Here is a 72,089-nt window from a genome sequence, read left to right as displayed (position 1 = left end):
TGGTGAAGTCAGGTCTGTAGCATAACACACACGTACGAACAAGACATTTGGCCCAGCTTCCCCTAGCTTTTGTTTGGCTTCATAACATTATTTTAAGAGTTTTTCTATATAATTCTAATGTCTTACATATATTTACTTCAAAGTAGCTTTGGTTTTCAACATATAGCAGGATCCTGCTTCACAACTGATGATGCCATAAGATGTCAGCAGCAGCAACAGTGAAGCTATCACTATCTACTAGGCATGGGCAGCAGTAGCCACAAGAAGTCAGCACCTGTGTACTTCCCAACTGGCAGAAGCAGGAGGAACAGATGAAGAACAGAGCAGGGATGGACTAGGGAACACTTCTCCATTGTGCACATGCTTAGTAAAGCTGTTTTGTACATCCCTATTAGAAAGGACAGCAACATAAGAATATACTTGTTTCCCTTAGTGGGAACCTACCCTTTTCCCTAAGGTTAAGGCAGTTACATAAGGAGGAATACCATACCTCATTCACTGCCATTTCTAACAGCATCAAAAAAGTGATATTTTGGAGGAATTTGAATACTTCATTAAGTAACAACTATTTTTATAAGACTAAAACCTTACATAAAACAAGTACCTTATAGATATCAACTCAACCTGTGTCACAGTCAGATGCTCTACATAATTATGACACTTCTTTTTAGAAAGTCCTTAGAGCAATAAAGACAGGATATCATCTGTAGTATTACTAAGACACCAAGACCACAGACAGCTATACATAGAAAGGCTGTAAAAACCTCAATCACAAGCTGCACATCAAATACACACAGGAAACAGAGACCCAGTCCACTTCCAGGATATTACAGGAACACAGGCCACCAGCACAAATGGAGTCATCATTAAACCCAGCCATAGTGTAACACACTCCTCCATCAAACTTCCCCAAACCCAGGTACAACAGTGACAAAAACAAGAAGAAAAGAATCACTATCATCCAGCAAAGATGCTGCAAGGCACAATTTAGGGTAGGAAACCTCACATACCTTTTGCAGGCTACCCTAAGGGATGGTACTTCAAAGGCTGAAGGGATTCTCAATGATCAGTAAATCCTCATGAAAGGAAAGCTGAAAATGCCCCAAATCTTTCATACTCCTGCAGCTGGCATTACCCTCCATCCTCCAACAGCAGGACACTCCACAAGAACCAGCATACAGCCAGAATCACACAGATTAACTATCCCAGGCTCCTACCACTGGGAGCATGCTACAAAACCCACAAGCACCCCTGCACCAGAACTCCTCTAGGGCAGCTGCAGCCACTCCAAGCAAGCAAATAAGGACTGAGACACAGGTGCTGCTCCTTCCCTAGTGAGACACAGGTGCTGCTCTTTTCCCTAGCAAAGCATCACAGCACCCCTTAATCTGCAGCGAGGGACTTACTGAACTCAGCTGTGGTGTGTTTAACTGACCTGGATGGATTTGTCCGTTTACTTCTTAAGCTCCTATAAACTTTTGGCTTCTACAAGATCCATTAGCAAGGAGCTCCACACTTGAATTACACTTTTTGAAAAATCACTTTCTCCTAAATCTCTTTGAGCTGCCCACCTGACAAGCCCAGCAGGTCCCCTGTTCCTGGTGTTATGAAAACCAGAAGCGACAGGGCAGAGCTTGAACAAGCCCGGAGAAGGGCTGGAGAGCTGAGGTGGCTCGTCCGTGCAGAGCTGCCACCGCACGCTCCTGCCAGGAAGGCAGCAACCGACAGGCGTGTAATAAAAGATTATAAAATCATAGTGCAGGGCAAAGGAGGTGAATAGGGAATGATTTCTTGCTCTTTCTCTTGAGATTAAGGTCAGACTAGGCAAGCTGTATTATTTTATATTCACAAGCGATGCACCTGGTACCAAGTACACTCTCTTCTTTCTGTAGTCACATTTCAGATGAAAAGTGCTGATTAATTACTTAGGATTTACAGCTACAAGCATAACCAGTGGCTAGAAATATACTATATGGTAAAAAATTAAGGATGTAAATCTATTTAGTCAAAGAGAAGATTTAGATGTGACAAGTTCAGGTTTAAGAATCTATGCAAAAACCAGCGTGTGGATGGGAAGGGTTTTCATTCTAAAAAGAATAAATGGTTTGCAGTCAAAATTCAACATATTCAGAGTGAGAAATAGTGTGCAAATTTATATCAATGAGTGTACATAATTCCCAGGATAACTGAGTAGATTTATTACCACTGGAAATGTTAAATAGATGGATTTTTTTTTTTTTTAACAGACAGACTTTGGTTCAAGTATTGTTATTGAACCAGAATCAGGAACTAGAGCAGCAAAATTTTATGGTCTGTATTATATGAGAGGCCAGCACGGACAATAATCCCTTCTGGCCTTAAAATATATCAGTCTGGAATCTATTAAAGTAACTTCCGTGCCCATCATGTACATTCACCAACGACAAATCTCCAGAGCAAAAATGCTGATAGCTGCACAGGTGTTAGAATAAAAAATGGTGAAATCTGTTTTCTAGCTGGGAACAGAAGGTGGATTATGTTGGAGGTATGTTTGATAGTTATGAACACCAGATACAAGACGGTGTCATTTAAAGACAACTTGAGCAGATGGATGGCAGAGTGTGTGCACTGTGAAGTGATGTTAATTGAATGGCCTGGGATTATGTTTAAAAATCTTAAAATGAATAATTGGAAAACAATTAAAGAAGCAACTACAATCTGCAAACTCCAGGGCTGCCAGCTGGCCTGGAAGGTGGGATTGAAGCTGCATGAAACACAACATTTTTATTTTCCTGATTTTCACACAAGAAAGCTCAAGATATAATGCTTTGTGTATTTCTCCAGGAGAATAAGCCACCATTCTTGATGCAAAATAGCTTTTTATATTATAACAGTTTTCACTTTGGCAGGATCTCAAACTATTCTTATTTAGAAGCTCACTATTTCTATAAGCAAAACATCAGGCTGTCAGAGCAGCATTTCCTTACGTTTCACCGGTATAATCTGAATGAATGGGCTGCAGGGATGCATTAGCTCTTTGGAAAGAGCCTTGATACAGTGCTGGGAGTACACCAGTCCTGCTGCCATAGCCGTTATCCCTGCAGTAGATGCTATTGATTTACACATGCAGTAGGAGCAGGCTGGATTCACTGCACACGTGATGTAGAGTTGAGCTTCACAGTGCAGGTGGCCAAAAGCGGCAAACACAGAGTAAGGCTGACCCTGGCTTTTCAGCCAAAATAGCAAAACAACGGTGTTTTCCCCCTCTTTGTCCTTCTCATCAAAATCAGTGCACACTCAAATAGCGTGCACTTTGCACATGGTTATCTTCTCCTTCCTCCACCTCTCTTCTCCTTCCTCAGTCAGTGCTGGAGAGGAATATTGTGTTTTATTAATAAAATGACGTATATAATTTTGAAAAAGAGCCAGATCATCAGCAGTCTCAACATATATCAGGGCTCAGTTTTGCAGACTACTTCCCCAGCAGTGTTGTGTTCAGGGCCTGCCCTCTGTGATCTTTTCCGTAGTTTCTGGTTCAATTTATTTAGCCCTAGAACTCCCAAGCGCCTTGAAATTATTGGAAGGATTAGTTGATTTTTCTGGGGCTGAGGCCAGGTCCTCAGTCCTACAGAGCAAAATGTGAGCTGCATGTTATCTCCTGTTCCTTTTGACCACAAGACATCTTTCAGTTTGGAAAAGCTCCTGGGGGTAACCAAGGGCCCTTGCAGAGGCTGGAGCTGCTCTGCCCCAAAAGCAGATTTACGTGACAGCCTCTGCAGCCATGGAAACCTTCAGTCTGCGCAACGTTTTAAAGCACAAGGTACTCCAGCTCTGACACTATGATTAATACTGTTTTGTATTGAAATACTAAACCCAGAGAGACAGAATGTAAAATAGATCGCTCATTGTGTGGTTATTGTACTATTTCTGCATCTATTGTAAGGGAGCAGCATTCAGAAACTATTGTGTGGGCCACAGCCCCATTTTGCAAGTTAATTCTGAAGATTGCTGTTCTTAAAAGGCAAATTAAGCTTATTAACCTTCCACCCTTCCTTGAACTCCTTCCCTTTTAATGTCAATGATTTGCTGCACGGAATAAGAACAGCATTTGGCTTCTGTATATCTGATCTCAAAGGCAGCATTTACCAGCAGTCACCGCACTGCATTTACGTCCTGCTCTCACTCCAGGGAAGCACCGCAGTATCGCAGCTCAGATGCCAGGATTTCCCACCTGCGGCACAGGAAATAGCAGCGGTATCTCTGATACCAGTATGTGGCAGCTGCTGGGAAATGGCGACTTCACCAGTGGCTGCTACTGTAACTTCTCTAACCACTGTGTAGCTGCTCAGATCCAGCAAGTGCAACTTCAGCATCAGCTTTCTTTAAAACAGTTCAGATTAACCACTTCCACCAACTACGGTATTCCCACAGCAGCCGGCTGCACATATGAAGCTGTCTGCTCCGCTTCAGAGAGCTCCCGTTCGGAGCACTTCTACTTTGGGATGGGCACTTCGGAGACTGTGAAGGCCCTGATGCCTCTAATAGCCACAGTCAAGAGCAGAAATAAGTATAAGGAAGGAAGAGAGAAACGTTCAGGTGCATTGAGCATTCAGCCAGGTAACCGCTGCCTGTGTGAAAATCGCGTGGCCAGGGAGGGGTCCAGCCCCTGGCCAGCACCAGGCTGTCTCGCAGGGCTGGTCATGCGCCTGCGGTGGAAGTTCTTCTGGAGCCTAGTAGGGTGTCTGGATCTCCCTCCTTCCAAGTATCCTCTTACACTTGTAGAAAGAGAGCAGCATGAAAGAGTTTATTAAAAAAAAATCTGAATAGTTTGAATTTACAAAGGACTGCAATGAATCCCAGTTTGGGTTAAGTTTCAGGAATGCTTCTATTTTTCTAGACTGACTTATTTTAACAACAGTCCCGTCCCAAGGGTTTTATACCTGCTTTCGGCAGTAGAAATGGGATTGCTATTCTAATAAATCCTTGGCCAGTTAAAATCCTCCTAGTCACTGGCCCCGCGTGAATACTGCAGAAAGAATTTCTACATATACTCATATTCAGGTCCTTTTTTGTCTATTTTCCAAACACATTCTTGAAAACATGCTTATTGGAGGGAATGTTTACAGAGGATCTAATAAAAATGCCTGATATAAGAAAGATCAACATTGCCAGCGACTTAGCAGGCTTTAGAACATGCCCTGAGCCTGCACAGTTTAAGCATATATTTAGAGAACATTCAGAAAAAGATGATTGCAAACTTACAGCAGAAACCGAGGTTAAAATCATAGTCTGTACCTTCAAAAGGCTCAAAAAATGGCTGCATTAGGGATGGAATTGCTATTATCATGCTTTCAAGCTTCTAGGATGCTTAAATGATATGAATTAGAAGTGTGCTGTATTTCCTGGAGTATCTTGAAGGTTAGCCAGCTTCTTATGTCTCCTTTCTAGTAACCCCAGTGAAAGCAAAGCAAGTTTACTCTGCTGGAAACTGCTTCTGTTCCGGAAGCCAAGAGGGTTTCCAGCAAGTCTGAAGGAGGCCGGGATGGTCTGATGTGGAGCCTGCTCCTGCCGGTGGGCTCCACCTGGCCAAGCTTCAGGCGCTCTTGCTGGCTGCTGGGCAGATCCCACCTTTCTCCAGGCAATCTCCGACTCACTTCTTGTATTGCAGAGTGCACAGCAGTCCTCAGAGACCGGCCTGGCAACTGCTTCGTGCCTCTGGACCCATCACGCAGTGGAAAGAAAACAGGCTGGGGTAGGAATTTCACACGCCGTTGCAGGACTTCCTGCCCAGACGGCACAAGGAAAGGCATCGTCCGACCTGGGGACCGGTCCGGCGGTCTCGGGACTGTCGGCTGAACACGGCACAGCTCTGCCCTTCTCGTTAGGGGCCACTAAAGCTGAACAGGTCCACAGGTTGCTTACTGATGTCAGTTTGATGGTCACTCGTTGAGTCTCCAGGTTGCCCTAGAGCATGTGCCACCCTCGCGCTACCAAAGGTGGCCATGGGGTGGACAAGGCTGGGGGCAGGACAGGAGGGTTTCAGACCGTGGGGACCCACTCAGCTGCAGAGAGGGGCCCAGGACCCACGTCAGGCAACTCACCCCAGAATGTGGACATTTTTGCAAGGATGAAGATACGCTGAATTACCTATGGGGAGTACCAGTGCTGATGTCCCTGAAAACAGAAGGAATTGGCAAGAGCGAAGCAGCTCCTGCTTAGCCAAAAGAGGATCTCTGCTAGCAGCAGAGCAGCGCTGAAGCAGAGACGCAATGCTTTCGTTTAGTCAATGGCAGCAGCTCAAACGCGTGTGAGCACCCGTAACCCCCCCCGAGTGCTGTCAGGATGTGAGCCCCTCTGGACCAGCCCCGCTGCCCCGTGGGGTGCTCCTCCCCCACCCATGGGACATGCAGAGCAGGATCTGGCCCTATATTAGTTCACGCTGATGGTTAAACACTACCCACGGATTTAGGGGGGCGATTTCGGTCAGCAGACCCTGGTAAATCTTGTCACGGGATACTAGCCTGCTATGGCAGAAGTGTTTTCTTCTGCTGGCAGTTTGAAGATCTCACACGCTCCCCTTCACATCCACGCAGGACTGACATTTCGTCCCAGCAGGAGCCGCATGCGTTTACATCTAGAGAATGTGCTCTTAAATGTTTTTAATGCCAAAAAGGGCCCATATTTTTCTGATAACCGTATTTTATCTTTGAGATGTTTTTCTTGTCATGTCATATTGCGAGGAGTCACACAGTGCCATGCTGGTCACCTTATGGAAGCAGATATAAAACAAATGCTGCTAAAAAAGGAAAGAAACGCGTAAAACGAAACACCGGGCGTAGGCTCCTCAGCGGTGCCGATACGGAGGGCCGCTTTCCAGCCAACACAGAGACCGCGGTCTGCCGGCGTCCGTCTCGGCACCTTACACACAGCACCTCTCCAGACTAACTCGCTACCTCCACATAGATTTTTTAAGCTGAGCCTTTGAGACCTGCACTTTAAGACCATAAGCGAAAATATATTGTATTACATTATCAATATGTGAATCAGCCTGGAAAAGCTTCTCCTTAGGGATCTGAAAGCCATTATGGTGAATTTGTGTTCCATAATAAAAAAAATATGTATTTCCAGAATAAATCAAAAACAGAAGCACTTTTCTCTTTAGTTCTGGCGAGATGAGTGAGGGTTTCAGGTGGGTGAATCCGACGGTTTGAGAGTTCAACAATAAATCACAGAGATAAGACAAAAAACACCCTCCTATCCTCCCATCCCTAATATGTAAACAGCTGCTTGGGAAAGTTAAATGGTACCTTAAAAGGCAAAAAATAAAGCACCACTTATCTTCTTAATCTTAAAGGTAATACAAAAAGGCAGCTACCCAACCTGCCTGTTGCTTTCAAAGGAGTACTTATCTTCTCTTGGGCAAATGTGAGTGGGCAGGAATTGCCTGCAGCTTACACCGCTGGCCCTGCATTATCTCCGCGAGGTGTGGAGGAGCTACAAGATGCAAGTGCATGGCGAAAGAAAACACAGCCTTCCCCCCACCCCAAGGGACAGGGCACCTGCCATCGCATAGGGCAAGGTCCCACTGTCACCTTGACGTTAAGGTAATGGATAGGGTTGCTGCTCTGCAGCTCTGTAAACGCTGAAACTGAGCTTGGACATACTGGTCCCCCCACCAGCATAAAGAAAAGTCGGTCTCTGAACGTACCAATACAAACTTTTAAAAAAGTCTCTGAGGATGTTGCTGCTGTTGTAATATTTCCATGTTCTCTCCCTTACACTTCTGCTCCTGCTTTTCATCTCCCCTCCCTTTTGATCCTGTCTGTTCTTTTGCCTTTATCCTTTCTGTTCTTGCTCCTCCTCCTCTTTCCGCTACTATCTCAATTCATTTCTCCTGCTAGATCTTCTTTTTATTGTCAGGGGTTTTCTCACTTTATCCAGAAATGCTTGATTCTGCCGGCGTTGACAGGACTCCCCGTCGTCGCAGGCCAAGAGGAGCTGAAAGGCAGCGCGTGAGATTGCAGAGGAAGGTTGCCGGGAGCGAAACTCTCCTCCAGAAGCAGCAGAATGAAAAACAAAAGGTCTGAAGAGGGGATAACGTATAGATATGCCATGTTGGGGACTTGCCTACTCCTGGAGAGGCCTTAGAAGTGTTCTTGCTGCTAGCGATGCTTAGCCTGGGGCTTGCTGCTATCACAGCTGCAGCAGCCAGAAAAAAGGGAGGAAGCAGAGTTACTGATGCTGAAACACCGTGAAATACGGAATACCAGGAGGAGGAAATCTAAGAGACTAATAATGCTGCTGAGCTTTTCAAGTAGTTCTTTTCTGCAGAAAAATGGCACAGTCTGTAAAGTGGATATGAAGCAATACCTACAAGTAATGAGTCCTCTCACAAGGGCTTTACAGCGACTGCTATTCCTTCTCTTTGGGAGCTATGCAAAAGCCAAACATCAATGCTAATAAAAATGCCAATATTTTGATGTTTGCTTTCTTAAATCAGGAATAAAAACTGAAGCAATCAACATTATCTGCAGGGCCCCTGGCAGTTTTAAGTTTGGAAATTCTGAAACTGCTCATTTCCTTTCAAAGGAACATTCAGGCACCGCCACTCTTCAGTGCCAGGGCGCAGCGGCTTTGGGGGTTTCTGCCCTCCTTCTGGCTGACCAAACAGCACCGAATCAGACTTTCTGCAGCCCCGTAAGGCGCTGGGCAGCTCAGAAAAGGGCCTGCGATGTTGGAAACCACTGGACACAGTTTTAAGAGAGAGTGTTGAGACTTTGGCCCACTGGAGAAGAGAGAGGAATAGAGTACCCAAATTTCAATTCCCATGCTACATCTCCCGGCTTAGGTGTATGCAAATAAATGCATAATCAACACAAAACAAAATACTTCGGCTGTCTTAAGCAGGTGAAATATTTCAATTCTAGTAAAATTTCTTCACTGGGAAAGTGAAGAAATTTCCTACAAAAGTAGGAAATTTCCAGGAACACTCAATCCCTATATTAAAGTCCTCTTGGAAAGAAGTTCTTGACCATCTCTATTTCTGAATTACTTTTTAAACTGAAATGCTATTGAGGCTGGAGTCCAAGACCATGAAATAAACTCTCATAGGTGGAAAGGAGAATCAAAACAGTTCCTTACTTTCTTCTGAGTAAAAAGTACACTTCTTTAAGCTTCCTTTTTCTAGAAGAAGTTGAGAAACAAGAACATCTAAGAAGAAAGCAAAACATTTCATGCATCATTCTGACCAACTGAAAAAGAAATGAGAGAGACAGAATCACGCAGCCTTGACATTAATCGTGTTGTTCAATGAACTACTAGGGGATATTTAACTATTATCATGACAGGTGTGGTGTAAAAACCATACCATGTGATGTAAAAACTAAACAGTACAGAAGTTTTACTCTTTTCTGGGTTATTTCTGTTTAGCCAAAACCTTATGGTAATATAATGGCTCAGCATTACAGCACCTTATTTCATTGCAGTCATAAAAGGATTGTCTTTCTAAGTGTTCTACTTCAAGTAAATAGATAGCTAAATGATGCCAGATATTTAATATAGTTAGAGAGAGTGTTGTGAATACACGCTATGCCTCGATCCATCTCAAAATGTTTTATGCAGGCTGTCTTAACTGCAAAGAGAGGAGAGTCTTTCCAGCCAGGGGACTCATTTGAATGAGTTGTACCAATGTACCAGCTAGCAGAGACAAGGCTTATCACTTTTGCCTTTGTGTGAAAAGAATCTGATACAACCTCTGAGTCAAGAACAGAGATTTGACCTCATCTGTCTTGTCTTTACTTGAATTTTCTATCCAAGTTTCCCATCTTGAATTAGCCAGCTCAAAGGAAAGAATCCACTTTTTTGCAATTAGGACAGACCTATAGCGTATTTTTCTCAGCTAAGCAACATGTTAAATCTACAACTGCTGTGACTACAATAAAATTTCACCTTATGTTAATTAGCCAGTATTAGCCAATGCGGGAGGGGAGTGGTTAAGGCAAAGACGTTTTTCTGCCCACCAGGAATAACAAAGCTGACTCCTATTTATCTTACTGTGACTTCCAAAATCTCAGGTCTGGTGTTTGCAAAGCAGAAAAATGCAAAGCAGAAAAATGCACAACAGGTCAGAGAACTGTCATCTGATAACAGTGGGGCTGAGTCTCAGGTAGATAAAAATCCCTTTGCATTCACTTTAAAGGAAACTTTGTATGCATCAGTGTCAGGACTATCGTGTTTAATTGATTAAGAACCTGGAGGGTCTGAAAAGAAAATGGTTGTACTGTAGAAAGCGCAGCTCCTCCAAGGTGTTAAAATCTAATGAGATTTTCCAGTTGCTCGTGCGCAGTTGGCCCAGGGCGCTGTAGGTAAGGTGCTCCTCAGCTCTGCTGGCTGCCTACGCGGAGCTGCAGAGGAAAAGCCCTTGAAGGTGCTTAGTTATTGTTCCTTTCTTTGAATGACAAGCCAATTACCAGATCTTTTTGCAGATGGATGCAGCCATCTCACATGTTTTTCCTCATGCTTTAGATGCTTTAGACCTGCCAGTAGGATTCTGACCAAATGCACTGCAAACTGCTATGTTTTTGGTGGCGAGTCCTTACCCAGCCCCAGCCTATGTAGCAGGCACATCAGGTTCCCACGTTCTTCCAAATTTATGAAAGACTGAGTTGATCTTTTTTAAAGGAAAAACCCCACACTAAACAATCCCTCCTCTTGCCCCCTCTCAAGCAAGGCCTTGCTTATTGAGTAAAACAGCAGCCTCATTCTTGGTTGTTCATGCCTCTTATAAGCAAAAAAAAACACAAATGAGAAGGGAAATATGCACTTAAAATGGGGATAAAATAACCAGGGAAAGAAGTGAATTGACAGACTGTAGAAGAATAGATTGTGGCAATAATGACCAGAAGGTAAAAATCTGTTCCCTCCAGTGTTCTTCATTTACAATTTCACTCTTCTGATTAAAACTTTGTAAATAGTAATTATTATCACAAAGATATTCATAAACAGATGTTTTTAAAAATGCAAATGACTTCACAATTCAGAAAATATGCAGTTCATGTGCCACAGGGAATTTCATCTTTGAAAGCAGAAAGATGCATCAGACCCCATTTCCAACATAACACAGTAAATCAGTACTGGAAGCAAAGCTTTTTTTCACCCTCTCTACTTGTTAAATATGGTAATGGAGAGAAAAAAACTATTATTTACTGAAGAATATTGCTTTTGTATTGCATTTGTATTCATAAAAACCTATACAGTATATCTAATTCCAAGTTATCAGCTTGGTATAACATGGAAGCATTCTTATATGACAAAAAGTAAAAATAGGTTCTGTTAATATCTATGTATAAGTATATACAAATATTTTTTTTCTCCCCTAGAAAGGGAATGTTCAAACCACATGCATTTCTCGTAAGAAGAGCTTTCATAATTGTCATTTGTTTGTGAAATACAACGTGAACTATTGTTTCTGTGAGGGTAATTGGGTGTGGATTCTCTTCTAGTTCATATCATGAGATACTACTAGAAATGATAAAATACTATAGATTCTAAAATGACTATGGTCACTTAATTTTAAAGCAAAGCAATTACTGTTCTATTACCAGGTATTCTGAATCAATATTTTGTCTTGCAACTTGCACTCACATGCAGAATAAATCTATAATATTACAAGTAATCAGAGGTAAATAGCAACAGAGCAGAACGGATATTCAACAGGAGTCCTTGAATATAGTTTGTGTAGGTTATAGACTCAGATAGGCCAGCAGTGAAAATCTAAGTTGCTTGTTGGTCTTCCAAATGTCTCAAAATATCTAACTTGCCCAAGGACATACAGAACTGATGGATCTTCTGGAAACAATAAATTAAATTGCATTGCATGAAGAGGTAAGTAATTTTTACTTTATTTACAACAGCTAGACTTAGTCCCTTTGACATCAAAGGAACTAATAAAGCACAAAGGGCGAGCTGAGTTTGGCCTGAGACACACATACATGCACTTTTGTATACCAACTAAAATCCTACTGTTAATGGTAAGCCTCATAGCTCTCTTTTTGTCTGGTTGTCATGTTCTCGATTTTTCTTTCTCTCTCTTTAGTCTCTATGCTTCTTTGAATAAACACCATATAGCTCTCATTGCTTGCCGAGTGGAAGAAATTTTTCTCACTCTGACAAGGAAGAATAAAAAAATCCCAGTGTTTTAGTAATAACTAAAATAATTAACATGAATAAACAATAATTAAAAGGGAAAGAGAAAAAAAGAGAAAGGTAGACTAGACAGCCACTTTTTTCCCCAGCTGAAGAAATTTTTAATGCTATACTTGTTCTTTTAACTGGTGCTTTATACTTTAGTGTTTATAAAGCTCAAACATCTTAATATTTTTCAAATGCTTGAAACGGAACGTGACATCTCGCGGCCGCAGGTGATAATCATTACTAAATTCGGCCTCCGAACCCGTAGGCCAGGTAAACGCCGTGTCCCAGAGGTGGATGCTGAACCGGTGCCGGGGGGCACTCAGCCGGGGTCCTGCCGCCCGCTGATGCCACGGCACGGGCTTCCGTGCTGCTCCGTGCTGCTCCGCGCCGGACAAGGCGTCCCGCAAAGGCGCCGGCCCCACGGACGGCCAAGGGCTCCCTCGCGCCCCAGGCGCAGCTGAGCAAGCTGCATGACACCTGGGTCCGTGGGGGGTCAGCACTTTGTGCCATTTTAAGTTGTATTCAGCTGTTAATGCAGCGTAGATACTGGCAAAAAGCCTAAATAAAGTGGCCTGGGGGTGAGGTGCTACATTTCTGGTCGTCCAGCATCGCGCTCAGCTGCTTGTTCAGCGGGAACTTCTCGCGACCGCCCGCGGGGCACTGAGAATGGAGGAGGCCATCCCAGGATCTCAGAGCGAAGCCGTGACAGCCTGGGACACACACAACTGCCCCAGCGAGCGCAGTGCTCAAATTGCCTGGCCGAGGCACGGGATCGTAAGACCCACAAGGAGCCGGGCAGTGCGGCAGCGAGCGTGGGTCCGCCTTTGGGACCCCCTTCAGCGTAGTAAGTCAGTCGCGGCAAGGCACGAGCCCCCAAGCCTTATACGAGAAGACCCCCCCAGTCTGACTCTGCTGCGGAAAGCCTCCGTGTCCTGTGCGGAGCGGCACCAACAGAGAAAACGTGTGCAACTCCTGCTCTTTTCCTCCCATGGCAGAGCCAAGGCTGCAGAAACAGAGCGCTGTGTATTTTATTTGTTCCTACACAGCAGCCTTTGCTATTCTCATCGGTAATGTCTGTGTAAGCACACAGAAAACAAGCAAGCATATGCATCAGCACGGGTTCAGCCATGAGCTGACCTGTATTTGAGGCATGTGCTGGTATTTCCACATCTCTTTGCATGGGCTGTCTCCATACAAATTCAACCAAGAGTAAAGGAGAGAGGTCACGGCTGGACGGCTTGTGTAAACGCATCCAAAACAGACGGCTAGAAGAGGGAAGAAGCTTATTTAGGTAATATAAAAGCGGTCAGACTGCTCTTTGATATACATGTAAAACAGAAGGTCTGCCCGGGTCCCTGGTTCTGTCCCGGCTGTGGACAAAAAGCAGATGCCAAGGGAGGGGAACAGGCGTACACGAACAGCTAGGAAGAGCACCACCAACACTGGGGGCTGAGGGACATCCTGCGTTTCGTGACCCGGAGGGGTCCTCTCCTCCGGGAGTTTGTCCAGCCTCACCTCACCCCACCTTCGCCTCGGACTAGCAGACAGCAGAAACGAGAAGGGAAAGTCAGACCCAACAACAAGGAGAAGTCTTCCTAGGACACTTTGCAAAAGTCCATACCAAACAGCCTTCACCATGTAAATATAAGGCAATGCCCAAGTATGCATAAAGTGGGCTCAGTTTGCCACTCGCCTATTCAGACACTTAACAATTCTGGTCAGTCTGGTTTGGTCCAGATGTTGTTTTCTCTTCTTCTATATCTTTAAATTAACAGAGGCAAACATGAAGGCAAATGGCCAGATGGCCAGAAAACAGAAAATTGTGCAGAGAAGAGTTCATTAAAAAAAAAAAAAGTTGGCATTATACTATGCTGGAACTTAAAAGCTACAATTAAAACTGTATAAATAATCCTAGCGTAGTGAAAGATAATATGGCTTTAAGGAAGGTGATCTGGTCTGTCTAACTCAAGATATGAGCTTCCATATTGAGAACATGAATCTAGAGATGATCATTACCAGGGCTGCAGTACAGAAGAAACGGCAGGAGAAGGTTCCCATGTCCTTCAGGGAGAACCACCACCTCACCAGGGCACCAGCTTAAATGACGACAAGCCACAGCTGTTAAAATCTCTCTCAAGACAGAAAGGGGAATTGAAGGGGTTGGTATGAGATACATATTCTCTTCCTTCCTTCTATCACTAAATCCATCCTGTGACAGATTTCCCTAAGCTATTTTCAAAATTTCTCTTCTACTGCAGGAAGCTCCCCTGCCCTTCCAGCTAAAGGAGAGCTGGGAGCTGGAGGCAGGATGGGTTTCCCTCTCCCCTCTCCAGTAAACCAGGCTTCTGGGCAGAGCCCATAGCCTTTTCTACACATAGACTAGGGACATTCCTACTCTACATTCAACATTCAGTATTACGTGTTATTTACTACATAATTTACTATGTAATATCACATACCCACTACTTATGAAATAAAAAAAAGGACATACGCAGAGCTTATACTGATATCTCCCACATTTTTTTTTAAGAACCTTATCGCACTATTTATGAGTTTAATCCTGAAGTTTGTCACCGAGACTGCTGAAAGAATGACTTCTTGAGCACTATTTCTATAGCACTAATCTAGACAGTGTTTGAAGCGTGATTACAGTGTGTACCTAAGTTGTCAATAAGTACTACATCAGCCTGTCAGCATTTTAAACATATGACATTGTGTTCAGGTCTATGTCTCCTTCTAGAATACCTGATCAAGGAGAATAAAACAATTCCTCTTATCTGAATTCAGAGAGGATGTTGGAAAACTGTGAGGCACTCAGGAAAAAGCGACATCCTCGTGATGGTAGCCTTGTGTTGATACAGCCACCGATCAACTCACGTCCTGGATGCAGTAGGAAGCAAAAACTGGAGCTAAAAACTGCATTTCTAGGAAGAGTCAAATGCTAGCACATGAATATTAGCAGTGCTTGTGTCCATAGGGATTTTATAGAGTGGTTTTGAAGCAATCTGTGCATCAGTAAATGCCACATTTTTCAAAGAGCACAGGAAGTCTGCAAAGCTTTTTGTGCAAAAAGCAAGGTTAAAACTCATTAGAGCGCACATCAGGCATTTGATGGGCTTTACAAGCTGCCTTACTGTCTTAAAGTGAAAAATAACCGGTAGAAATTGGTTTATATTTTTAAGTGTCCTGGATTTTCCTTCTAGCTAGCAAGTGAAATTGCCCCATGCCAGACATGCAGTCCCCTGGTAATTCTCCTTGTATTGTTTTAAAAGTATGAGTTTTGACAGGGGTTATAAAGATTGCCATTAAACTCTGCTCTTCAGGGCTGCAATAGAGTGCAAGGGAGAAAGTAAAAATAGGGAGCATCTGAGCCTTATTTGCCTCCGTGTTGGAGGAGAGAAGAAGGAATAATGGCGGCAGGACAATTTAGGTCTTACCCTGCAAAACATGGAGTTCACATTGGGACCACTTAGACCTGCTTTCTAGCTGATATTGGTCACAGGGAGCATATCTCTCAGGGGAACCCCATCTGTGGCTCTCCTTGGCACTGAGCATAGATGAGGGGCTCCTCTGGACAGCTTTGGGCTTGATGGGGGAGGAATTTTCATTGCTGCTATCCTCCCGTCCCAGGCTGAAGAAAGCCTGGACTTGCTGATGTTCAAGGGACGTGCATCTTCCCAGACTTCTTGTAAGGGCTGGGTGGCTAGAGGGAGAAAATCTATTTATTAACAAGCTAAAACATTTGTCAATAGGTAGTGATTCAATTTTTTTAAAATGTTTCTTTTAAAAATAAAACAGGAGAATAAATAAGAAAGTGCATAATAAATAATAAGTAAACCTTGAGCAGCAGTTTATGAATACTAAACAAGTCTAGTGTAAAAACTTGTCTTTAAAATACTAAAAAATTCAGATGCAATGTATTTTTAAGGTCTTGGATTACTGTTTGCTATTAAGTCAAATTTACCAATGAATTTGCAAACTGTGTCACAGAGGAGTAAGGAAGCATCCTAGCTGGTCATGCAGAGTTGCGGTGCAGAACACACTGCTAAAAACTTCCAACACCAGTAATGGTTTGGAGAGATCAGCGTAGCCAAATGGGGACATTCTGGAATTCCGCAGTTTATGTACCATAAAATAAAACTGCACTGGAGGAAATGCTGCTTTTTGCAGGTCTGTTTTGCTGCCAGAATAAAGCAGAATGGCTAGAATTGTAAGGAAAGAGACTAAAAAGGAAAGCAATTTAGACAGAGTTTTGTTCCTTGCTATTTTAAAACCTGACTCAACACTCTTGCGATCTCTTTGGTGGGGAGAGTTTTTTGTACTAGACGTCCAGACAAAATTATAAATGAAAGCTTAAAATAAATAGGCTACGTACTGAACTCACTGATGTTCTTGCCATGATGAGGGAAGGGGGGGAATATAAGCATGCTTATTTAAGTATGCTATTGCTATAAATGATATACTATAACATGGGGGGCAACCCCAAAAACAAAGCCGGGGTCTCCCAGGGGCATTTTGTTTCAGCCCAATCCCAGGGTGGTTCTTGTTATTTTGATTCTGAATTCAAGGGATTGGTCTATCTGGTGAATGAGGTACCAGGACCAGGGCTCATTACCACATGATAACCCTATCCCCCAGTGAGTACTACTGAATAAATAAGGGCAGTCAATCAGGCCTGTGTTTATTTATGTAATTAATGCAATACTCACAGGGTTAGCAACACACATTGGTAGATTTTATTACCTTGGGGAAGGATATAAGTAATAACCTCTGTGAACGGTTAGTGATTAGCGTAGTTTTTGGAGAAAACCTAGAGTTAGAGAATCTGTTTGGCATTTCACTTCATGCTGGTGGTTTAACATACCAGGTAAAACCAGCAAAAATGAGCATAGACCTTAGATTCATTAACCAGATGGTCCTAAACGGAGCTCTCCTTCATGGGAGCTGCAGAGCAACGAACCAGTGCAAACCTGGCCAGACAGGTACACAGCACAGTAGTGACAACTGTGGTTTATCAGCAGACAAAGCTGCATTTTTCATGCTCCTCATGGTGCCTGAACTCTTCTTACCTGGCTGCGGAGAAGACCTGAACTCCCACCTGCTTTCTCCTACCAATCTCTTATTTAACTGCTCTGTTACATAGAAGCCATAGGTTGGCTCCCATATAAAGAAGTGTTTTACACTGGATAAAATATTCTGAGATTAAAGTCTGTGACCTAAAATTTCCAGTGTACACAGGCCCAGATTAAATTTTCTTTTTTAATTTTATTTGCTGTCAAGAAAACTGCAAAAGCAGAAGAATGTATACAGAATAATGTTTGATAGAAGAAAAAAAGAAAACAAGTAAAACATCATTGGTAAAGAAAAGCCAAAACATTAATAAAACATTTCCAGTTCCACTTTGTAATTTCTAGTACTTTTAACTGATTCAGCAGACAAAAAATTCCTTGAATCTTAATTTGGAAGTCTGACTGAAATCTTTGCTACATTCATTGATGTCAGTACACAAACGTTATTTGTATAGTTTACTTTACATTGTAGTTTGTATAAATTCATGCAAAACTTTAAATCTCTTTCAAGGGAACTCTGGATGTGATCTAAATAATTGAGCGATAGGATCTTGTTAAATATTTAGAAAATATATACCGGCATTTTGATATTTTGCAGTACTGCCCTATTAAAATTTATGGTAAGGAAGATTGTATTAAGCTTCAGAGACACTAAGCACTAAATAATCCCTGGGGGAGAAGAGAGTAGGGAATTTAAGTATCTTCCTGTATCTAGGCTGTTTCCAGAGTTTTCATGTAAACAACACTACAATCCAATATGCATTCAAAACACTTGACGCTGTGGTTAGGTGCAATGAAAATCATTTTGTCCTAAATTATTTTAACATACCCATCTATCCAGACTTCTTGAGTCTGTGAATGCAAAGAATTTTGAAGATATACAGCAACAAATACATAGCAGCAACTGTTTTTCAGTCTAAATTTTGCCATCCCTTTTTCCATCTAGACTTGGATGGAAATGAAGAGCTGTAAGACTCAGATGCATCCAATAAAACATCAAGCATTGCCTAACCTGAAGGAGGTCTTGTACTGCATGGATATGTGAGAAAAAGAAAAAAAGGTCAGGGAGCTGAAAAAAGAGAAAATGATTCATGAAACAGGAGGTTCAGTCCTGTGCAGTAGAGAAGAAAGAGGAAATCTTGGAAGATGCGGGTAGTGGGGAACAGATCTCCTACTTACCCAGCCAAGCACAGCCACTGTCTAAATGGCTTTTGGATCACATCTTTCATGTTTTGAGAGTGAGAATGGAAAAGCCAGGCAAGAACTTTGCAGTGAGTCAGACTGAGCTCGTCTGAGTTTGGCTCTAAAAACATGGACAAAAAATCAGCCAACTCTTCTCTGGTTCAGAATGCTTGGCACAGAGGCACCTATCATGACAACATCTCAAAACACTGCACAAACACTGCTGCATTTAGTATAGCATCATACAAACATCGCAGAAATGTTATACTTAACCAAATGACATGCTCTGCTACAAGCACTCCAAGTCCTTGGTAAAGTTAACAAGTTGAAATGGATACAATGGGAAAAAGAATTTGACTCCCCTTTTACTCAGTATTCATAATAAGATAACATAAAATAAAATAACTTTAGGAAAATAGTAGTATATTATGCCACACTCCAGACAGGTAAGTATCTGCTGCATGAACCATGATTACTGTCACTGGTCAGATGATAGGAAAAAGAAAAAAAATTGGGGCACTTCTGGCCTGTGTAGATTAACTGTGTGCAGTAGCCACCTCTCTGAGTTTTCTGGATTGATTTTAGACACATGGAAACTGTCAGACACTTAATGAAAAGCTCTCCAATGCAGGAGGGAGCTATATTATCACTACAAGCAAAAAGTAGTCAGATGGATGGGGCTCCTAACACAGCCCTAGAATTCTGAAATTACTTCTTAAAAGTTTACATTCATAGATTCCTTGACAGTTTGCTGTTTGGCTAGCAGGAGCACTGACTCATTTTTTAAGTTATTCCTGTGATTCATTTGCCAGCAAATATTGCAGGAGAGATGCTACTTCAAGATGACAAGAGCCTCTAGATGTCTGAAAATGTGTTTTGCAACACTGACAAGCGAGATCAAACAATAGGTTGTGTCAAACAGTATTAAACGGGTTTGGGAGGGTCATTCTTGCACTTTCAATTTCTGACATTTGGTCTCAAATTGCTCAGTTTTTTTGTCCTCGTTTGCATTCTGCTATCAGTGGAACATTAGGAAACGTGTCTTTTCTGTGACTACAGGTATTTTATTTCATTATTTCTCGTTCTACAGCTGTTCCAGGCAAGCTGTCTGGACTAGCTTTCTCACTGCGCCTAGATCCACCCAGCTAGACCCCAGATGACACAGGGTTATTTATAATTTTGTATAACAGGGTCAATTCAATGACAGTTAGAGGGATGATTCAGATTCACCCACTTTTACACACTTTTCCAGGCTGTGCATTTCACATGTCTGTTTGGTGCAGCTTGACTCCTAGGTCATCCTTGAACTTGTTTGAATCACACTGTTTTAAAGTAGCTCAGAGAAACAAAACAAAATTTAATATCAAACATTAAGCATGTAAAACAGATTAAGCGTTATTATCCATAAATCACACGACAGTGTTTGTGTTCCCAAATGAGGGGCAAGCATTTCCAGCACAACAGTGATATTTGTTTCACAGTGATACATCTGTGCCCCCAAACCAGAGCTCTGGGGCTTTAGCATCTGCAAAATCAGGGTTGCTGACAGTTCCTTTCATGAAGAGCTTAAAATTAAATTCAAGAAAAAGCTCAACAAGCAGGAGGTGCACATAATGAATGAAGGTTGCATGCAATAGTCTTGTGTACATACATTAGGCTACTAGCCTGCTTAAATATACCCAGATACGCACTCCACCAGAAAGAATAATGCTCCTGCAGATGTTGCCACGAGCATGCTGCTCATTCACATAACCTTGGAATTCATTTTCTGAGAATGTTCATCAATTATAACTCAATCACAAAACTGCTAGAGGAACATAAAAACAGACACAGCAGAAGCTTACTCGCTTCCCCCCCCACACACACTTCAGCACATGTGCTGAAGGGTTTTTTGTTCTATTTTCTCAGCCCTAAGCAAATATCTAAAAGATTTGAGGATCTGTTTGGTTGCATAGGAATGACACAGAATCCCTTTCAGTAATTTGTGAATAATTTTGCAGAATTTACTGAGCTATACAATTTAGAAGCCACCATACGACAGTCAGCACAGCAGGGTTCACATAACCTGGGCTTTCATTTCCAGTTATTCTGAATCCACCAGTCAGTGACTTCATATGCTATTGCTATAGAAAGACCAATTAACACAACCTCACCAAAAGTGTTTTGGCATTTATTCTGATACCTTTAGCAAAAAGCTAAATGTGAAAACTTGCAGGGGGTTTAATACCTTCTGCTAAAGGCAGCATAAAAATTTTTGAAACTCTTCTGATAGTATTTTTGCTCTATTTTTCTCATTTAGCACATGAAAAATAATAGAAGGCCAAACTTAACCAGAACATTTTAGTTTTTATCAAGTTTGTTCAGATTTAAATCTAACCCTCAGTCCCCTTTATATCTTCTGAGCTGTTTTGTTCATTAAGAAACAGTCTTAACATTTTTGAAGGGATATGTGCTTTGAAGATTTGATTTTTCTTTCTAACTCAAAAATACAGAAGTGGAACACAGCTGCATGTTAGGAAGCAATCATCATTTCCCCCCAAATTACCTTTTTATTGAATTCTGTTCTTGCAGTTTTTCTTAAGAGCTTTTTATGCTAAGATTTTACCAGCTGAAAACATACATGTGGATAACATTTGCAGCTGGTCACTGCATCAGCCCCAACCCTGACTGTTAAATTCAAACATTAGCAATAAGCCACTTTAATGTAATTTTGGCACCCCTAACTTAATATTGCCTATAAAACATTATAATTCTCTACAAGTGCCTAGTGGGTGGCAGGAAATTTATGCTCATTAATGTTCTGTCTAGTGCACTCATAATGCTCTTCTTAGAAAGATGAAAAGGATGAAAATAACCTAATATCAAATATAATATGACATGACACATGTACAAAATTGAGGAAAGGAGGTAATATTACCTGAACAGAAAAAGAAATAAATTTTAATTATTCAAAGGTATCACTTCTCTGAGAAAACATGGGATATGTTCATTTTTCCACCAATGCAAATTATTAGATGTCTCTAAATTCAAACACTAGACTTTCACCAAAATGTTTAAAAACATTTTTACAGGAACTTCAAAAAAAAAAAAAAATCTGGTCGTACGCAATCTTGCTATTGAGCAGCTGCTGCAAAATGCAGCCTTGTTACCTGAGCACTACTAGTGAGCCCACAAAATACTCACAGCTTCCCCTCAGCATGGCTTGGTAGACTGAGAAGTGGGTATTTTAAATAAACAGCCCATCTCTTCCCTTAGTTTTGCCAGTTCTACAGATCAAGGTTACATCCAAGTACTCGCAAAGAGAGAAGCCTCCCAAGCTGTGTTGATATCTCCAGACAACGGCTCCATTAAGTCATGCTCTCGCACCTCCCTGATTCACCATTTAATGCCACCGCGCCGAGTGTCAGACTGCAGCATCTCATTACAACAAACAGGCTGCTCTTACGCTGATGGCGACTCCCCTGATAACCGAAGAGGGGCTGAGTGTTGCTGCTCGGCTGTTTGAACCAGAGTGGCTGTAGCTATTTACATGGCTAATGAGCCTGGGATTCAACCCCAGCTTTGCCTCTGATAAAAGCTTCAAAAAGTGAGTCATTCTTGCAGGTTTATTCAATGCCTGCTAATTGGCTAACCCAGTGCAATTAATCTTAGAATTAGAAACTAGTTGAGTGTTCACTTTGCTATAATCAGATTATTAATAATACAAGCAGTCTTTTAATTATTATTCTGGTGTATTCCTCCCTCTATGCAAACATGTTTTGACTTTCAAAACACACTTGGTTAAGATCAAGTTATTTCCCTCCCAAATAAGTTTTAAGTAACCCTGTTGCCTGCTGTAGCTAGTAAAATTTCTCAAATTTAATCAGGCCGAATACACCTAAAAGAGCCTAGAGATCCTCCACACTGGCCCGGTTTCTCAGCAGATTTCCTTCCCGTTTGTGAAAATTCAGCTCTGGTGTGCTATGCAATGGCTTAATCGTACATTCAAAAACACTCAAGCTTTCCATCCAACTTCAAACGCCTTCATGTCCGAGAGGGGAACGCTGAACATTGTAAATATATCACTCAACTGAACAAACGGCATTGAATTAATAAGAAAACACAAACAAAAAGCCCAACACCCTTGTGTGGAAAGGATCCATCTCACAAACACAGAGGACTAGAAGCAGTCTTGGGCCTGGCTTTGTGGGGAGGATCCTACGCTAGTTTGGATTAAGGCCCCCTCACGTCTTCCCAGGGCGGGTTGCAGGGGGACGCAGCGTTTCGGGTGTCTCGTGGGCCCGATGAGGGCAAGCGGGGACTGCGCCGAGCTGGATCCGGTGCTCCCCACGCCACCACACAGCCCATACAACACCTTCCTCCGTCCCGGCACCAACGGAGAGTATCATGGTCACTGGTGCTAATGACTGACAGACATTCAAAAGAATGTAAATCTGAATACAACTGAAAGAATTACCACTGCATAAAACCTGGAGATTATTTGCATCGTGTTGCCTCTTTGACCAAATGCTGCAAATAAGTCATTAACAGCCGAGAGAGACGACATTTACTGTATGCAACTTGCCTCTAAAGCTCTCAGCACAAAGATTTTCTCTTCCATACTGTTTAAATATAGATGAGTGGTTTTTCAAAAATGGTAGAATTATTCACTTCTTTGTTATTGATAAAATACTCACAAAGGCTGCAGATGCAGCAGTTTATAAGATGATAAATATTCCCAACAGAAAAATCCACTGACAAAAAACTACTCTGACCTTTTATCCATTGCAAAATGACTTCTCAGGCAGTAACAGCCCCATTTTGGTTTTTTTGGTCTTCCATGAACTTCAAGGATGTCTTTTATTAGTCACTGCAGAAGAAAAACCTCAGCAACATTACTAGGAAAAATCAGCAAGAGACTTAGGATAATTCTGCTAGCAGAAGAGAAAGCAAAGCACTATTCACGGAGAGAGTCGGTGAAATACGGATGTCCTTCGCACGATTGTTTCATTATTAATTGCACCGCCAACGTTCTTACATTCTTGGCTGTACAGCCAAGGTGCGCACCCATCCAGCCTGTTCTTCTGTACTCACGCACATACATCAACGTTCACACGCCATGCGTGCACTCAAACACAATGCATTCACAGCTATAGATCATTTGCAGAAAAGTCAAAAAGAGAAGACTGTAATATTAACAAAACCTTGTTATTTTTAAAGCAAACTCAGAGCTTTTAAGGCTCCAAAAGTGGATTATCAACTGCTTGAATTTGACAGCAGTGAAGTCATTCCAGCTGAGTGCTGACAGTGCTTGTTTATGGCATGTTTACACCATGCCATCAGGTGTACTGTATATACTTTATAATTTATAATAAAAACTCAGGAGTGCTTGTGAGTGCTTTAAAATGTTAATGACGCCATCTTTTGTATCAGACAAGTGCCTTTAGTAACCTTAAATCCAATTTCACATGGTCTGTAGGGACAAGAAAAATACTACTAATACTAGTCACGAAACTGATAAAGTTACTTAAATTAGTTTTCCTATATATAACAAACCCACACCATTTGGGGCCAGCATTTCAGAATGATGTTTCCCATTACGAAACCTGGATTAAATAAAGACCTAATGGATTAAGAAAGACCTAAATCCTAATAAAGACCTAATAGAAACGCAAGACCAGAACAAGCAAACTCTAATGAATCAAGCTTAGTGACAGGGACGTACAGGAGTCATTTGCAGCTGATGATCTTCGTCTCAGTGCCGGCCAGGCCTCGCAAGAAGCGTCACTGCTGTAGCACAACTGAAACCGTGGCCGGATGATCGGACTCGGTGACCTTACACTACCCAAAGCTGTGACACAAATTCAAACCACGCACATTTCCTAAGCAAGAATCTTCGACTCCATCCTCTGCACTCTCACTGTTTCGCTGCCCTCTCCTTATCAACATGGTAATCAGCCATCACACGCCTGCTAATGAGTAGCAGAAGGACCTGATGGACTTGCTCAGACCTTCCCGTGAAAGGTTAAAGTTGATATGTTGCCTGAGTGTTAGGCAAAGCCCAGAGACTTTTTACCAAGCATGTGCGTGTGTGCGTGTGTGCGTGTGTGCGTGTGTGCGTGTGTGTGTAAAAGGTCCAGCAGCTTTCAGCTCTGCCGGGCAGTGAATTAGAATTAAGCTCTCGTTTCGTTCTCTGCTTCCTGAATAACAGCGAGGCTGTGTGTTTTTCCTGACTGACTTGAGCCCTAGGAGAATATAACATCACAGCTTATAAACACCAAGGTGAAAAGGAGCCAGCAATTTCCCCAGGGGCAAGAGACTGCGCGACAGGGCTGCTTTGGATGCAGTAGATTTGCTTACTGCATTACAGTAGAAACATCTTTTAATACATATCCTTTGGGTCCTATATTCCTGCAACAGCTTTATCTCTTTAACAGAATTAAGTGCTCAGTCTTACTGAGCAATTGCATACAAATTAAAAAGACCTAATAATCATTATTTTTGACTGACTGGCAAGGGTTATTTGGCTGATTTATTCATTATTAGTTACAGGTTACATAGGTCTTCACTCTAAATACTGGTGCCATGCAGTTCTTTGTGAAATAAATACATTCTTTAAATGGGCTCATAATCTCGTAGCAAAGCCTTTACTCGCACATGTCAATCACTTGCTTTTCTTTGCTGACTGTGACGGGCCAATGTACTTGAGCGAAGGCTACATCCATGAACCGAAGAATGCAGAGCCAGACCCTTTTCATTCTTTCATATTTTATTTATGTGGACTTGTGGTTATTTGCCGTTAAATATATAGCTTTATAGCTTGTCTATTTATAATCTTTTTGTATAAGGGATGGTGTTACAACATGCTATTATTCTGGGAACAGCTTCAGGAGTATTGGGATTGCTGTCACTGAAAGCGATGGATTATTTGGATCTACCATGTGCGAATTCCCTCCCTGTCACTGTGCAGATTCACTTGGAAGACATTTGTGGCTTCTTCAAGCTTCCCTTTTAACTCTCCACTTGAAGAACAGCAGCACAAAGCATCCACAAGAAACCTGGAAATAAACTTGTAAATTGAACCCTAGAGAAATCTCAGCCCTGCGAGAGCACTCCATGCCCACCGGACTGAGGAAGGGAAGTGAACAAAGCGGGTGGCTATGGCAGAAAAATTTCTTTAATCTCTCATCCAAGTTCATCCCAGATGGCTATAATGAGATTTTCTAGAAAGCATGGAGAATATCAGGAGGTAGAAATAGAGCATTTGTCAATGAGAAAAGGTTTAGGACATGGTGTAGGAAGGAGCTACCGGAGAGTTCCCCAGTCCCAAATGCCTGCCCAGGGCACAAGTCAGAGCTGCTCGTTGCATGACTTGCACCACCAACATAAGATCACAGAGGGATCAGTATAGACTGATTCATGCCCTATACGAAGGTAAGAAATACAGCAGCTCTGCACAGATTCCTACCAGACACTTGCATACCACTGTATATTTGGTGTGCTCCAGCTGCCTTACTGCACTAACACATCTGGTCTATTGAGGTTGCGAGGCTACAGATCCCCTCTTATTATTTGTAAAGCCATATAAAGGTTACATGATCAAACAGCAACACATGAAGGGTCATAAAAATCCAAACCTACTGTGGAATAGTTTATCCTATATACATATGACAGCATCATGCCTTACTCAGGTGGCCATGGAGTGGAGGTCTGATAGGGAACATACTGAGAGATCACAGAGATGATGCCACTTATACATAATAAATATATTCCCTATCATGGAGAAGAATACTATGGGATTTATTTTGCATTCCCACTGGAGTCTAAAATGGCAGTAAGATCCAGCCCAGAGCGACACTTCCAGCTTCAACACAGCACAACCCAGGAGGGACAAATGCAGCAGCACAGACAGGTTGCCTGCAGCAAGAGCGGCTGCGCGTGGGCCATCTCTCCAGAGGGGAGCAAAGGCGGCCAAGCGTGCAAGTCGCGTTGGAGGAGAACTCCTCCAGGACGGCGAGAGCTGTGCTGAGACAGCTGCTCCTCGAGCAGCTTTTCTTGTCCGATCTATTGAGCAGTAGGTGAGTATTTAAAGCAGCATCCTGCAGCATCCCTGGAGCAGGTGGTACACGACTAGCTCCTTCACAAGCACCGGTGGGGAGGGTGAAGGGGAGCAAGGCAGAGGGGAACAGGCAAACCAAAGTTGCTCTTAGTTGGTTGGCAGTTTCAATAATAAATCATAGCCACACATAAAGCACAGCACTGAGAAAAGACCCTTAATAAGACTAAAGGAGTTTGCACAGCTTCAGTTTTATCCTATTTTCAGTTTCCTGCGTAACAGACTTCTGCATCCAGTCTCATAAACTCAGATGTTCTCTGCCTCCTGGTTAATCTTCAATAAAGAAGGGCTGAGTCTGATTCTTCCAAATTTAGGAAAGAACCTAGCTGAAGCCAAACAATGACTGACCTACTCTTAATCCTAAGTCTCAGCACATGGTCTTCCAAACCTTAGAGAAGGCAATGCTACCTCCACAGACACATCTGAACACGAGTCCACACCCGCTGCTGAAATAACGAAAAGGGAATTTTTCACATTTCCAAAGCACCAAAATCAAAAATTTGCAGACAGATTTTGACAAGCTGAAAGCATTCGAGCTGAAAAGAAAGAGGGAGGAGGGCACGTTCATTCTGCTCTGCAAATTATTTGAAGGTTCATCATTAGCACTACCTGCAAAAGATGATCCTATTGCCAACAGCAACCAGCCAGCATGCAAATACTCTCTGTCCTCCCATCATAACTATGAAGCCAAACATTTGGAGCACTTAGCCAAGGAAGCAGCCATAATAGGCACAATCATAACAAGTTAAAATATAATTGGAAGCTACGGTACAATAGTCTTAGATGCGGGATCAGCGCTTTCTAAAATGGCCGGGGAAAAGAAATACATCTATCTCCATATACTTTATTGAAGTCTGATTCAAAGAGCAATGTTGGTAATTTAACATAAATGTAACACATTTTTATAATCCTTATCAAATGTTCAGTCACTAGATCAGCATAAAGCATGGCTTATTAAAATGGATAAGAGGGGGATTATGTGATTCACGTTGTCAAGAAAAAAATGTATTTAAAATACAGAGATTCTTTAATCTGTTGCTCAGGAAGCACTGCACACATTGCCAGAGGAACAATGTATGTGCATCCAACGTTTAATCAGACAGGTCCTAACAAAGAAAATAGTAAAATAATTCTTCCTAGCATACTAAATAAGCTTTTAACAACATAATCCTGATTGCATGTCAAACTTTGATGATTTTGGTTTGGTGACTGACATAAGTATTTAACTACTCTTTGCAAGTTGTAATAACAAGGCTAAGATTTCAAAGAATCTGAACGCTCATTCTAAAATTTTGCATATCTACATTTGTGGGTATCTAGTATTTTCTAACAAAGCATTTTACAGGCTGATCCGAGATTTTGCATGCAAATTGAACATAAAGCTTATCTGAGCACTCATGAGTAAAGTCCATTTAAAAATTTTTGTCAAAAATGGATCCCAAATAAAGACATCTCTGAAGAGAGAAGCAACATACTAACAGACCTACCCTGAGCTTTCTACAAAATGTTGTTTGTAAATGATGCATAGTTGTTTTCTGACCACAATTTAACACTATCGACTAGACTTAATGAAAGACAATATTACAACCTTAATAATATTAGTCAAAGGTCAGATTTAAAGCTATGTTATCTGTAAAAATAGAGGCAGAGTGAGTTGCTTCGTTATGGAACATTCTTCTTATCAGCATGAAAATTACAGTGCTGTGTCAAATACAAGTGTGCCTGAAGAGCTGACACCACTGCCATACGCTCAGTGTGGGAGGTAAGCACACTGCGATCATCACAACGACCTTAAGCCAAACTCTGCACAGTAACTGCCTTTTTTTTTTTAAACAGAAAAAAAAAAGTTTGCGGGGTGGGGGCAGGAGGGGTTCCCTTCCTGGAATAGGTTCTTTCTCCAGCTGGGGGACCTGTATCGCCAGGCTTTTCACCTGAGGAGCTAGTGATGAAGTCTCATGGCAGTCACACGTACATAAGAGAATTAAATCCTGCACTTCAAAGAAGGTCATAAGAAGTTGTCTAGCTTCTCACATTAGACTTTCAAAGGCTTTGTCTGATAAAAAGTCTCTTTTTAACTTTGTCACAGATTGACTCAAAAACTATGAACTGCCGGTCATCTCACCCAATGAGTGAGGTAAAGTTACTGTAGAACTGTGGTGGGTTATTAAAATGTTCTGCATGAACGTGCTGATCTACAGTCAAAATGCTTAGCAATACAAGTATATAATCTATATCTTAACTGTGTGCCTATACACTGAAATTCAGAGAAGAGTGAGCTAGAAGACAATATAACTCTCAGGCACCTCCCAGGAGCCAGCACAAACTCTAACACAAAGGTAAACCACTATGTACATAAGTCAACAGAAATTGAAATACGTGAAAGTCTGAAAATATTTCCACCTACAATGTACAAACGTTTCCACGTGGACCATAGCTAGATACATGGGAAGCTGGTATCTTTTAGCTTGAGTGTCATTTGCTTTAAGGTACATTTTCCTTAAAAATTTTCTTTTTTATCCAGGAACCTACCTAGTGACTGATTACTGCCATTAACTATTGCATGACATATAACAGAAGTGCAGGTCAGAACTTAAATCTGGCCATTTGGTGCAATTACAGACAGCACCAGAGGACCCCCCCAGTACAGGTCTAAGAATAGGAAAAAACGTGCATTTCTGTTCCCAGACAGGAGACAGAGATGTAATAGGCACATTGGTGTAATGTATATGAGATATGAACATTTGATGATACCTCCATCAGGGATCAGGCAGCTTTCCTGGAACTTGAATGATTTTTTCCACAGGAAGATATGGACTTAGTTTCTTAAATATCTCCATAAAAGGATTTATTTCTGTATACACAAACCTACATGGAAATACACTGTGGGTGGCATTAGGAGAATCAGACATATTTTGGCTGTATTTTGAGAGCTAACAACTCTAAAGTCTAAAATAACTTTTGAAAAAAGTAAAGTCAACCTAGCAATCAAAATTATAACTCAGTGCATGATCAAAGGAGCTGTTTCCATTTCTTTTGACACTAAGTGATGAGTTTTGGTATGACTTTGAAGCAGCCTTGAACAAAAGGTTGCATTTTCAAAATGGGATTGGATGGAAGACTTTACCAGAACTAAAAATGAGGATGGGAAGAAGCTGAGGGTGCCACAGTGAAGAAAATATAAGAACCTAAAACATTTATGTGTAAAGGGAGTACTGCTACTCTTCTATGTCAAAGTGTTCACACTGGGGCTAAAAATGAGCTGGTGTCTTCATCAGTTACTATTACATGTAAGTCACCCGGGAGCTTTCCTGTAACTGGAAGCAAATTAGAAGACAGAGCTTTCAATTTCCAGCATTCAGGCAGGAATTAAAAAACAAATACAGTAATAATGAGTCCTAACAAAATGATACCTTACTTAAAATGAGGTTATTGTAACATCATTAGAAGGTTTCAGTTTTTCATTAAATCCAGAAAAAGAGAAAAAGTGCATCACAGATAATGAACTTGTATCAGGAAGAGCTTATTACATCAATGGAATTGTATAAACTTCTCAGATACAGAAACATTGCGTTGGCGCTCTGCACAAATCCAAGGGCAGAATAAACATGAGCAAGTGAACAGTGAAATCCGCCAGCTACTCCAACAGATCTTTACCTGCCACTGTAAATTTATGTACACTTACACGGAATCTGTATTTTCAGAAAGAAAGGTCCACCAGAAATAGAAATAAATGTAGCAAAGGGGATTAGAGTGGCTGATTCTTTTGGTCGACGAACGAGCTATAATGGTTCTGATGTACTTGGCCCTTTTCAGTATTGGAGGGCTGATGGAACATATGTCCAAATATAAACTCGAATCTTACTCAGCACACCGCAGCGTGAACTTTAATCAGTGTTTCATCTTCTTCCTTTAGCATTAAGGCCAGTTTTTAAGTACATTTTAGCTCCTCTCTCTAAAAAGAAGAAGAAGATACACTTCTATGGCTCAAATCATTAGACAGGTTGGAGAAGCAAGTGAAACATTTACTTTCCATGGTCTCTGCTGTAATTTAGCACCCTTGCCTTGGAACATACAATAACGTTCCTTTTTTGCACGCTGCTCACCTGGAGTTAACAGCTTCACTTTTGTCCTATTTCTTGCATGAAGGCAGCCAGTCAATATGGGGAATGCTGAGCCAGCCAAGCCGCTAGTCAGGTACATCAATTTTACCATTTATTTAATTTTTAAAAAGTTAATTCTCTAGGTGAAACATTAGACAATATTTTTACTTACACTGATAAAATAAATTATTGTAGGACTATTTTATTCTTAAATATTGATTTTTAAAAGGGAATGTATGAATTCCTTGATAAAAAGACTAGAACATCAATCATGCAATTTACTCTGACATTGAGCGAGATAAGAATATTTGTAGGATGAAAAAAAAAGTGGGCATTTCTGAAGGTGGTACCTTGTTGATTAAGGCCATATGATACACCACAGTGTATGCATCAAGCAGTGGGCAACCTAGCCCAAACCAGTGCTGCTTTCATTGTCAGCCAAAAATAATGGTCAACAGTGATGAAAACACTACATAAGGTCATGAGCTGGATTACATTAGTGTACCAATGTTACTATTTAGTGCTAACAAAAAACATGGCAGGCATTTTAAATCATTGCTATTTTAAATGGGAAATACATATGATGGAGAAGGTAAAAAGTTTCAAATATTTCAAAGGAATTTTAATAACAACTTGAACAAAAATGAGATCCAGAATAGAAAATTATGTGAATCTAGAATTTCCAACAACTGCAATTCTTTTGAACAAACAGCACACCTTCCTTGGAAGAGTAGATCTTCTCTAACCATGCTATAATTTTGGTTTTGTATCTTTTATTCATTTCAAGCAGCAGTATTAGCCATATAATTATTGTTGTAATTCATTCCTTATGTTGCTGTGGATTAAACGCTAACTTGTCTGTAGTAATTATGCAATAGGCTGTAACTAACTGAAATATGAATACTGCCAGTTTGTCCCACTGTGTTTCAGATCTGCTACATAATTGTTAATGTTCACAACAGTGCAGTAATTGAATTACAGAACATTAGCCACACGATTATTATGATCATAAACTGCTATCAAATGGAAGACTATGAAATAAAACACAAAGTTATGAAGTTCTTACCAAGCTATACCTATCCTACTCCTTAGACTGACTTGTTTAATTCCTGTCGCATTGCTACCTTTTTTCACGCACAACCAATGGAGAACTGGAAAAACTGGAAACTACTCCATACTACATATGCTTTAACTTTCAATGCAACTTGTGTAGTTCCTCCTACTTGCTAAATATGCCAAATTCCCAACTCTGCAAAAATCTTGAGATATTTATTTGAATGAGACTACCTTCTCAAGTAACATTGAGCAGATGCCTACATGATTTTCAAGCTAGAGTCTCCCCCACAGATCTAGTGGGATTCATCTGACCTAACTTCAGCTGTCAATGAGTTGGACATCTAGTCTAAGACAGACATGCAGTTCCCATCAGCAGTCAGCAGAGAGAACAAGGCATTTCCTGGGAACAATGCATCATATTTCAAGAGAGGTGTTCAAGATCCTTGGGGAGGATCCTCTTTGGAAGCATTTCTACTGCATAATTTTGACCGGATCCTTGTCCTTCTAACAACTGAAACGAGGGCGAGACAAATCTCTAAGAACATAAGTTTCATTTCTTCAGAGACCTGCAGTGAAATTTGTATATTTGTGAAGCTAATGGCTAAATGCTCATTGCCTTCACTGGGTCAGACATTCATCCTTGGACTCCCTAATTGCGATATACAAAAGTTCCAGACAGCATCATTTTTGTCCCATAGTATCAATGTACAACCAAGGTAAAAAACCATAGAAAATTATTGTATTTGCTTCAATGCAAAGGTGAAAGGTCACTGAGTACAAAGCGACTATCATCTTTGACTCTAATGGCAGCATGGTTTCATCCCAGATGCTCATTTTGTTAAAGTCACTGTTTCTTTTTAGGGAAATCCCATCACTGATGTTACCATCTTAAATGTGAAGTTATTCTCATTAGTCTTTTGTTGCCATGCGGCAAAAGAACGTGGCTGAGAACACTGCACTTGAGATAACCAGTTTCTAGAATATTTTTACAATGATTTATCCAGAACTCCTACGCTACCAAAAAGAGGTTTGAAATCCGGGCTTGCACATGCAAAGGTCACTTGAACTCAATGCTATACTTGCTTGGAAACAGCCAGTGTGAACTCTTCACCTGTCAGGGCTTTCTACAGCTGGCACCTCTGAGTTGTTTCTCCACCTCGACACAGCTCTCACGAGCTTTTTTAATGTGCAAAGCTGCAGATCATTTGTGGTGAATAAAGCCCTAACGGATTACTCATTGTTAATTAAATAACCTGATTCTGTCCACTGAATCTAATGCATTAAAGTATTTAATGTTTGTTTGGTAAACTGCTTTACTAAATGCTCCTTTGACTTTTATTGGTAATAAACATTAAGCATTTATGGCCTGTGAAAGCAGTTCCACATCTAGCTTATGCTGTTACTATTTACAGTTTGTTAATGAAATACCATTAGCTTGCTCCAAACTGCAAGTTGTTTTTGTTCTACTCTTTAACTTTTACTATATAGCATATAGAATAAGTCAATGGAAATCACGTAAGCTATATAAACACCAACGGTACTTGTTACAGAAAACTAATATCGTCAGATCAAAATATTTTTTCAAATATATAAGGCTCCAAGTGGTGTTTTTTCTTCCATTTCTGCTTTTACTGCATGTACATTTATTTGCACGTGTTCGATCCAGTTCTGTGTTCCCCCTGAAGGAGGACACCACAACTTCTCCCGGGGAAACAGCATTTGGGGCGTTTGTGCAGAAAGTCTGGCTCAGTTGGAATTAAACCCTTCTCTCCTTGTGATAAAAGCTTCGCATAGGTACAGCTCTCTGACATCAGTAATCAAAACATGCATACTTTTAAATAAGTAATGGTATTTTCTCATGGAGAAATATATATGTTTCAATATACTACCACAATAAAACTCTAGAAATGCTCTTGAAATTTAAGAACAACTGCCTGTGTATGGAAGTGCTGTGTTGCTACCCAGAACAAGAGCTGCATTTTATCTGCCAGGGGTATAAAATACAGGCTTCTGCCAATTTAGCAGTCTCCTGTCTATCAAGTGCAGTTAGCAAACAGTTTAAGTGAGCCTGACCCATTGCAGGAAGAAACCATGCATTATATCTCTTGTGGGAAGAAAAAACAAACAATCATTCAGTTTTGTGAGATAGTTGCTCTGGTTTTGCATTTGTTGGGAAGTGGCTTTGAGTGTTAGATGTACCTCACAAGCATCCTTATTGAATATAAGGTATATTCATTCCTTCCATGGATCTGCTTGGCCAGTGTTCATGACAAACATCATATTGCTTAGACATTTGTATGTTCAGTTTACAAGGCAGGTTTAGAAAGCAAAGAGAAAGGCTGGCCTGGTTGTTCTGATACATTCAATTCCCATAACAAAAAAAAAAGTTATTGTGACGGTACCGTTCTGTCTAACAAATAGTTGGGGGGTTCATTATTCTCCTCAGGAGATGCCTAATTTGTGCTAAAAAGTTTCGTGTAATAAATGGAATGACAACCATTCCAGCTGCTATGTGCTTATGAATGACAACACACCAATGCAAGCGATGAATAATACACAGTTTTGGAAGAGGTGACATCTAAGCCCCAGCTACAGGTTGAGGTACAGATCAGGGCAATACGCGGCTGATGAGGCACTGCAGGGAACAGACGTCTGGATGCAGTCACGAGGATTTTGGTCTCCAGCTGGCATTACCACCGATGGCGGCAGAGGCAGATGCTCAGACCGCGGCTCAGCTTGGCTCCCAGCGCTTACGCAGCAGAGATGCCTGTGAATGTCTGACCACCCTTGGCTGGTGTGTGCCTCCAGAGGGGATAAAAACAACCCGGGAATCAGGAGGAAACTAAGAGGCAGCTCAAAGGAGCTGGTAGTCAACAGGGCGAGCAAGATAGCAGGCAGCCTCTGGCGTGCTGCAAGAGGCAGCAACAGCCCAAGCTGGGCCAGTTGCCAGGGCTTCTGGAACGGGTTGGTGCCAAATTAAGGAAAAGCTTATAGTACCCTATATTATCCCGCTCTATTTGCACGCAGCAGCTGCAACGGACTGCGCAGCTTGCCATGGTTTTGCCATGCCTGTACAAAACTGCCACCCTGAAGAGAAGAGGGAGCTGAGCCGCCGGAGAGGCGTGCACCAGGATGCACAGGGAGAGGCAGCCCCCGGCGGGGGCTTTGCTGACATTTTAAAGTCTCCAGATTTGCATCGTCGCCTTTGGGTACTGCACGAGGGTGAGCTATAGGATCTTCTCCTTGACTGATTTATCGAGCTGTGATTTTTTGCTTGAAGTCCTTTTTATTCAATATTGATTATTGTAGAGTGCTCTAAGGTAACAGCATGAAAGTGTGATTAACTTACTGGTAGGGTACATTTTATCTTTGAAAAAAAAAGTTTATGTGTGAAGGTTTTAATCACCAGCTATAGCTCCATGATGAATAAGTGTTAAGTGCCACACTGAGAAAGTTTGATTTTAGAATCAAATCACACAATCATGGGGATGGAGGGGGCAGAAAAAAGAAATCCCTCGTTTCTCCCTCCCCCCACAAAATCCAGGCAGGAATAAACTCAGAGGTGGCTAAAAGAAGCTAATCTATTCTTAACCTTGCTTCATAAGTGACAGCAAAATTAAATAGAAGCAATCATGAATCATAGGAGGATCAGAGCTGGGTAACTAATTGGCCTATTTTCTGTACTGTCAGAATCCTCTTGAGCAATTTTCCTCAATTATAACTGAAAACCAGCATGTTATTTCCTCCTCAAAACTATCCATTGCTTGAGGACTAACTAGGGGTCCCAGGATATTTCCTGACGAGTTGCTGGAGGCCAGCTCCCACTGTTAAATAATGACAGCAAGTTCAGAGGCCTCTGTCAGAGCAAAAAATCTCTCCTAATAGGTAAAACAAGGAAAATGAAAGCCCTATCTATTTTACCTATTAAGACAAGCAAAATGGAAAGCTTATAGAGAATAAATCTTATTTTTAAGTGGTAGGCTTTCCTAATAATTAGGGATCTTCTTTGATCAAAGCTAGGGACAACCTTAACAGAATATACTAAGCACTTTTTCTTCAGATATTGATTTCCCTTCAGTGTGAATGCTAAAATACGAGAACTTTGTCAGCTATAGAGTCTACTGGAAAAAAGGGCACCAGTTATTCACTGCTATACTGCAGGGGTACCAAAATATGATTAAACTTCCATGCAATTAGAGCAACTAACTAGAGCTGGTTGCTCCTCTCCTGCTTCTCTGGCTGCATGCTAACCACACACTATTTATTTCACCAGTAACTTGTGATCTTCAAGATGTGTTGTGATGCCTATTTAGTTGGCACTAAAAATTCCTTGTAATATAAAATATATAAAGGCAGAACCTGATCTTTTCCAAAGGACAAATAAGCAAAGAGAACCATTCAGAAAAACAAGGGGACAGAATAATTTGTACTTTTAAATTATATCATGTCTCCTCATTTCCTGCAGACTATGCAAATATGCAGATAAATGCACCTGGATCAAGAATAAAAGGGAGAAGAGACAGAAGCTGAGAGCTCTCTCCATGTGAGGTGCATTTCAGAGCAATGGCACTTTGCTGACTGAGAGGGATTTCGGCTCCTGGGGCAGCAGACCCCGTGGACATCACCAGCCTGCCGGGCTGCACCATGTGCGTGGCCCCCGCGCCACTCGCCTCCCTCGCTGCCGCCTTTCGCCTGCCCAGGGGCCGAGCCGGCCCCCTCTCGCCAGGGCCACTGCCCCAGCGCTGCAATTCCCACCAGCCCCGTCGTACCCGGGCTCCTTTTCCCTGGTGACGCCTGCGTCAATGCCGTATCCATCTTCCACAGATATCTGACATCAGAGAGGAATTACTTTCCTATGGATAGATTGTACACAATTTTCTTTGCTGCTTGAGCTGAGAAAGAGTTTGTGGATTCGGCATCAAAGGAACAGGTTCAAAACCCATTCTGTATCACACGAAAATAAAGATTTGATATGGGAAACACTTTCATCTTGGGTAGTCAGGAACTAAACCAAAATCAGAAGGAGAAAGCTTTATATGAAGTAGCCAACAGAAAGCCTTTTCTATTTCATCAAGAATTTAAACTTTTCTGAACATTACTGTCAGCATGGAGGGTGTTTTTTTTTTCTTTTCTCTTCTTTTTTTTTTTTAAGGTAGGCAGTTTGCTATAGCCTAAAAGCTAATATATATTGGAACATCATAAAGAAAGGGCAGAGACTGTAGAGACGGTTTTCAAAGCTTCCAAGCAGCAGCGCATCCAGTTGCTTCCGTCACCAGTTTGGCCTGTCACACTGGAAGTATCTGGGAAAATCTCTACCCAGCAAGCTCCTCGCTCTCTTGGAATAGCCAAACAGTGAGCAATAGCTCCAAGCAGATGCGTGATCTTCTGAAGTTTAGTTTTCTGAAAAATAATACAATGCTACCTTTTCTAAAGACTGGGTGATTATTTGATAGCCAGCTGTTTAAAATTTCAAATTTCATTAGACAGAGTTTTAAGAGTTTTATATATAGTACGAAGATTCTCCTCTTCAGAAAAACTACGGCTCAAAGTTTCCCAGTAGTTTCTAAAAGTCACCAGAATACTGAACACATTTCTCAGTGCTGCATTGCTGCTCCAGTCTAATACTGTATGTGCAGAAGCTGAATGAGGGTCATTTTATTAAAGGTGATGAAATCAGTCTGAACTGAGTGCATCATTCATGTGTAGATAATTTGTTTTAATTTTAGATTAGATAACCTTGATTCAGTAATTTCTTTACAGTAAAGACTGGGATATTCATAAATTATATTCATAACTGGAAAAAGTAAAAAGTGCTTTTGCCTTTATCTCTCTAAGAAAGAAAAATATGTTCATCCGAGGTTGAAAGGGAAAGCAACATTTGAAGACAAAGGTGAAAATGATGTGAAAGATGCTTAAGGAATATGTTATCTGCCTATTCTTTTCTGTCCTTCGATTTTATTGTGTTTTGGAGACGAGCCATCGCAACTCCAAAGCAGCAGCTTGAATTCAGCTGTTAACCACAGGGCACATCATCTCCTCTTCTTTTCTGACTGCAGGGAATTTTAGATATGCATAAAAGAAGAGAAAGAGCACAACATTATTGACTTCAGCGCTGCGCCCTGGCAGAACAGGCACCGCCTGGCTTAAAGCGGTGCCACATGGAAGTACTGGGGACTCCTGGGCCCACAGCTCCCCAGCAAAGAGGCAGCTGACAGAAGCTCAAGGGACGTCACTTCTACCTGAAGCGGCACCTGGTGAGGGGAGCTGCGGCACTGGAAGAGAGGTGCCTTAAGCCCACACACTACAGACGTACAGAGTGGAAATACGAATGCTGGGGATTTCAGACCCATCATTCTTTAGAATTGGTCCAAGGAAGGAACAGCCTCCACCAGGACATGGTCTCGAGGCTTGACATACTATACCAAGAACCAACACTATTCAACGGATGCATCTCCCCCAACACTACCGACTGATTTAATCGATCTGCATTTTGCCTACTTCCCCACCAGCTAATGGAGAAGAGATGGGAAACTCCCACAAAGCAACCAAAAGTTAAGAGGAAGCACGTTACAGTGCCTCAATTTTGTAAAAAATACAACAGAAAGTACCATTTGCTGATAGTAGGTAAATGCACACTCAATTGATAACCCACAGCTTAAGAAAATGCAAATTAGGAAACATACTAGGAAGTTGATCTGTATTGCACAAGTCAAATCAGAGCTACAGCAAGCCCAATGTTTCTAGTTACTCAGGAAAAGCAAAAGAAATGTTGCTTCCTGGTGAGTAATTCTACCCATTTACTTCGTATGATGATCAAACTATCAATCTTGAATTTTTTCCAGTTAGTAGACTTTAAAACAAAAGCAACAAAACAGACTGGCTTTAAAAAATCCTGCTTACTCTGAACAATATTTAAGGTCTCTCAGACTAAACTACTGTATCACATGCATTCATTTTAATTATTTATCATTTCATTTATTAAATACACTTAATCAATTGCCACAAGTATTTCTCATAAGCATCAATCCTTCCATCCCACACATCAGCTATTCTGATGCTAACCGAAGCAAAACTGATGCCATGGTGTTATTCCACAGCCCAGGTCCAAGAGACAGTCCCTGCAGCCATTCTGTGACTGTCGTACATGTGTAGCATAATACGAAATGGATGACAAGCATGTAAGATATGAGATGAAGACGATTCTTTAGCCCACTGTTCCTCACGCATCTTCCTCTGATGGCTGAGTCTGAAAGAAATTTTCACCACCAGGAAATAAAGATTTTTCCTGCAATTTAGTCTGTTCAGGCTCTGGCTTCTGATGTTGAAGCTTTCTGGTTTAATTCACACTCATGAACTCAGCTGTTATATTTGAAATATTTTTCTCTGACAATTGTTAAAGGAGCTACACGGAGTAGAACTCACGTGAGCTAGGACATTCTGCAGTTCTTCCTCTTCTTTTAACTGTGTGTCATATATGTTCTTATCTCTCACCAGAACAGAAGAGCTATGCTGAGCAAAGTGAACTAACGAACTACAGTTCAAGCCTTTTATATCACAAACCATTGCAGTCACATTGAAACTTCATCACACAAGCGGTGATGCCAAACTTAATGAAGCTGTTCCTGCACCTAAGGTTGAAACATATATATAGGGGCCACTCTTACTTTGGGGAAAAAGGCATCTAGCCCCACCAGAACCTGTAACCCTCAGTACAGCCTTTCTTCCCTCCTGCACAAAGCGCAGAAATCGCACCACGCTGGAAGAGGATGACTGCAGTGGGAGAGGAATAATACATCACAGCAGCGACGCACCGCACCTGCACAGGGGCCCCCGTGGAGACGTCGCTGGCTACCTCTGAATTCACAGAAATGAGCATTTGGCAAGCTGGGCTGAGGAAGTCGGCCCTGTACCAACTAAGGGCCATGTTTTCTGTTTTTCAGTGCATAATTACAAAGTCATTTCATCTTAGTATTAGCTTGATAATGAATAACCAGTATCTTTTATGATACTGTTCTTTTCATTGTCACTGCGTTACAGATGCAAGCATGCGTGCTCACTCATGCCTTCCACAAAATTTTCTGTTGAGATCATCACCACATAAAAAAGCACTAGAGGCTCCACAACATGTATACGTTAGCATAATAAACCTCTGGAGTTTACTCTTCTTGTATTAGTGTCATCTATGGGTTTTACCTCAATTAGAATTTAACACTTTACCTCCATTACGTAATTGAACAAGTGCTAGATGACCAGCTGCCCCTTCTTTCTTGCATGCAGTTGCCATCAGATTAAACATGCAGAGTATGCACGAACACTGCCTAAAGTGTTTCCCTCAGAGGAGCTAGAACTTCTACCAATGCATGTGACAAACCTGAAAAATTCCTTGATGTCTTCTCTACTTCAGACTTTTAAAGAAAAGCGACACAGCCTCAAGTGCTCCAGTAGTCCTCACCTACCCTGAGCAGCCTTGCCCAGGACCTCCACCCATGCACCGCCACAACAGCTAGGTCATGGGCAGTCCTGAACCTGTGCTCAGCCCTGTCCCCTGCTCTTCCTGACTTGTTGACAGAGCTTCCCAGACTGACCACAGACTCGACTTGTCACCTCTCATTTCTCCGATGATCACTGGACTGTCAACAGAACCTGTCACTGTCACCAACCCTGTTCTGCTTGCCTGACTTGGTGCTGTGGGACTGCACCCCTGTTAGCAAGGTCACTGCTCCTATCTATGCGTGGTCACCCTTGGCTCCTGGATTGCTTCCCTTTGTAGAGCAGCCCCACTCTCGCTGCTCCCTCACAAAAATGCCCAAATAATCCTCCCCTAAAATGCTATTCTATACTTGCTGTCAAGTCAAGGATATACTATCCATGCACTTAATGACAGCTATATACAATAGTGATTCAATTAAAAAAAAATCTATAAATGGCATCACCTTGCATTAAACTTTTGACTTTAGGTGAACATGAAGTAGACTTGACATTCACATTATTCAGGTCAGACCGATTTAACACTACATGGTCCAGTTCCATCTCTCCCTAAGGAAAGGCTGTTCTTTCTTAATGAATGCGTAAGCTCGCTTTATATTTTCCCAAAGCCGAAAGAGGTTCAGTCTGAGCTTGGCTAATATCCAAGCCCAAGCTGCACCGAAACACGAGATGACTGTGAATACACTAATCAAAAATGTAGAGTAAGGAGAGGGACAGAGTATCATCCCTTAAAAGAAAAGGGTTGCATTTGTTTTCTCCCTGTCCTGGTTTTATACCAAGGCAGTGTCATAGTCATTAGTAATATTAGTTCTAATCACCTCTGCTATGATGAGAGGGAAAAAAAGAAAACAAAAAAAAAAGCAGAGATCAAGCCTTCAACTTTTGCACACCCAAATCATAACATCATAATGCAGAAAGCTTAAAAAGTAAGCTTAACACTTGCAAATAGTCCCTTTGCATTCAAGGATAAATATGGTAAGTTCCAAAAATAAGACCTGAATTTAGGAAGAGGCAAGTCAGCTCAAAGAAGAATTGGGGGGAGGGGGGATACAACACCTCAACAACAAGCCAAATAATGCAATGACAAATTTTCCTTTGAGGTTCAGTAAAGCATGCTCCTTTTTGTTGCTGTTCATATCTCAGTTTAAGGATTATGTTCAGAGTTTTTCCAGATGCCTTCAGCAGAAGAAACAAAATGGCCTAAAAAGGCCAGTGGCAAATAAATCAAAATCAACAGCACTCAGAGTTTCATGCCAGTACAAAGGCTACTTCAGTCAGTTTGGATCTGAGGATATTTTGTATTAAACAACTTTTGTTTGTTTTGTTTTCCTCCTTTCCTCCTTACCATTGCCTCATTTGGCATGTCTGTCATCCAGGTGACTGGGATCCCAAGAAGATACAAGCAGAGCAGGACTTTGATACAGCAAGAGACCTGGGCAGGAGACGGGCTCATTACACAACTTTATAAGCACAATTTTAGCATCTCTTGTAGAGTTCAAGATGCTCTGTGCACGTCTCCTGGAGCTTTCAGTTGGGCTGATGCTCTACTGCACCTAAACGTGTTGTTAGGTTGTATTTATGCAGCTTTGCTTAAAGCAGAGAGGAAGAAATAATACTTGACATTAGAGATTTATCAGAAGCAAGTCCCAGACCCCCCTGGTGCCCTCCACTGAAAGGAGTGACACAGACTGTAAGCTTTCTGTCTGGATTCCCTCTCCTGCTAACCGCCCTGCAAGACTGCATGGAGCCTCACTTCATCTTCAGTATGCCAGGCTTTTTGATTTTATTAGATGTTTTCACTGATTTCATTTAATGATTTATATATTGCCTATACTCTTAGTGATTAGATACTATTCTACTGAAGTTAAGAACACAAATTACAAAGCCAACCCACAATGGGTCACATAAAACAACCACAGCAGTCTCCAAGGAGATATTAATGGCCCAGTTGTGGGAACAAAGTAACCAAAGAAAAATAATAGAACAAAACTGAAACCAATTAGGGTGCTTCGCATTATAGATTGAAACAGAAGGCCCTAGGAGACTGAGAGAGTGAACTTCAAGAACAGCCAAGTGGAGACACTCCAGCAACTTTGGAACAAGTGGGCTTTTTGGATTTTGTTTTCTTTTTACAGACATCAAGATGTAAAGTTCCAGATAGGAAGGTAGTAAAGTAGTAAAAAAAAAAAACAAAAACAGACACAGAATTGGTGCAAGTGCCTCAACCTACAGCAACCTCAACCAACCCTTTTCATAGTACTTTGAAAACCTGAGTCTAAGCTGGCCTCAAAACCAGGATAGAAAGAGCAAAACAGTTTAATTCCCCAAGAGAAGACAAAGCGGTCTAGGAGATACAGTAAAAATGACATTTTCACTTCAGAAAAGATACTGTGGTTCAGTATACAACCCAAAAGCAGAAAAAAGATTTATCTTGGATAATTTGTAGTTCAGCATGAGCATTACTACACATGACATTAGTGGAATTAGCATTCCACTAACGAGAGGAGAAATAATTCTTTGGGAACCACCAACTGTTCCACCGTTACCAGTTAATAGGCCTTCTTTAGTTCCCATCTGGACAGTGTCCATACCCTAACTTGCTTCAAACTTATCACCACTGTTTCTTAAGCAGCAATTTTTAAGTGTAATCATTGCACCAAAGGGAAAAAGTTTGCAATAAGAAGTATTTTACATATTGTAGCAGGTAAGCTCGGGGAAAGTCACCTAATCTAATAGTTATGCTAAAATGGAATTAAGGTTATGAATGGAACAATAGATTTTAAATACAGAACCAGTTCAACATACTGAAAATTAATGCGCTGGAAGGTGACATAGTCTTTAAACTGCAGCAGGACAAAGATCTTCCAAGGTTTCCCCTATAACGGGTCCACCCTGCTCTCTGCCAGCCAAGGGAGCGCTACGTTATTCAGCTAAGAGAGGTCTGGAGAGCTGCAGTTCGGAGGAGTCCAGTGAAAGCTTTTCTGGTACTCTCGTGGCAATACCTCAGCCGACAGGGGCACCCAGGCCCCCTCCGAAACCGGCAGCGCAGGGCCCAGCCCTGCCCTCTCCTCCGGCTCCCGCGCTGGCAGAGCCCCGAGCTGGGCAACCGCCGAAGCTCCCCAAATGGCAGCACCAGCTGCAGAACGCACCGCTGATTCAGGGTGCTGCATTAGCTTCAGTGGGATTTCATTACCACTTTTGGGTTTTTTTCAGTCTTTGCTACATGAGAACATGTAATCCTGTAACACCACTGTAATCACGAGGCCACAAATACATTAAAAAAAAGAAAAAACACACAAGGCAGAGCAGTGCATGCAGGAGACCCTGTCCTTCTGATGCTCCAGCGCGAGTTCAAGCCATGGAGGATGAGCAGCGACTGCAAGGGGAGGAAGCAGCCCGCAGCAGTCACCCCTTTCCTCGGCATACAGCTCTCCCCACCAACACCCACAGCTCTTCCTCTAAATGGTGGCTTGGGGCGATAATTAAACTAGCGCTGCTCCCGCTCTCCCCGCAGAGAAGCGCTGCTGTGTAACATTGCCGGTGCCTCCTTCCACAGCACAACAGCAGCCCCGCGGGAGCGCCGGGTAACGCTACGCTGCCGGCTGCACGAGAAGGACCTCAAACGCTTCCTGAAGTGAGCATCGCAGCCTGCCGTCTTCCAGTAGAGTTATCGAGCATCAAAGCCGCCCTTCTTCCAGCATGTACTCGAGAACCACTGAGGCAGCAGCGGCACTGGGGAGGTTTCTAACTTCGTGATAGTAACCTTGAGTGCGGGAGATGAACGACTAAAAATTTGCAAGCTAACAGTAGGTACAATACTTTCAGAAAATAGTGCCTACTTGTATGGATAAATTTCTTGTTCACTGGTCTATAATGTCACTTATGTCACTTCAAGATGAGAGGCTAAAATGTAGTAAAGAAATTCTCTGAAAGCTATTCCCCTGACATTTTAAGACTAAGTAAAAAGCCAGATAACACGGCATCACTCAAAATACTGCCATACTGACAATGTTTTCATTTATTGTAATGAAAGAAAGACTACTGCTTTACTTGTCTTGCTATAAGAATTATCGCAGCTGTTTAGAAGAAAATAAGTGTAAGGATATAAATGATTACATCCAAATCATACACGCTTCTGAAAATTGTGTGACTGTTAGAGATATACTCCTATCCAATAACCTCTAAACAAGTTCAAAGGATTAAAAAAAAAAAAAAAGGCCATACAAACTTTTCTGCCCAACGCTCAGATTCGAATCAGGAGGCCGTGTTGAGGAAAGGCAGCGTATTCTCCAGGTTGTTTCCTCCACAGGCAGACAGGGCAGCTGATCCCGACGAAACGCATGGGTTGCAGCGAGGCCCGTCCGATACGTGGAGCATAGCCAGCCAGAAGTGCTAATATTTGGCTAGTGCACTATTGACCAGACAAGCTAAAGAGAGGGATGGCAGGCTCAGTATCCCAGTATTCATGGTTTCCGATGCTGTCTGCTTCTCATTCTCTTGAATTCCTTAATTTATCCAAATTGATTAAAGAAAAGAATCAAGTCTTTCAAATTTATCTAGCCTTTAATGCAATACAGGTTAACAAGCCCATACAAGAGCAAAGTATGTATATTCACATATGCATATTCCGAAGAGTGGCAGAGGAGGAAATTTTAAGGATTTAAAAGAATTTTAAATCAGCTTCTCCATGTTTATCATTGGGCAATCACAGGTCGAGGATACCAAAAAGCCCACAAACAGTTCTGCTGTGCACTGTAATGAAACGCAGCTAGAAACCAGTCATCGATGAAACAATCAATATCACACATGTCTGAAGAAAGCAAGTAGGTTGTAATATCATCTGTATGCCTGACGTTTACCAGCAACAACGTTAATCCCCGGAACAAATCTGCTATACCTTTAGATATATTTTTCCCCAGAAGTATCCAAAGAATTTAATTATAAATTTGGTTTTGAATAGTGCTTTAAACTGGAAATTAGTCTAATGCTTAAATTAAGCAGAAGATTGAAATAGCTAATTGTTATAGCCCATGATTAAACAGGAGAGCTGCAACCACTGACGATAAAAAAAGTTTGTGCTGCTAATCACACTTTGTCAGGAGACGGGAGACTGATTTCCAGAGATGCTGAGTACATGCTAATAATGCCTGTGGTATTACTAGCAGCTGGGGGGTTCAGCGTCTCTCCAAAGGCAGCCGTGGCTCTAGACCGGGATGCTCTGCGAGAACGTGCAAGTCCGCATTCGCCCCCCTAAGGCGCCGGCCACCCTTCCCTACACAGCAGCCCCTTGTTTAGTCCCGTTATAAAGCATGGTAGCAAAAGGGGAAAAGAAAAACCTTCACAGCCTCTTCTCTATTTTAAAACACACTGAACTAAGGCAGTGAGCACAAGTTCTTCAGTGAGCTGCCTTGGACCAAAGCCTTCATTTGCCTTTCACGTAAGGAAATGGTGGTTCAGATCCTGGCAAATTTGAGATGTCGTGCAGTAAAAACCTGTCCACACGAGGAAAGGACAGCAAAAGCAGTAACTTTCTACCACATACTTTCCTTTGCAATGCAGCTTCAGGCATATAACTCAAAAAAACCTGCTTGAAATTCATGCCTCCCAGAATACTATCTATTGAACATCTCTTGCCTTGCAGGAAGCTGGAACAATAGGTGAATCAAAAGCAGCAGAAAAGTCAGAAAAATCACACTGTTGGGGGGCAGAGAATAGGAGCTGAGAGGCAAGTTCCAGAAATAGCCAGAAATGGAGATGCTTTCTGTTAGAAAAAAAAATTCCTAAGATTTTGCTGGGGGAAAAGAAAAAAAAAGAAAACTAGAACACTTTGCCCCTCTGAAATGTCACTAAAGTATTTTAAATCTAAAAGCTACTCTATAAGGCAAGCTGAACTTTACTACATTGAGAAACATGTTGGCTGTCATAGTTTAAGTAAACAAACTGCTGATTTATCACAGAAACAGAAAGCAGGACCTCTTTACCCAAGAAATTTTCAAAGAACTTGAATTTCTGTTGGAAAACAGTTTTGCCAAATAACAAGCATGCATCCAAAAAGCCCTACCGTCCCATCATGCCCTCATCAAAACCACTCTCTGATCCCTTCTAGATCCAAAACAATAGATTTGTTTTCTGACGGGATCCTCAGGTTCCCCAGGAATACAGCGTTGCCCCTTCTCCTCAAACCTTGTATCGCTGCAGACCCTGTTCTCAGAGGGGCAAGAAAGTAGCTGCATGAGTCTGAGTTTTCCAGCTATTTTCTCTCCTGTCATATTCTACGTATAAATTTTAATAAACAAACTGCCTCTATCATTCAGATGTAATCTATGACAGTAATCTCTATTGTATTAAAAGAAAGAGCTAATAGCACTAGAAGCAGTAAACTCAAAAGAAAGGACCCCAAGAAATGTTGGAGGTTGGCTCTATGATCTTAACTCATCCCTCCTGGGACATACAACACTGTGTTATCATATAAGCAAGCTTAGTTTATCATTTACCCTTCCAGAAAGGCTATTTCTCTAGTCAGATCAGGAAATACCATGGGATCAGCAAAAGAACTTAGCTACTAAATTGTCAAATCTCATGTGGACTGCAACTTTCTTCGGAAACCCAATCCAGCATGTTCATCAGAGAGCACAAAAGCACACTGCTGGTACAGGTAACATTTAACTGCCACACTCCAATCTCTCCTCCAAAGGATGCAGAAAACCAGCATTTCCCAACTGCATATTTATTTAACACAGACCAAACCGCAGTTTTGTCCTAAATTCATTCCCAGGAATGGTTGAAATATTATTAAATACTCCTAAAATGAAAATATGGGTGCAGCAAATATCCAGCAGAGCGAAAGTCAACCATATCTGGCAAAGCTATCAGGGACCAAAAGTGGGACCTTGAAGTAGGAAGTGTTAGACAACCTCAGCTGTAACCGTGCCACCTGTATTGCCTATTGCCTGAGCTTGAACAATTGTAGATACCTCCTTTACAAACTAAAAAGCCTGATCAGTAAATGAGTCTTGCTTTTCTCCTATGAGTCAGCTCAATGCATGAATACAGTTCTCTCTTAAAGAGCCATGCGTACATGTTTCAGAGATATATCTGTGCTGTAAAGCTCGGGTAGCAGAGGCCAGGCATCACGATCACTTAAAGCTTGCACCCCCATGATAAAGGTGCTTAATATGCCATACACCATTCTACCATAATACTCATTAAGAAGCCTTATTAGTGGTGTAGATTATGTAGCAGCAAAAACATTTTCACTGCATTAAACAACTACTAGGAATATTCAAACTGCAACACAAAACAGTATAGCTCATGTGAGGAAAAAATTACAGTATCTAAACAAATGAATACAAAAAAATGGAGATTGATACTTCTGCCAGATCAGCCTGATATCCATGTACAAATAATAGTATATCTGGGAGAAGCACGTAGTTAAAAGGCAACATTAAAAAGATGTGCTGTAGTTGGAATTATAGGATGACAAGGCTGTAACAGTACCATATTTACATCCCATGGAAACCAGCTCCTCACGCAGCCCTTAGCTGCACAAGGTGTGCGCCCATCCACTGCCCCAGACTACCACGCTCTTCCAGAATAGTTTCAGTACGTCTCTGGACACTCGTGTTACCACCTGCAGAGCCAACCAGAAAGGAGGAGGTTGGAGACCAAGTACTTGGAAAAGTTGGCTGTATTTTCATAATCATTACCCCTTCATATTCACTAAATAGTAAACATTTGGAGAAACAACTATACAGAATTACAGGCCCAAGTATTTTGTTACATTTAAAAATAGGAATGTATTTTGTGAAAGTGTGCATCTGTTTAGTTCAGGGTTAACAGAACTCTTCAAGACATTTTCATATGTGCCTTAAGCATTATTCTACAGAGCTCCTTAAAACAGATTCCTAAAGAAGAGAAGTCTTTGCCAACTTCAGTTGGTGCACTGTGCAGTGTTTCTTATTTTCTTGAGAGCTGCACATAGGCCCCACTTTTCTACTCAATTTTACCAATTTCCTGATAATTTAACCTAAGTTTTTACTGACCATTCAGTTCTTCAGCCTCTGAAGTGCTTTCCATTAATAATGAACCCTCTCCAGACTACCGGGAAGTGCGAGGTCTGTCTCCAAGGCTGGTGAAAACAAAGGACTCCATCGACTGCCGGGGAGCTGTGCTGAATTATACCATCTCCTGCTAGCCCAGAGAGCTGAATTAATTTGTCCGGGTTGACAGAAGGAGTTCATTAGATGAGCTCTACTGATTCATGATGGGGAAATCTAAGAGGTTACTGCCCCTGTCTGTTCGCCTGACTCCACCCTGTAATTAATGGCAGTTTAAATTAATACACCTCAGTCTGAGCCGGTACACATTCACTTCTGCCAAGCCTGCAATGCAGGTGGTAACCCTAGACAGGACAGGGTAGGGGACTGAAGGCCCTGACCCCCCCGTGCCACTCTAGGGTTAATTGACAGGGCTCATTTACCAGACCCTTCAATAGCATAAGCAATTATTCTGGCTCCTAATCTCCTGCTCAGCTCACCCTGTCTCTCCAACTCTTGGGGTAAATCCTAACCCAAGTGAATGCAGGGAGGTTTCTAAAACGACAGCATCGCCTCATTTTTGTAATAGTAATAGATAACTCAGATTAGAATGTTTTCTGTTATCCTAGCAAGTTGTTTGATGCGTTATTAATTACATGAAGAATCTGAGATACAATGTGTAAACAAGCCAAAGCAATTACGCACAAGTCTTTGCATACCTTTAGATACTCACTATGTATTTTCAAGGTAGTGAGAAGAGTAAAGTGACAGACATGATGATAAAATAATAGAGGCACAGGAGCCAAGCCCTGTTCAGGATACATATCTTTTTATAAAGGAAGATAGAAAAAAGTTCAAAAATACAATATATGAATATTTAGATAAGATAAAACAAAACAGAAACTTCAAAATACTCCCTGTGTGTTTACTTTTATTTAGCCTTTAAAAAAAAGCAACTGAAATCCTAAACCGAGAGCTTTAGGAAAAGGAGAGTCAGAGAAGAGGTCATAATGCAGGAACAAGTCATTCTGCCCACTACGCAAAGCAGTATCTCTTTTTCCTGTCACCATGACCTCATTAAGGCTATTCTTTCTGATTAATTTTTATAATCACAAACGTAACTTTAACCAACATTTGTATTGTTCTCAAATCAAAGGCTTCTTCTCTATCCCAAGAATACACATTTCAGATTTGAAACATAAGGTAAGCACACATCTCAGTGTAAACCAAAGTGGCTTATAAAAACATTGGGACAGACCCTTCCCCATGCAATACTCTCAATATCAAAATAGCCCAAACAGCCACTGCGGTAGACCTGGTAGTTCTGCTCAGTTTTCAGAAGAGGAGCGGACACATTCACAGCCTGCTCACCAGATTAGCTCTCTTAACAGGTTTGGAAAAGCTGCTCTGCATGACTGATCAGTCCCAGGGCAAACTTCCCTACCCTTGCTGCCTATGTCCTCAGCACACACCTCAAAGAAGGTGTTACGCCTAATACCTCTTTTGGTGGGGCAGTTGCTTGCATTGACTGTTCACAGGCATCATGAAAGAAGCCATCATTTCATCTTCCTGAGGTTACCATTTTTAATGCCTAGAGATGACAAAACTTAAAGTGGTTGCTCATTGCTTTGGGGATGACAACACCTACCACCACCTGCCTTAGAAGAAATGCTGGCGAGTACCACTCCAGTACTGTGGCTGATCTACATAAAACACAGAGCAGGAAAACACAGACTAAAACATAGACTCAGAATTAGCATCTATCAGTTAACTCATCTGTTAAGTCCATGGTCAGTGATCACCAAAGAAACTAACCTTGAGCTTCACTTCCCAGGGTACATCCAAGAACTTGCCCGCACAAACTCACCACTAAGGCAGCACACAACTTCTGCAGCAGCCCCACCTTGCTTCAGCCAACCCATCCACACTGCCCTCTGCTCCAGGGCAAAGGAGAAAATCCTTTACAGGCTAATCCTCTCCACCACTCTTCAGGCATGTCATTTGTATTTATGTCTTGCAAATGATCCTCATCTAGTTATTTGTCTACACCTGCTCATAGACATCCACCTTTTCTTGGGCTGGCCACCACATTTTAAGTTGAATAAACTTTCTCATTTGGGAAAATAGGAGCCCAATTCTTCCTGCTGCTTCATTTTTTACTTATTAAAAAAGAAAAGGAAGCCTGGAACTGTCTCACCCAACAAAACCTGAAACGTTCACAGAGAGAGAGAGCAAGAAAGAAAGGCTTTGAGCTAACGGCAATTGAGGGAACACCAACAAAAATTATTCTAACCTTCAGGAACCAGACAACTTTGAAAATGCTTATGCTAAATATGGAGAAAATATGAAGCATAGTATGTACACCTAATGCTATTTATCACGACTTGGGATAGTTGTTAGTGCATTTTAATTTACTGAGGAATAATTCATTAAAGGCATAGGAGGATGGAAAGCCCATGAAAATCCACAGAAATCTCTCCATATCCTGCAGCAGTCTTGGATTGGGCCTTTGGAAGTTAAGCTCACACACATAGCCAAATAGACCATCATGTACACAGTCTTCTCCAAAGTACTCCAAGCAATTCCTATTAATTCCACTTTAATAACATGCTGGCAGTAAAGGTGCTGATACTAATTGCTGAGCATTTCTTTGCTAAAATCAATCCTTAACAGTGACCACAATAAATGAGTTAGGCTTTTATATAAAATTTGTACTTAAAATAGCTATGAATCTTCCTAATGTGTCATTTGACGTTTGTTATTACTTGGCTGTGGACTAGCTTTGAATATTTTATGAAATATTTATGGCAGAAGGGGATATGGGATTCATAAGAGCAAGACACATACAATATGCTGAAGATTAGTGACAATTACCACGAGGGTAAAATTAGTATAATCAACCATCACTTTCTTATGAAAAAATACAGACTTAATTGGTGGCAGGTGGATATTTCTTCCATTTTCAAACTGCACTTTGTTAGGACTGATTTGCATATTTTTCTTCGCTTTTGTAGCATTAAATAAAATTCTATTTAAATGTGAACTTCAGCTAATTAACTCCTAGTAAACAGAGAAATGTTAGGTTCCCTTTAAAGAAACAATTTGTAAATTCCCTTTTCATCTCCAATAATTTGTCAGAGAGGAGAATAATAATGATGTGCATCACATCCTCCACAGCCACATGCTGTTGACTGAGAGCAGGTAAAAGTGGAATTCGGAAAAGAATTCGGTTTGCTTTGTCATCCTTGCTGGAATGTGGATTGCATTCAAACCCTTAAATTAAAACTTATTGCAGGAGGTCCATGATCAGAAAAGTGATGTTTGTAACTTGTAATTCTCTTCAGGGACAATGAGAGATACCATTTTAGGGAGAGAGAAGCGCTGCACTCGAGATGCTATGCATGCTTTGGAGAGATGTTGCATCTAGGTTTATATACATTGCTAGTACAGAGGCAGCGAAAGCAAATCAAATCCTGCTCTCACAGACATTACTGTGCCGACCCCTGATGTCCTGTATTTACCTATGCGTGGGAATTTGCCTTTCACAGAAAAGCTGCAGCTGCAATTACGCAGCAAGATTTTTCAAGGGACAACTCTGGCTGAAGGAGTGCTAAATACGTGACTGCAGTCAGACCTGGGCAACGATGGCCAAAGCCTTTACTTCTGGGGAGTTTGGATGGGACTCCATGACAAGAGCTTGTGTTTTCAGCTCAGAGCCATCCTCTCTGGACTAGAAAATGCAAGAGAAAAAGTGGCAACAAAATGGCATATAACTACATTACTGTAATTCATCACATCACCTAACTAGTAAATGAAAAAACAAAGCAGACTGCTATTTGGACCTGGGATTAGTACTCCCATGGGAGTTTGCACTGTTATTTCCCTTGCCATACACCTTTCCCTGCTGGAGAATTAACATCCTTAGGACCACATATATGTACAGGTAGCCACATTGTTTTTAACACTAAGCTATTTCATACCAAGTTTTCCCTGCCCACCAACACAATGTGTCTCATGCAAATTCTTCTATGTCTATGATTTCATTCTTCTGAAATCTCTAGGGGGCTAGGTGCTTCAATACCTAATGGGATTATGACTTAAACACAGCAGTGTGTTCTGCATAATAAAACAGCCTATCTTAAGGCATTGGTTGTTTTTCTGTAGAAGCAGATCTAAGCAGCTCTCTCTTGAGAAAATTCTTCTAATATATATATATATTTAAGTACATAATACAATTCCTTTGGAGATTCAGAATTCTGAGAGGGTCTGTTCTCCTCCAAGTGCATACATACAGTTTCCATTAGCAGTTAAAGGAACTTGAAGCAAGAAGGCGAGATCTCTGAGCCTGTTGCTTTGGGTGCAGAAATGTTTTTTTATGTATTATCTCCATCTGCTTCAATTCTGTTAAATTTAGGTGTGCTATTTATAAATATGAATACGTTTGAATAAGTATATGTTTTGCCTGTTGCTTAGGCACTATTCATTTTCTTCACATTGCAGTTCCAGAAAGCACAGCTGTCCTTGCTTTCATTAGCAAAGGGTACTTTTTACTTACTTTTTGAATTATAATATTGATTTTTCCCCCAGTGCTGCTGATTGGTATAGTATATTGTTAAATGACTCAACAAGTTTAAAACCTTGAAAATGGGGTTTATAATGGAAGTGCTGGCACATCCTTAGCTACGTTGTCATGAGCCGTGATGCTGCACTAAATGTATTGAGCCACACTGACCCCCACAGAATTGAACGTTCAAACAGCTTGAAATATAATTTCGGCAACGCTGTTATGTGGTGATACTCTGCTTGGATTCAAAATAAATTCTATGAAATTCAAATGAGCCATTGGAACAGATAACTACAGCTGGAAATGTCTCAGAAATCAATCATCCAAGGTGTGAACAGAATTTCCAGGTTGGCTTCCTACATATTTTATTTTTGCAGCTTTCTTTGAAGTTGAAATCTCTTTTTATTTGTAACTTCCTTGCCCTTGAGTCTTTCTTCTTTTCTCAATATTCACTCATTCCCCATAATCCCTTTATTCCGTTCTATTTTACAGTCGTGCCTCCCTCAATGAGTTTTTCAGAAATGCATTGTACCGAGGCCCCTCTAGATGCACGTTTTTAGTTTTGTCTCCACAGTTATCTCCTGTTGGGAGTCAAGTAGCAGGAGTTTTTTTGAATTTTGCATAACTAGGAGACAAAAAAAAAAACCTTACAGCAGGCCATGGAGGTGGCAGGAGCTGCCCCCGCCTGCCCGGCGTTACCCCACCCTGGGGTAACCATCCCATGGAAAAGCAGCCACTGGAGCAGCCACTGCAGGGTAGCTCCTTGCTACAAGTCTCACAAACACACAAAAAGAGTTTCTTTGTGTGCCTGGGCCTTCAGAAGAGCCCAATTCTGTAGACCTTATAGTCATTGTAATATTTTAGTGTTTCTAGTGCAGTTGTGTTCCAGTTAATAAACAGTATACCAGAATGAATTTCTACGGAGAAAACATAAAAAAACATAAAAACAACTTAGTGCATCATGCACACTTTCTGAGGCCTTTTTTTTTCTTTAAGTACAAAAATAATGCAATCCTTGAAGCCTCAGAGGCATCTTGGCTTCACTAATACTCATAAATTAGAACGAATAAACATGGCTTTTTTATTTCATCCAATTGACATAACTCATCAACCAGTAGTTTCCTTCTGAATGATGAAATATTGTACTAAAATAACTTCAGTGCTGCTATTTAGGGGAAAAATACAATTGAAGAACCAGGCAGAATGCACATATCAGTCCCGTTTCTGCTCCAGGGCTGGTGTATCCCAGCAGGCACCCCCACTGAGCTCCCAGGCGTCCCCACTTCTGCACTAAATGCAAGCCTTAGATGTCGGCTTTCCAGCATTCCTGCCGGTGACCTCCCAGCCCTCCCTGCCTTTAATATATTAAGGAAAAATGTTGATAAAGCAACTGCCCATTTTATTCAGTCCCTTCCTTCACTGTTAGAAAAAAGGGCAGGAGGACATACCTCACCGCTATTTTGGTGGGGTTACCCACCGGGCTAGCGCGGCCAGCGTGGCTCATCCAGCACAAGGTGAAGTCCAGAGACAGAGGGAGGCTGAGTGCGTCGGTCCCAGCGTTGCTGCCCCGCAGCAGCCCCCCAAAAACTCAGGCGTGGATCCCGGCGGTCACTGGCTGCTCATTGAACCACCTGCTGGAAACGAGAGCATTAACAGTGCACCTATTTGCAGCTACATTTCCATTTGAAAAAGCTAGATTTTTGGCGATACTCATTAAAAGATGAATTCAGCCAGTGTCCTTGAGACAGTTAATGAGATATGCTAATTTAAAATAAATAGGTCTGGTATGAATTCTTGATAAGAAAACATCTGCTTGGATCAGTTGCTTGCTTTCAAGGGAGGTAACTAGGTCTGAAGACGGCCAGATGCGATAAGGACTACGCAGCCATCTTGAAGGCAACAGTTTAAAGGAACTAATTGTTTTTCAAGTTAGCCCTGGAAGAAATTTCTTCCATCTGACTTTCTTTTGGATTTAAAGACTGAGAGAGAGAGGTCTGGGCCAGGAAGCCACTAAGTGAAGTGAAAAAAGGAGCCTAATCAGCCATGAAAACCGTCAGGGAGCAAAGCAGCACTGAGGCACTACATTTTTCCCAAAGAGCTTTAGGATATCTGGCAGCAAGACTAGCTTTTGCCTGAAAGTCACTGCCAGATGGAACCAAAAGTAAACATCACCTAAAGAAACTACAGAGCACTTAACCCTCCTTTCCAACTACGCCGCCCCGAATGGTGCTGTCCTCCCCTGTGCACCCGGCCCAGCAGGGGATTTACCGCTCCTGCACTGGGCGGCTGAAGCAGAATCACTTTTCAGTACAGAGGAACTTACAGGCTTGGGACTCACAGTAATGGCAGGTTTTATTCTTATGTTCTTTTTTTTAGACACAGTCACCATGATGTGCTATCGCATCCCTATAGAGACATCCAGATGTGCACCATCCCACACAAGTCGTGGCTTCCATAACTCCTTGCAGAAGTCACACAGCAGCAAAAGGTGCCAGGAGAAGGCTAACTTCTCCCTTGTAGCTAGTCCAAATAACACCCTCAGAAGGACAGTTATCTCCTGTTTAGTTCTCTTCTAAACACTACAGAATACCATTTCCAAGATGACCACATTTCGTCCAACACTGCAGAAGCAAAGCACCTTGGCATATGCAGCTCTATCAGATATGATAACACATCTCCTATTGCTAAGTTTTTTGAGCTTTGCAGTCACACAGCGACATAGTGTATGCACTACAAATTTTTCTAGAAATTTAGAGATGTTAAATATTCAAAGATTATGGATACTGGCCTTTCAAAAAACTCAGAGTCATCCATTTGAATTTTTACTTTAAGTCTATGCACCATATGCTATTACGGGTTTTTAATTGTACAGAACATTCCCATGCAATGTCAAGGGACATTGCATGGACATTGTCTCCTAGGGTACTTAATTCACTGTACTTAATAATATGAAATTAGGACTTAAATTCCCATCCCCCGCCCCATTGCCTTCCAGTTGCAGCCAGGGCAGCCCGAGCTGAGCTCTGTCGCTACGCCGGAGGCGAGGCAAGACGAGGCGGCTGAGGTATTATTTGCAGAGCGATGCTTTGTGTGTGCTGCCCTGCCTTAGGCCGAGGACGTGTTCAGTAGTATGCTGGGATCCCAGGCATGGTGGGAAGATCCTACTGCATTTTGACATTCCCTCACCTCCGGCTACACTCGTTTTAGAGCCAGAACATCAATAACATGGTAAAAAGGAAATGCAGGCGGTCTGATCTCTTTCCTTTACATATTCAGATCTCTGAAATACGGATACCTCTAAAAAGGAACTGACAGGGTGTTTGGCAAATGCCTGATTGAAGGCACAGTACCTGTCTCACGGGTTTAGTGTCAATGGACGCCAGCTTTATCCTGCAGCCAGAGTAGCCTTGCATGGATTCATACTCTGCAACTTAAGGTCTAATAATTGTAGACAATTCTTAATTTCGATTTCTCTCTCTGGTGTAATCTAACCAATCAAGAAGCTAAAATAGGTCATTTGACATGAAATATCCCCGGTACCTAGTCCATTTTATAACAATTACATTATATACATTTTCCCTAAAACATGTTGCTAAGGTGCAGTAATTTTTTTGCACAGAGATTTTTATTATATAATAATAACATAATTTACTACTACTATGGTCAGCCACATCATGTACCTGATTATATTTTTCTCTCATTTTCCCTAGATACTTTGTTCAGTACTGGTGCATGTGCAGTCAGCATCATGCTGAGTCACTTAGCAAGTGAATCAGATATTTTTTATAGGCTAGAATTTTATGTTTGTGCTGGAAGCTTGCAGCTCCCGGTAACGTAAGCTTCAAATCCACTTTACTCATGCCTTTAATGCAGGGTTTGACCCCTGAGTTTATTTGTGACAATAAACTGAGAACTTTACAACAAATAGCATGCACAGAGGTACACTTGCTTAGCTGTAATTATGAAAGATGATTGCCTTCTCCTCAGTTATTGCTCACTTCTGCAGATGGCAACTGGACTTCATGAATAAATGATCTATTCTAGTACAGCAAGTTCTGTTTCCTTGAATATTTTGTTCAAATGGTGTAAATACCAATATATGATACATGGAATTTAAGCAGAAATGTCCCAAATACTCTATATAATTAATGACTATCAAAACTGTAATGCTGGTTCCAGACTCTGCTCTACTCAACATCTAAAATGGGAATATATTTGAAAAGATTGCATTTGCACTTGGTTTAGAAGAGGATTTTGAATCAGGGCCAGATTTGGTATTAACAGGTAGTAACAGAGCTGTCATTAAGCCATTTGCCTTTTATTCAGAAAAGCAGAGTCATATCTCCAGTTGCTATAAATCAGTAAAACTTTACCAGCTTCATTATATTTATCATTTATTCCAGAAACTCCATCCCTACAAACAAATCTCGCTCTTGAATGGTATGTGCTCAAAAGAAGAGAAAAAAAAACCTTATGATGATTTATTGTAAGTCATCTAAGTCTGAACTTCATTGTGTAAGGGAAAACAAAAGTCAACTTAAGTTACAGTTGCTGGGTAACTCAATAGAGAAGGAAAATCCAGACCGCATTACTCTTTACATTGCATATACTGCTTTTTATATCTTTAATAAGATGGGCTAATAGTCAATCACTGGTAAGTTTATCTACTTACCAGTTGGTCTATTTTTATAACCTCAAGATTCACTTTGAGCAATGTCCTTGTCCTCATTCCTCTTTACTCCTACGCATTGATTCAAAGGGTCCACTTGCACTTTCAAATATGTTGCGTGAGTGCTAATGAAGCATACCACAAAATGTTGCTTTTCTGATGCTTGTGCCTTCCTTAACCACCTTTATGAACACGCCACTCACTGCTGTAAAACAGCTTAATCGACTGCATACATCATGCTGGGAGCCAGCTGGGAGGCTCTTCATTAACTGCGATCTGGATAGAGGTGAAGACCAGCTGCCTAGCAGCCTTCAGGAGACCTGACGCTTTCTCTGCCTGCTTTTGTCACTTAAGCTTCTGATATTATGATTAGTAAATATTAACAGTATTACTGGTGTACCTGGAATGCTAGGCAGAGATCGGAGCTCCGCTGTCCAACGCGCTGCATGGTCGCAGCAGGAGACCGCGCTGCTTTCGTGGGCCGGCATCGAAGCGGGCGACCCGTGCAGGGGAAGGCGCCAGACGGGGCAGGCGACCGGGGGAGCCTGTGGCGGAGTGAAGAACTTTTAGCTTATAATTCAGGATATTGGGGTAAGGACACCCTTGTGTCCCTCTATTTCCTTTCTGAACAGCTAGGGATTTACACATCAGGCTGGGGTGCTCTGCACAATAAATGCACAGACTTCGGAAACCAAATCACATCTTTCAGCACTATTTCTAAGTGACTAACCTACAATCACTAATCTTTGAAGATACCTGTGACACACGGACATTTGGCAAATCACGTTAGTGCCTGTGATGTCCTAATACACTGACATATTTATGTACATTTTTATGTCTTTTTGTGATGCATCTTAGGGATATGATTTTTCCTCTTTGCCATAATCAGTCAAACAGAGATCTGGTACCTTTCCACAAACAAAAGTAATACACTGACATGACTTGACTGCAATATATTAAAATTTAAATTACCCACTAGTCTGCTGTATGAATCATATTAACTGTTCCTAAATACACAAAAAAGGCAGTACAATAAAATTCAAAGAATGATACATCACTGAGGTTCTTCCATATTTCATAAAAAAAAGATTGGATAAAGGTCTGAAGCTTATTTACCAAATGTTTATAAAGGCTAAGACAATTTAAAAAAAATCAGTATAATATTCTAAATTAAGAAGCCATTCCTCTCTGACATTTCATTTGGCAGCCCTAACCGCAACCTGGGTAGAAATCAATTTGCAGTAACTATAAATTGCTATTTAATTTGGGGGCATGCACAGATTAATTGAGAAAGTGTGTTAAAAGTCGACAAGGCAGAGTCACATCTAGTATCTTCAGTTTCCCATGGCAAGCCCATGATGATCCAAGGATCAAACTGTAGCATCTTTGTGTTCTAGTAATTAAGCGTACAGTGCCAGCAAATGCTAATTTTATTCACATTGTCAGCGCCTGCAAAAGACGACTGCACAACACTTTATACTGAGATACATGTGTGAATTCATTTCTGTAATGGCCCAGGAGAGGTTCTGCAGATTTCTGTTCCCTTCTCAGACTTCTGGTTACCTGTAAGCAGCTACATTTACTTCTCTGGACCCTGTCATTAAATTAATTTTTGTCAGAAAAAAACAAGGGTCATAAATATAGTCCAAGAAAAATGCTTTGCTGGTGGAATGGGCAAGGTGGTATGACATGTCAGATGCTCTAAATTGATTTTTCTCGGAGGCTCTCCAATTCATGCAGCACCTCTCCTCAGGCAAATACTTGCTCTTTCACATGCTCAGTGTATTTTCAAGGTATTTGCTGAAAATGCACATAGGACAGTTGCTTGCTATACTGTGCTGCCTTATTATAATCACACTCAGCTATAGAAAATCACTTCATTAAGGAGCAGATTTCCCAGTGTTTCATGGGAGTGTCTTGATGCATATCCACCTCTCGCACATGGCTTGCATCATAGGGGTGAAGGAAAATTGCAAAAAGCTGGCAGGACATCGCCTGTGTTGGCATCATTACTGGAGTTTTTTTCAAAGTTTGAGTTAACAAACCACAATACGGCAGGACAAAAAAAGAAAAGGATCGTGGCTTGAACCTGCCAGATGGAATATGGAGACAGCTCAGGAGAACGTGCCAAAAAGTCTGTGCCTCTGTGTGCGTGTGTGAACGTGCTTATGCCTGCGCATGTGTGCACAAATCCTTTATAAATTGAAGGAATCTCTTAAAATTCCTCCATTTTGGAATCTTCAAATCAAATGTACTTTCATTTGCCAACACCAAGAAAAAGATTCCATCATATATATTCATACATGTTAGTTTTATGCAGCTACTTTTACAGACTCTTTCCTGTAAATGTATTGTACTTTTCTTTTTCTAAATTACACAGAGCTGATCCCAGTTTTGACATATGTATTCCCATTTGTAACTGTCTGATGAAGGGTATGGATGAAGGATACATTTGCTGCAAGCCTTTCACTTGGCTGTTTACTAGCTGTTTATAATTGGTCAGATAGCCATATGACATTATTTACATTTTAATTGCAGGAATAAAACTTTTTAGAATAGCAGAATACTGAACAAATAACTATCTCATTCTCACACAGAGAAATCCTCATATATGAAAGATTAATAAACTCATTACACAGATATTAATGAAAAGGGAATCAAACACTCCAAGTTCTTCTATAATAGATACAAACCTAAGCCTCAGCTGGCATTAATCTGCATAACTCCAGTAACTGCTAGGAAGCTACAGCAGTTTACGCAAGCTAAGGATCTGAACTTTGCTTCTTGGGTCTCCACTGTATTCTCCCATTGCCATGGCCTTTCTACCTTGCATAAATATGTGCTAATTAATTTTAATTAAGCATAATTGCGTCAAGCGTCACAGTTATTCTACTCACACATAGTTATTCCAGGCACACGTGTTACAAAGACCCAGCTCCTTTGGACTTTTGCTAACGGCACTAGTTCACATAAAGAGCAAGGTAATATTGCTAGGTCTGATACCAAAACCTTTCTGGGATAATTAGGAAATTTGGTCTTGTCCTGAAGCTGAATGAAAGTCAAAAATCTCAAAACTTTTCAAAAATGGAGATATAGCTAAATATATACATGACACGATACTGAAACAGGCCACATGAAAAATGTACATTAGAACAAATAATGGAAACAAATGACAATGATAAAAAAAGGTGAAAGACTTTTTCCAAAGGATTAGGTTTTGGCTAGCACCAGTAATAATATTCTCTAATCTCATTAGGTCACAAATAAGTAAATACACTATTTTTAAGAGGTGTGAACACTGTACAGGCTGTAAGATAAACCCCTGGCTACCAAACTCCTCGCTCTTAGGAGGCTGGGTGGCCAGGAGGCAGAGCTAAGATGCCTTTTGACCCCTTGTGCTCCACAGCTATCTCGGATCACCTTGGGTTTTCAGGCAGAGAGCGGTCTCTGGTCCAGTCTAATGTGCTTTTGCACCAGTAAATCATTTCATAGCTCAGTGCTTTTGTTGTAACTGGTACCCCAATAACTGAAGTAAAGAAGAGAGTGTTTCGAGCTGGCTCTGTTGACTCAGGATTACCTGCTGGCAAGAAAACCCCGACTGGTGGGTTAGAGCACTTCTGGAGCTGCCAAAATGAGCCTTAGCAGGAACCATTCACCTTTGGCCTGTAATTAAGTATATAAGAGCCTCCTAATGACTTCCATTTCTATTTATATTATTAAGTGCAATGATCCTACGTTACAAAAGACTTGCTGCACTGCACTGCAATTCTGCACAGTGCTTATTCAGTTTATATCTGCTCTCATGCTCTCAGGTGTGGATTATCTAGAAGCAGGGATGTTTCTGCAGAGCACAGCTTCAGCAGAACCAGCAAGTGAATTAATCACTGCAGAAACATAATGCAGCTTGGCACAACTGTATTATAGTGTTGCATTCCTGTGCTATGGTTAAGTCCTGTCAGCCATTTCATTATCAACTACTAATTTTAGCTGCTTGTAACTTTTGTAAAAATAATAAAAGCATTTACAGTGGAAGCTTAATCTGAACACTCTTTTTTTCTGGCCGGGAAATGTAAAGATATATATTCTGCATATGCATGGCAGTTCAAATAGTTTCTTTATCTACATAAAAAAATCTGCTGACTTGCATTTCCTTATTTCCTTTTCTGTTATTTACTGTTATTCTCAAATACATTCTAATAAAGCTGCAATTTATTGTAAAACTTTAATAGTGACCCAGTGGTATTAATGTATTATAATGTTATACATGGTCTCTATAAAGCTGAAAACTCAGAGTGCATTATAGACTGTGAAATAGATGATATTAAGCTGATGGTTATTGATGAAGGCTTTCCCCTTGGCTTCACAGGTGAGGTATGTAATATGGCAGCCCTAGCCATCACTAAGTAAAGTTTTGTTGCATCGATAAATAAGGAGGATCTGATTCCCCTCTCACAAAAATGCTATGTAAATCCAGGTTAATTCTCTGAAGAGCTTTCAAGCTTTTAGTATCTAAACCAATTAAGAGCCCCACTTTCCATTTGTTTTTTAAACAAAATAATTGTTATTATCCATTATCTGCTATATGGCAAATTCTGTGATGAATTGCAGCTATGGAAATCCAGAACAACTTAATGGATCTTGGTGGACTTCTCTTGCCTCACACTGGTGTAGCTGAGCACAGTTGGGCCTCTCCATCTTGAAGATGTAAATGATGAAAGATATTTTTCAAGTGACTGTTCAGACCACCAAAACTAAAGCCAATTCCTGACTTGTGCACCTAAACAGAATTCATCTATATATTGTTTTCTAAACAAAGGCTTGCTTTTAAAGGTGGCAATTACAGGTAATTGCATTCTAATATTGATATGTAGCTCAATTATAAAGCACTCTCCTAAGAACTGAGAAAAGAAATACATGGAATAGCCTGCTTATTTATTTGCTAACAGATTTGTTTGCTTATTTTGAGATTTCTACACCTGCCTAACTTGACTTCATAATGGCCTGCTCTAATGCAATAGTCATGGGAATGTTTATGAATGGTTACTTAATTACAGCGTGTCCTGAAGATCATTATAGTGTAAGAAACTAGGATAATTACATTAAAAGCTAAATACCAAGTTTATGTTTGATAATATCCAAATATGCAAAATTTGCTCAAAACCAGAAGTTTCACAAGTCAGAATATCACAAGTCAGCATGTTTTAGGTGAATATTTGTTATCAAAGCAACTTCCAAGCCCAGGTCACCTCCTCAAGTGAGCTGCATTAACTGGCATATCTCTAAGTAAAAAAATGCCCCAAAGAGGAGACTTTTCAACAGCAATAAACACAGCAGCAGGTTAGCAGCCAGTTAGCAGCAGCTTGCAGCAGCATCAGTTTGTGCTAAGGCATCATCACCAGTTTATTCCTCAGAGTTTTGCAACCATGTTTAGCACTGAAAGTTCGGTGTGGCTTTTTCCGAGCCCCTCCGCCCCATTGCAGGGTGGATGGACCCCTGCAGCAGACGCAAGGCAGACGAGACCTGCTCAAAGTCGGCTGAGTTGACGCCTGAAGCACAAGACTAATTTCAAGTTCCCCATTGCCCCACACTTCCCTCACTGCTCTCACTAAGCAGAGGAGCTCTGTGCCCCTGGCGGGGCTGGTTCGCTGCCGTGCGCCCGGCAAGGCTGCGTGGGCAGCAAGCCCCTGCTACGACCGGGATTGGGACCGGGACCTGCCCCCGGCACGACACGCTACTGTCCTCGCAGAGCACCGGTGCACGCTGACTTTGCAATGACATCAATGATGGGGAAAGAGGAAGGAAGTGAAAATCTGGGGGAACTGTTCACACAGTGCGTGCTTTTTGTGTGCTGTTACGAGCTCACTCTAGGCCTCTTTACCAAGTTTCCACTTCCAACATGAACGGGTTTTTTTGTTTCAGCCTTTTCTGTGATGTTTTTTACTGCCCTGCTGGCTCGAGGCCCCGCAAGCCGGAAGGACACACCTGGCCACTAAGACGTTCCACTGTTCAAACACAGACTGCGTAAGCAAGAGGCAACTGATCTCACCATCAGATCATGCTGTAAGGGTCGGGGACTCGCATGTCCACGACAAGAAGGGCAGGACCTGAAAACCATCTTTATTTACCCTTGGGTATTTTCAGCAGTTTGGACGGAGAAGCCTGGAGAAAGCTGCCTTCCTAAACAAGATTAGATGCTGCCAAAGCCAGAAAAGTGGGGGGGGGAAAACAAATCAAAAGAAAAAAAAAAACCCAAAACCAAGGCATGTTCTTATGCAACATTTGCACTCTTTCATGCTTGCTAATACGAGGTAATAATATGTTTAGAAAGTCTTGTGCCAAACCTGTCCTGGTGTAATATTTGCCTCCTGAACAAGGCAAGAGTGAAGAAAGGATAATTTGAACACACACCTTCCCAAATTCTCCACAGAAGTGTGAATGGCAGAAGGTATCCAAAATTTAACGCGCAGAGGCAGCGGGACGGCGCGTGCCAGCGCCGGGAGGGGAGCCCTGGCCAGACGCCTGCTGCCAGCCCTGCCGCTCGTTCTCACCGGCCGCCTCGGCTGGCAGCACCGGGCACGCGGCGAGGAGGAGCCGAGGCCGACGGCAGCCGCAGCGCTTCGGGCTCAGCGCCGGAGAGCCGAAACAGCGGTGGCGGCAGGGCGCGTCGTCCCTGTTCGGCATTCGGGTGTTCACAGCATGGCTTTTTTCCTATGCTAAAACCCACTTGCAAAATTTCATAACTACCGTCGGTGTTTTAGCACAGCACAGAGCGGGCAGGCCGCGGTGGCTGACCCGCTGCGGAGGGTGCAGAGCTGTGCAGGGGCCTTTTGTCCAGGGAAAGCGTCGACAGGCGATCCTTCCCGTGCGCGCTCCCAAGACTTCGGCAAATTCCCACCAGCAGGCCATGTCCCTACCCCTGCGCTCCCCGGCATGAACCAGCTCCCTCTGGAAACCATTTTTATGTTTTTCAGCACAATAACCTTGGGCCAAGTCATTCTGCAATTTGGTCACCTGTTGTGGTAAACAGCATCTCCTTGCAGAAACTGTTGCCTAATATTTTCACTGGGAAATGTATTTCTGCAGGTCAGCACCTCCTAAAATCTCCGCTTGGAGAGGCAGCAAACAACGCCTCACTCCCGATTCGCTTCTCCGTCACATTTATAATGTTACAGGCTCCTGCTATAGTCTTTCCGGCTCCACGCCCTGGTCCCCTCAGGGTTTTCTACAGGCAAGAGCCGCCCCGCATCGACGGTGGCTCTCGTGGCCTTCTCGCTGCTCGTGGAGGCCTCGCACAGCCGCGCGGAGAGGGCGAGCGGGATCACGTACAGCACGCGCCTTCGCCACAGATGTACACGGCCGTGTCACGATACAGGTGGCTCTGCTCTCTTTCTCAAAACCAGCCATCAGGTTATTCCACTTGAGGGAAGAGCCACCACAGGTTTCTCCGGGGCTTGGTGTGGCCTGGTTTCCTCGGGGCTCCAGGCCGGGCCGGCAGACTTGCAGCGGGGGGGAGGAGCGGGGCCCCGGCGGCGACGTCGGGGTCAGTGCCGTGCCGCAGAGGGAAACCCTCCCGGTTTCCGCTGCTCACAGCCCGCGCTGTCTCATCCTGGCCAGGAAAACCCCTCTCTGGGCCTGTAAGCAAAGCTTGGGCTTCACCAGAGCGCCGGCCGCGCGGCTGCCTGCGTGACTGGTGCCTGGCAGGGGAGGATAGATGGACATCCGCCTCCAGCAGCGTCCGTACGGCATTTTTCATCACCATGCAGTCCATTTATAACCCCAGAGCAACCGATACACAAATTTCGTGATGGATTGAATGAGAAACAACTCCCCAGACGGGAGGCGGCGCACGAGCTAGCAGAGCGGCTGCGCCGTCAGCAGGGCAGCGAGGCCCCGGGCCACGGCCGCACTCGCCCCCTTCGGCCCCGGCCAACGCGCTCTCCCGCGGGGAGATATCGAGAAACACAGATGGACATGTGCACATGGCGGTGGAGGTCTACTAATACAAACAAAACCCTTTCTCAGGCGACGTCCGGGCGGCAGCAGCGCCCCAGGCCGCGAGCGGGCACGCAGCTCCGCTCAGCCCTGCCAAGAAGCAGCACTAGCAGTCACCGTGCGCTCCCTCACTCTCCCAGCTCTGGTTTCTACATAGTTTTTCTAATAAATGGATCAGCTGAGAATTGGGTCTTTTTTCCCCCTGTCTTTTCTAGCAATCATAATCTCTCTCTTTTCCTCCCTAGAGTGAACCCCCGGGAGACGGGGAAGGTTTTCTGCCGCGGTTTCTGCTTCCACGTGAGCCCTGAGCCGTCGCGTTAGCTCTGACGGGTGTTAAAGCACCTCGGAGCAGGCTGAACACTCATATTGATTAACCAATACACCGACAGAGTTTCGTAGAGCTGATTGTTTCTCGCTAAGCATTTTAGAAGGAAGTGGAGAAAATGTGCTACATTATCAATTTCTTTCTAATCTATTTTCATGTACTACACCCCGTGTTCATCTAGTTCAACCACTCAGCTGTCAAAGACCAGAAAATAGTGCAAAATATACTTACGTACTTATTCAGAAGATTGAATCTCTCTCTCTATTGCTGCTGTTTATTCATAATATAATTAGGCAGAAATAACAGTTTCTGTAAAACTTATAAATTCCTGGGACAGTCCTAATTCATTGACGGATGTTTTTCAGCTGCCTTGTCTGTCAGGAATGGCTTTTCAAAACAGAGAGCCTTTGAATTTGCAGTTATCAGTGTGCCTTCGCCTCCCCATTACTGTTAAGTAGTATTAATAAATACATTTGTCTGGTAATCCAAACACATCCTTTTATTGAAGTGAGGTCCATCTTGGTTTAAAAATATGAGACTTAACAGTGCAGAAGAAAATGCTTGTTTTGGGTCTTAAAAACTGAATATTGAATGGTTTGTTGCAACGATGGTCCGTAGCTAGCCTTTCTGTTTGGATTCAGAGCTACAGGCTTCAAAATCTAGGATATTTAGATGAATGTTGCCCATAACAATGATAAATTTCTCTAGAGAGTACAATTCTAGAGTTTCAGGGCCACTCAGATGCAGGCATAACATTTCCAGAGCTACCGCCTTCAAAAAATGCTGCATATCCATTTCTAAGAAAATGCATATTCGCTTCTCTTATATGCCAGCACTTGCCTCTAACGTAACAGCCAATTCCTATTTGAACTGCTAACATAAAATGTACGTGCATTGCATGGCATAAAAAAGATGGCAAGTTATCACCAGACAAAACATCTGTCTACGTTTTTCTTCGACTTCTGGAATACCTAGTGCCAGGGTCAAAGGCACCAGCAGCCAACGCACAGTGTCTTCTCCTGAAATGCCCTGAGGCCAAGGAAAAGTCTCATTTTACCTGCAACGTGTCTCCAGTGAGTCCCTCACCAAGTCCCTCACACAATCTGAGAAACAGCTGCTCTCTTACCTTAATGACTAACATATCCAAAAGCTTTTCCTATCTTTCCTTTATTTTTCTTTAACATTATTGAGTTCTTCTTATGCTTTAAGTATGCCTCCTAACTCAAATTAGCGGTTCGACTCATTTGTGTAATGAAGTAAACAGTTCTCAAATTTAAAGATTAGTAATTAATTTTTAACTCAGGAACATTAAAGTAAGAAGAGATTGGTAAGTGGCTTTTTTTTTTAGCCCACAGTGCAGTTTCAACCACCTTTAAATTTGTTTTGGAATATTTGGGTTTTCCTCTTTTTTAGGACTGATTGAAACGAAATGCTTCAATGAACTTATACAAACCATACAGAATGCTGCCTTCATTAACAAAGGGAATAGATGTATGAGAGTTATGCTGATGTCATTGCAACAAAGTGCTACCTATTTTTTTCCATTTTGTTTTATGCAGATCTAGTAAAGGGGCAGTAAGAGTCATTAAATGAGCTACCACCATGACTGCTAACTAATTAGGAGCTTTTAAGACATAAGGGAGGAATCAGTAAAGACTCCTGGCTGGACTTCTGTTTCACTCATGTGTGACAGCAAGGGGGGAAATTCCGCTCTTACTTAGGCAGTTTAAGCCCTGAGAAATATTACTGAAGTCACTCAAAGTCCTCTAGATTTACCTTGCTATAACAGATTTTAAGGTTTCTCTTTCCTTTTCCCATCCACTATCAAATGGGAAAAGTCAGTCTTAGCATGAACTTACCTCCTAGACTTTCAATTTCTATTAAGCAGAAGCTCACAGAAAGCCTTAAAAAGAGAAGTAAACAATCTACAAGGATAAAAAAGATAACAGGTGTTTGCACCATGCTAACATTTATTTTATTCACTTGAATTTTTAAAAAACAGCCTGCACACTAGAATACAAAGACCTTTCCAATTTGTAAAGCATAATAAAATCATGTCAAAGAAAAAGGATGGGATGACAATGTCAGAAGCAGCCCTTTGTTTTTTATTTCCTTATATATTCAGTGCATTTAGCTTTTCCAGTTAAGCATTAAATGGGTGTACTGCTTTTCAGAAATCCTTCACTTATTTTTACATTAGTTGAAGTGTGATGCTCTTAACACAATTTGTGGTAATTTTTTTAATACTAAGCTTTACTGCATTACCCTGCAGGTCTTTTGTCAAGTATGAGGAACCATTTGCACAATTTCATCTAGAATTTTCAAAAATAGAATATAAATATGTTTCCCACTTGAAAATAAAAGGAAACAGTATAATTAAAAAAAAAAACAGTAAACCTACTCAGGATGTAGCAAGACCCTCACTTAAACCCCATCTGCAAATAAATAATTCTACAGTATAGCCTGGTCTCTGCACAGGACCCCAGCAGTGGTCCTGCAGTCCAGAGAATAGCTGGAGCTGCAAGGCTGGTTACAGCTCCCAAACTCATCTGCAATTTAGGACAAACAAATCTTCTAGCATATTTCTGTCTCCCAACTCCCCTTTCAAGAAGCATCTGGGCCATCTGCTTTGTTTTGGATCAGGAGGGACACACTTTTTGGACCACATTTGGTTGTTTTTGCTCACATCACGTTTCAAGTGTGTATCTTCAGCCATAACGTGTTAAAGGCCTCCAAAGACGCTTCTGCAGTGCATCGGCCCACTCTGTGAAAGGCTGGAGACACCTTTTTAGTGGTCTTTCTGTAGCAGATGGACCTGCAGTGCCCCTCTCCCAAGTCCGCCGCTCTCCAGGCAGTCCCTCCACTGCCAAAACCTCCCCCTGGAGTGCCCTTCACTTGCCACGTCATTGGGAGACACCTTTACAGACAGCGCAGAGGTCCCCGGCCCTTGGCTTAAAAACATATACCAGAGCCCACCCAGACTGAATATTTTCCTTGTAGTCCTGTTGTGAGGAATAAGCGATGCTGAACTGGACGAGTAATTCATACTTTCCTGAGCTGATGACTGTGTAGATCTTTTATAGTAGACAAATCTTTATCTTAGTGATCATCAGTTAGGTTGAAGTTTATTTCTTGTTTTTCAAAAATACCCTCTTTTCAAAATGATCATCATGAGTCCACATTTGTGCCTTTTAATATTAGGGAAATGACTGTGATCATTTTAATTGAATGAATTGAAATGCACAAACGCCTGCCTTTACGCTAGTGATCTTGGCATTTGGGAATAGGGGTGAATGACTGCAGGTTATTAGACTTGTCCAGCAAAACAATGTCTGCAACTTACATCTTTGGGTTTGTAATTCACTGAAGGTATTTCACTTTCCCAACTGGGTCTAATTATGACAGTGATGATAAATATCCTTCCATTGTTTTTACATTTACTTCTCAGGAGAAGGAGCTGGGAAATAAGTCTGAGTTACTTACATGCATTGGAAAAGAGAGAGAGAGAGAGAGTGTATGAGAGACAGAAACAGTTCTATACATCTACTAAAAACCTTTCAATGGGTAATTTAAAGGTGAAATTACAAATAGCAGAAGATTTTGGAAGTCCTTACAATATTCTCGGCATTTTAAGAAAGAAGTTTTTATTCATAGGAAAGTGTGAAAACATTTACTTCTACTTTGTATTCTTTTACATCTGTTTGTCCCCACAGAGATTTGTCCTGATTCAGATCCTCATAAACCTTTGCCATGTAAATGACAACTCCTTGCTTTGCAACACTGCAAATCAAGATTAACTGATCTTAGACAAGGAAGAAAAAAACTGCTCATTTGTTTTTCTACCAAGATAGTTTCTTTGTTCTTGGCCTTTATTGCCCCTGTTTTTTGGATTTTCATTGCAGTTCTTTCATACTTTATTCTAATTATCCTTTTTATATCAGACTACATGGATGCCTCAGAGAAATCATTTCTGCTGGAGAGAAGTTGTCCTAGGCCCTTGGCTACTGTTCATCAATAGGTGTTATTATCTCGTAACTGGGCATTATCAGAAAGCCAGTTTTGACTAGACTGTCCTGATATTTCACCATTTTAAAAAAACACAGGTTATTACCCATAGCCAGGGCTTTCTGCTCCCTGCACTATTTTCCTGATGTTCACTCTGTATTTCTGTACATTCCCCCCGAGCATTGAACTGGAAAATAAAACTGAAGCTATTACTCCTCTCTATAAAAATAAAAATCTCACATGCTGAGCACTCATCCTACTTTCATAACTCTCCTTTGGTTTTCCTACATTATGTGATTGGGTGCAAGAAAACAGCTCAATTATCTATTGGACATGGGCACTAATGAGGCCCAGTGCACTCTGAGCTAATAGGAAGGAGAAGCCCAATGTTTTAATGATTGCAGTCTTAATATAGCTAATAACCAGGATGGCAGCAGAGTTAGCTGGTGCCACTCTTTCTATGCTTCCCATTTTGACCATTCTGGCATGTAAATTCTTCCTTATTGTTACTTGGGGCTGACTGCACTGCTAATGAATGTGATTTCTCTAGGTTAGATGTTTATGAAAATGTCATGCCACTATATGCAAGATATGGTCCCTGAAATGACTCTTATTCTGAGCAAAATTGTTCGGTCTGAGGGATTAGTAAACAGGAAGACTAATAGGCAACCGAATCTGTTGTGATACTCCAAATTGTCTTGGTCACACAGAGCTCTTAGAATAATTGTTGCTCTGCCCTCTTTGATTTTTCTTGCAACTCTTCGAGCAATGCAATTAGTGGCAATATGAACATTAATTGACCTAACCACTGAATCAGAAAGGCATCCCCTGGAGAATGACGGTAAGAGTGACAACCCTGGAGGAAAAACTCTGGCATTTCTAGTTTGTGTTTCCACAAGCAGGTAAGCAAATGAATGAAAATTGGACTGTCTCACCAAGTGTAGAAGTCCCATTAACAAGCCCTAGGGAAGTATTTTCTAGGACCATGCAAGTGCGTTTTATGTGGCGAGCAAGCCGCCGGTCTGGTGAATTGATGGTTTTCACGCATAGTCAGGACAATCCTCTGTTCACACACTGCTATGCTATGTACCATTCCCAGCTGTGCTTTAATACCTCCAGAAACACAGCCTGTAACTATTCTGCTCCAGAAGAAAATGTTTGTTCCTTCTCTGAAAGACAGTGACTGTTGTTTATGGGTAGAAAAGGATGTTACTAATCCTTGCAGTTTTTACAAGCTGGAAATCCTGACACAAACTTTTATAACTAAACCTACGGAGAAGAAAGGAGAAAATGGACCATGAGTAGGAAATGGCACTCCCCACCCTGCATTTCCTATGTATGGCGGTTCCCACTTACTCCTCTTTGCTTAGACTTAAAATGCAGCATTGAAAAGGAAGGGGGAAGTCCACGGCGCGTCTCTGCAGAAGGACAAACCGTGTCCCTTCCCAGGGGCGTTTCAGAGCTCAGTCCCTTGCATTAACAGACAACATCTGTTCAGCTTCAGCCACTTGTGCAAGGAAAGAAAAGCACTCAAAATATTTGCACAAAAATCTTATCAAAATATCACAGGATTACATCACTGTGGCATCAATGCAGTATGCTAATTTAAAGATAATACTGTTCCTGAGCCACCCATAAAGAAGAAAAGAGACCAGTTCAGAAACACCCATCTTATGCTTGAAAAACACTTAGTCACCACTCTGAAGTATACATTCATCTGGCTGTTCTCTTGGCACACAAATGCATCTTAGATAAGATGACCACACACATTTTCTAGAGACAGCCTGGTGTATTTTCAATGCTTGCTTTAAAATTGACCTGAATTAATAAAAGGGATTTATTGAGAAATTCCAGGCTATTGGTCTGAAGATGGCCATCCACTGAGCATCAAACACAGCCATGCTCTTTCTGCCCTTTACCCCTTTTCCTACCACATGCAGCACTTGGCCTGGAGAATTTGTCCTTTGCACCACCACCATCTGATGTGTCCACCTGAATATGAGTTTTCACACTAACCAGAAGAGAGATAGGCTAAACTGCAACCTCTCTAAGGCACCTGGCTTTAGTACTGTAACACAGAGATAAAGAAACTCCACTGTTAAATTCTCTTTGGACTGTACGATTCTGTCAACCAAATTCCAATCCTGACCTCTTTTTATCTTCAGAAAGTTCCCATCATCAACCTTTAACAAAACAGATTTTCAGGACCCCCTTGAAAAAAAAACAAGATATATATATATATATGTATAATTGTGTTCTTTTTATGTGTGTGTATACATATATGTACACACACACACACACAATCCCACCCCCACCCCATGTTGTATTTGAAATATGT

The sequence above is a fragment of the Dromaius novaehollandiae genome, chromosome 11 (assembly GCF_036370855.1).
Source record: "Dromaius novaehollandiae isolate bDroNov1 chromosome 11, bDroNov1.hap1, whole genome shotgun sequence".
NCBI lineage: Eukaryota > Metazoa > Chordata > Aves > Casuariiformes > Dromaiidae > Dromaius > Dromaius novaehollandiae.
This window is presented reverse-complemented; position numbering follows the sequence as displayed.